The following is a 55,115-nucleotide window of genomic DNA, read 5'->3' as shown; positions in this document are numbered from 1 at the left end:
TGCCTCTTGAGCCTCTCCTCCGATTGGCTGACTGCACTTTGAGTGACACGCGACCAGGCCAATCACCGGTCTCATTCTGGATCATTGAGTCTGGTAAACACAGCTGGAAACCACGTGGTTATGTTTGGATACTGGAAGACCAGCCACACTTTCACAGTTGGTTTCAACCGGATGTTTCTGAGCGGTAAGTTTACACTGACCTGTTCAAGTTTTAGCAAGACAGTCTTCTTCCACTCTTTTAAACTTTATTCACTTCAATAGAAGTGACACACACACTCACGTACAAACACACACACATTCAGTATGACATTGAAACCTTACACCGTTTAAATAAACTATTCACCATTTAAATATGTATATAAAAAAAGATAAATCTACATGTCACAGTTTATATTATATTAAAATATTTGTTTGTTTGTTGTCCCCATATTTCCTTCCCTCATCCCATGCATTTAAAAACCAGCCATTTAGTCCTGACACTCTTCTCCTCTTTCATCCCTCCCTCTGTTTTACTGATTTCCCATTGAGGTCATTGTGCTGGAGGAAGCTCAGCAGCTTCTTCTTGTCTCTCACTGGGAGAAGAGCTTCACACACACAACTCCCAGCCCTGCGTCTCCCAACTTGAACCGTTGAATGTTCTGATCTGTGGCACGTGAGCTTTCTGGTTGGTACGTCCATCTGTCCGGTTGTCCGGGGCGATGCTCAGCTGACGGACGGCGGGTTGTGCGGCCTGTTGACGCACAGCTTCTTGCTGCTGTGGCTCTCCTCCTCCTCCGTGCGCCTGCTCTGCTTCCCAACGCAACCGTCTGCAACCACAATATTAACACGTTGAAAATCTTCAGTTTAATTCTAGTTTTAGAATATGTAAAGTATTCATGTAGCTGCTTAATGTCGAGCAATTATTCACAATAAATGACACTTTAAATTAAGATGGTTCTTTTATGAGCGTTGCGAACCTCGTGGAACTTACTGGCAATGTCAGGAGAGGACGCCGAGCAAAGTGAAGGGCTCCTCTGCCACTGGAGACACAGAAGAGGGAGTTAGACTTTGAATGCAGCAGCAGCAGCTACACATCCAACAAGTGCTGAGTTGAAAGGTGTTTCAGTATAAAAGCAGAATAAATTAACATATTCTACTGCTGTCGGAAAGTCCCCTCAGTTAAGTGTAAGAGGAAATGGATTAACTTGATTTGACTTTGTTCCCCTCCCAGCGCTCACCGTGAACTTGCTGACGTCCTTCAAGCTGCTGAACCTCAGGTAGGAAATGTCTCCTTTGTCTTTGTCCCTGTCCTGGTCCGTGGTGTAGATGTGTGTGATGCCGGCTCCTCTGATCAGAGGCACGCACTCGTCACACGGACACTTGGTGACAAACAGCATGGTGGCCTCCCCCGATTTGATTTCTCGAGTCCTGAAAGCATCAGAACGCTGAGAATGAGTTTCTATAATTTAAAGTGACTCCGTCATGTGTGTGGACGGACGCGGCCGAACCTGAAGGTGAGGGCGTTCTGCTCCGCGTGGACGATGTATCTGTATTTGCGTCTTTGTCGGTCCTCCTGTTTGGTGTCCATCTGCGGGTACTCTGCGTACTGCGAGCCGGCTGGGTAGGCGTTGTACCCACAACCCAAGAGGTACAGACGTCCCACTCCGTCTAAACTCCTCCGCTGTTATTTTGTCAAACAATGTAAACTTAATATAACAGAACTAATATAATTTTGCCTTGGATTTAAATCATTCAAGCAAAGGCAAAAAAAGATGAACTCACCGAGAGTCGTCTGGCCCAGATAACAGCGCCCACGCCCACTTTAGGATCCTCTGGAATGAAAAGGGCCGTTTAAAAATGATTGTGACCTTTAACCCTGTCATTCAGGGAAATGTCCTGCAGGCGAACATCTGCTCCCCCGAAGAAAAACAACCAGCCGTACCTGTTCTGTAGGCGAGCAGTCTGGCTTGGATAATGCAGTGACGAGCCACTTCTTGGGACACGCCCTCATGATGAGGAGGCAGCGGCTGCTCGGGGGTCGAACTCTGCTCCCTGCATCACAGACACAAACCGGTCAACATAGAGTAGAAGCTGTGGATGGAACACGTTCACTTCAGAGTGTTTCTGACCTGTGGAATCCGTGGCGTCGCAGCGGCACCCCGGCAGCCACCGCAGCCAGAACCTCCACCAGCTCCATCATGTTCTGTCTCAGGTTGGAGAAGTACGGCTCCACGCAGAAGTTCTCCAGACCCATTTGCTTCAGAATGTCCCGGTGCTGCTGCGGCGTCCCGACCAGGAAGTGTCTGGAGAAATCCTTCAGGTGTCTGGTCCGTTCTCTAGAAAACAGGAAGCACTTCTCCTAATTATGTGCAACACAGCGAGTTAATTGGGTTTTGATACTTCCTTGTTATTAGTGCTGCATCAACATGTTTGGTACCTGTTGTAGAGCTCCTCTGTGTTCAGCCCTGGTTCATCATCAGCCACCTTCTCCATGAAGTCGCACTCTCTGGACGTCTCATGGAGGAACTGAGCCAGGCCCGACGCCAGCGGCTGCAGCAGCACACAGATGTGCGGCCGGCTATTGGACTTCAGCTTCTCCGTTGCCACGGCGTCCAGCGCGGCCTCCTCCGTGACGCAGCCCGGCAGACTGTGGGAGCGGGGGTCCCCATGGTTTGTGGGGGTGGAGCCCAGCATGCTGACCTCAGGGTCACCGGGCCAGAAGGAGATCTGACTGACCCCAGCTGGAGAGGAGCACACATCAGTATTTATATCTTGAAACTGGAATTGAACATTGCTCAGTTCCAAAGCTCAACTCAGTGCTGACATCAAATAAAAGAGTGATTTGTAATTATGTGATTGCAATTTACAACCACTGCAGTTATAACCACCTGAATTAAAATGGCAATAAAAGAGAATAAAAGTGGATTCTGGGTAAAGATCTGCACAAAGAAACTCAGCCTTTAGGAAAGAGTTGTGGAGATAGTAGTTCTGACTGTTGATATGAATGAGAGTGAGGCTTAAAAGAATGTAATTCTCAAGATTTTTCAAACATAAGAGAATGATTTATGAAAAGGTGGTGCAACCAAATCCTGCTTCTTCTACCCTCCTCACCGTTGATGATCATCTTGAGGCACGTGGCACAGGGTCTCCTGGAGAAGTACAGGTGACAGTCAGCCAAGCGGGCGCCATGCTGGATGATGGCGGCCTGCCCGGCGTGGAGCTCGGCGCCCGAACAGTGGAGTCCCAGCACCTTGCTGTCCTGCACCACCACCAAGCCCATCCCCCGGATCTGGAACACAGCAGATTCACAGCGGTACGATCCAGTGTCGGCGATGAAGAGGACATTCTACTCTATGTTTTATTCTCAGTTGATGGAACACCCACCTGACTGTGGTCCTCGTCCTCATGCTGCTCCTGAGGGAACCGCTCCATCCACAGACTCAGTAAGGTGAAGAGATTGACCTTCGATAACCTGGGGCCATAACCTGGAAGAGGAACAGAACAGAACAGTCATCTTCTCCATGCTCTGTCACCAAGGTGCGTCTTTGCTAAGCAGTAATAACATTGTATCATAAAACACTCAAGTATCTGCAGGAGCAATAAGTTTTGAAGGCTGCATCAGAGCTGCCTGAGGCTGATTCCACGTCACAGAGCTGCAGAGACAAGCCACAGCAACAAAAACATTTTTCTGGATAAACCTGAACCCTGATTTACTGATACTGACCATGCACCAAGGTTATTGACCTCCAAAACCCAAAATGTGTGCAGGAGGAACTGCACAAACCTGCTCAGTGTGGTGAGATCTACAATTCCCTTCACTTCCTTAACCAGGGATGACTGAACAGAATCACTTTCATGAAAAACTCATAGTGCTTGTACTTGTATTTGCATCAAAGCTGACACGTCCCTGTCAACAAGGAGGAACCCGTCAGGTACACAAACAAGTTTGCACAGATTTCCATAGAGAGACTTTGCATTGACTTCCATTCATTGTGCACCGCCTCATCACAACCTTAACCCACATCTAAGCTTAACCTAACCACAGTTCCCATCTTAACCTGAACCAGGACCTCAGGAAGGACCTGGAGCCTCATTGGGACCCGGCTCTAGACCTTGAAGATGGAAACTGTCTTCAAGAGGAAACAAATACCATGATGACATAACCATGATGGTTCTGGGAATACTGCATCAACACAAACAGATGATGACATAATGATAAAAAGGGATAAACATGTACCACGTGGCTCCATGAGTTTATATCACCCACATAGATCAGCCGTGTTGTGACAGGATCTCCACCATTCCTGTCACAGTATGAACTATGTTTCCCATCCGGCTCACCTTGCACCCGGCTGTCAGTCTGGGTGCTGCTCTCCCTGGTGACCTGATCCGGTCTGGACGGGCCCGGATCGGCTCGGCTCCTCAGCTCGCCCCCTTCCATTCAACCTGGACGAGTAAACCCTCAGGAACCAGAGAGAATAACAACACGACCTGCGATCGAATGAAAGAGATCCTCCACCATTAATCTGCTCACACACAGTGAAGCCCGCAGGGGGACGAACACGACTTCCGACCACTGCCTTCACAATAAAACCATTATTTTACTACGACAAATTAGAAATATCCATCTCTAACCTAACTAGCATTATGCTTGCTGCTGTAAGCTAGCACTACGATTCAAAACACCTAAAAACAACGCGGGACCTCTAAATTTAAATGATTAAGTGAAGTATAATAAAGCTATTATATTATATCCAATCCTTTATGACAATGTAGTTCTGCTTTAAAGTCTGCTAACGGTCGTTAGCTTGACAGTTCCGGGTTACTTCCGCAAACGTCCTCTGACGTAATCAAAAGGGCGGGTCACGAGTGAGGTTTGATTCAGGTGCAGTACCGATTTGTGACATGAGATGGCGGCAACGTGCTTTCAAAAATAATAATATACAGTCAATTAACCTATTTTCTCCGCGTCTCCATCTTGAATCCACAAAGTCTAAAGTTTGATTTAATGCCAAGAAATATGTCCACAATCAGAATGAACGTGTTATTGTTTCAGATGGGAGTTCATTATATTTCCACAAAAACAGTTCATACCCATAACTGGATATTTAAAACTGTAAAAGAACAGTAATACAAATCCCAAACTGATCTTTAATGAAGTGTTTTTACATAAGCTTTTGATCAATAATGAACTAGAGGCCAAAAAAGTCATATTTCTATTTTCAGTCTCGCTTTAAACTTTGTGTTAAAACCAGCAGCAAATAAACCACTTGTAACTGCCTCTGCACAGCAATTGCTTGTAGTTTCCCTAGACGGCCAGCAGGTGGAGCACTACCACATAGACTCACTTTAGATGCTCTTTTATCCAGTTGATGTTTTCAGTATTAGATTCAGAGGTCGGTTCAGTTTTCATGATTTAATCCTCATCATAAAACCGATTATCACATCAGTTTGCAAATATTGTGCTTAAGTGATATAACAGTTCATTGAAATGATTTGACAGATTAACGCCACAGCCTGATAATCCTGAACCCTGGCTGACCATTCAGTTTTTCTGCCATTTGTAAATGGATGTTTAATATATCACATGGGCTCAGATTCAACATGGATCCACACAAATCAAGATCATCACTTTGTTTTCTACACGTTCTGTGGCCGGAGGAGCAGCTCTTCCCCTGATGGGCTTTTCTGCCAACAAATCAATACACCAGCAGGATTAGTGCTAACCCGCTTCTCATAGCCACGTCCACCACATGCATTCAGTCTTTGCAAGGTGTCAGTCAGGCAAGTGCTGGAAGGAGCCAGGAACCACCGCCACTGGGCTTTTAACACAATGAGGATTTACTGAAGGGCGGCTTATGAAGGGTTTTACTTTGATGGGATCTTTATTCTGAAGAATTTCCTCCCTGAACTGAGCCTGACAGTCAGAAAAGACTTTGTTATTTGTATTTTTTCCATATTCACAAGCAACAATTTCCTTCATAGGACTTGACAACCTGTAGAAGGGGCCACATCCTCTGTTCAGAATCCATTTCCAGCACAAGAGCTTGACGACTGAAGGCTCTTGATCCCACTATGATGATGTCAAATCATAAGAATATTCCATTTTATTCTAAATTTAACAGTGTTGTGAAGCTCACACAGGGCCAACAGGTGGATCTGTTCCTCTTCCTCTTCCAGATGCTGTATTTGTGCACAGCAAACACACACCTCTGCTCACACAGTGCGTGCAGTGTGCTCCTCGTGCACTGTGCTGACAGCCGTACCACGCTGCGGCCTTGATCTCCTCAGAACAATGCGAGTCGTGAACAGAGCAGGGAGAGAAACCTGCCGCCCTGCTGTGGTGACTGTGTGGGCGCCTCTCTCACGACATGTGATGGATCATTATCCTGTAGATTTATACTGCAGTGCAGCTGAGGGTGAGGTCTAATAACAGGGAACAACATTACAAACATGGATGTAAGTGGCACATTGTCAGTGTTGTAGAAACATCTGACCCTTGGACTAATAAGAAAAACCTAAGAAATGTGATTGCATTTGAATTTGAAGTAGGAAGAAAATCATCTTTAATCATTTTAAGGTTGCAAAAGTAAAGGAGTCACAGGCATATTTAAATAATTGTTGTGTTTTCGAGATGCAACAAATCTCAAAATGGTGACTTTCTGTCTCTTCCACTGTTTTCTGTCCAAACTTACTTCCCTGAGATTTCATAAATGTCTCTAACGTTGCTATTACAGTCCAGGGAGCTGACGAGGTGTGGTGTTGCTTCAGCACTCTGGACAGCTCCTCGGGAAAAAAAACCACTGCAGCATTTCCATCTCTCTTTCAGGCCGTGCGTGATGTGCGTGACACGTCGAGAGAAGATTTGAAGGACGCGTGAGGTCTTTTCAGTGTGAATTCACCCGATGCACCAAACAACACTTCATTCCGCAGCGCTACAGACATGCAACAGGTCTGTCCCCCGCCAGGAGAGGCAGGATTCTCCCTGACGCAGAGCAGGACGCTGCGTAATGAGGCGGCAGTGGAAAGTAGTAGTACTGGCTCGTACCCGTATCGGTGACGCTATCGCCGAACCCCCCACCCCCACCTTTGTTGCCGGTAATGGTTCGAGATCCTGACGGTGTGGGAACCACATGTCTACGTAACTGCACGCACTCTCTCTCTCTCTCCGCGGGGCTGCGTCAAGCTGCACAGGCGAACCAGAGCTTTCCTTCAGAATAAAGGTCGTGCGTAATGCAAATCAAGCTGTCAACTCAAACATGAAGGGAGGTTCGAGTTGTAGCTGATGTGCACAGTGTGATCAGGAAATAGTGCGAGTGCAGGTGTCTTCTGACTTTTAGAAAATACTAATGTCGTGCATCAAAAGCTTTTTCAGATAAAAAATTACCTTTTACGCATGAGTTTTACCAACAGGTAAAGATCTGCCCCTGGTGGCAAAAACCTGGTCACCAAACCAGTGTTGATTTAGGAATACCAGTGAGTGTTGGGTGAAATTATATAGATTATTTTACTCTTTTAATTTCAACTGTTTCATCTTCAACAGACAGTTTATTTCCTTCATTTCCCATCGAGACACAGGGAAAATAACAGTCTTCTCATAAACCATGTGAAAATGTAGCATAAGGAAACAGGTCTGCACTGGAGATAAGGACACCTGCTCCAAAACCTCGATCCTCACAATGGTTCAAGATTCAAGATTCAAGATTCAAGATTTTTATTGTCAAACGAACAGAGATAACATGAAGTAGTCACTGTCAATGAAATGCTTGGGTCACACACTCTCTTTAAGCAATGCTCAGTAATTTCAACCCCAAAAAATAAAATAAAAATAGAAATAGTATAAAATAGAATAAAATAGAATAACAATGAAATAGAATATGAACAATTTAAAATAGAAAATAAAATATATACATCTAAATATATATCTTTACAGATGAATGTTCAATTTGTGATGTAGTGCAAATATTCAAATATGCTTATTATGGTGCTGGTGCAAATATGCAAATATCCCAGGGTGCTGGTTTGGTGGAGTTATTGCAGTTCAGAGGAGTTTAAAAGTCTTATGGCCTGATGGTGGGGTTTATTGTGAAGGTGCCGAGCGGAACGCGTGTTGTGTGGAGGTGCTCAGACTTGTTGGTTGGGTAAAAAAGAGGTATAGATAGTCAGGGCACCTTCTCCCGCGCCACCGGCCCGTCGGTCGTCTCCAGCTCGGCTGTAGAAAGAAAACACCGGAGAAGCTCGAGGAGGAACCAGGAGCCAGAGCCCGGTCTCCATCTCCTTCATCTTCTTCCTCCTTCTTCTTCTTCTTCTTCTCATCATCATCCTTTTAGTTTCTGGAGTGGAGGTGGAGGGGGGCAGCAGAGCCGTATAGTCCAGCAGTTTCTTTTCAACAGCAAGGTGAGGAAGAAGAGGAGGAGGAGGAGGAGAAGGAGGAGACGGTCAGACAGCAGCAGCAGTATCCTGGCGCACAGGAGCTGATGGTTTATTGAGAAGTGGAGAGGCCGAAAAAGAGGATGAAATATTCATGAGGACTTTGTTCTAAAGAGAGAAAACAGTGAGCGGGACAGTAGAGAGGCTCCTGCAGTGATTCACCTGCTCTGCCACTGACCAGAGAGGAGCGGAGGACCACCGCTGGAGGAGGAGGAGGAGGAGGAGGAGGGGGAGGAGGAGGAGGAGGAGGACTCTGCCTCTGTGTGTGAGCACCAGTGTGTCTGAGTGTGTTTTTGGAGAGGACCCCCCTCTGCTGCAGTACTTGCCCGCTGTGTGGAACCTGGGATGACACCGACTTGCTGACGGACAAGCCGGTCTCCGCACCCCCCTCCCCTCCTCCCGGACGGACGGACGGACCCAGCGACCCCCTGCGCCCCCCACTAATATGCAATGGTTTTTTGTGCAGAAGCCGACAGCCGCCGCGTACCGCCGACTTCTCGCTAGCGGCTGCCCCAGCGGCCGGAGCTCCGCAGCGGTCGCTCTCCTCCTGCCGCTCGGGGCCGACGTCGACGCGGATTCCGTGCAGCTGCTGGTCTCCCGGCTCGCGGAGGAGGAACCGGGAGAGAAGCCGGGCGACGAGCCGGGTTCCCTGCTCCTCTTCTGGTCTATGGTGCAGCTCGGGGGGCCGAAGCACCGCCGGACTGAGCCCGACAGCTGGCCGGCTCTGCTGGCATGCAAACCGGGGGGCGGACCAGCCCCCATGCGGTGGGTGAATCTTAGGCTGCCGCATCCGGAGCGCCTCTCGTCCCCCACCTCCTCCTCCTGCTCCATCACCTCCTCCTCTTCCCCCCCCGTCTCGGCCAAATCCATGCGGTTTATTTGGAACAACATTTTCAGCAAAGGATCGCATATGCTGCAGTGTCTTTGTGGCAGGAGCCTCAAGAAAACCAAGAACCCAACTGGTGAGTTTGTGTGCCTGTGCGTGTGGTGGTGGTTGGGGGGGTGCAGAGAAAGACACTTTATTGCTTGTCTGAGCCGTGCACGATGGAGTGTGTGCGTGTGTTTCCCCCCTGAGACTGCACTGGTGTCTGTCTGCAATTGTGCAGCAAGTGAGTGCATTACAGGGGGGGGTGGGGGTGCAGAGTCAGGGTGGTGGTGGTAACTTGTTAGCACAGGTTGCTCCTACGCTGACCACAGTGGCCGTGCGTGCAAGACATAAAAATAAACGTGCGTGCGTGTGTGGTGGAGATGCTGCAGAAAGCCAAGTGTAATGCAGCGTGCAGACGCGTTCAGGCTCCAGTAACCTGCATGATTAAACAGCACATGGCTTTATTTAGACTGGCACCGTGGATGTACAGTGTCGAACACAGGAGGAGGAAGAGTGTCAGTGTCTTTGTGTCTCTTCTCATGGCTGCAGACAACACAAACTCCTCCTGGTGCACAGACAACATCAGAGGGATGTGGGTCCAGATGTGTCAAACATCAGGCCTGGGACACCCGTCTGTCCCGTGTCCCTACAGGCTGCTCATCACCAGGGTGCAGGGACAGTATAATGAAGAGGGGAATTCACTTGTCTCTCTCTCTCTCTCTATGGAGCAAGGGGTGCGTTTATTTGCTGAAAGCTTTGACCAAATAGTTTGATTTGTTTTCCATCAGTTCTTCCACCCTCCGCTCCGGGGGGAGGGAAGGGCAGACATTGACACTGGCACTGCAACAGGAAGTGGATGTTGTTGACACTATTGGGATATTGACATTGCATCAGAGAGTGTTTAGAGGACAACTGCAGGCTCCATGAGGCCAAAGAAAAGTTGTGGTTAGATGTAGGCCGGTGTTTTTTATGAACACAGAGGAAAGTTGTTCCTTTAACTAGTTCTGAACATGGAATTATAAGGTAATTTAATGGATGAGTCAATTCACAGAGCATCCAGAAGTTTTACATAACTTCCAAACTTTTTTTTGGACACTCTACTTAGAAAGGTGTTTGGAGTTTGGAGTATTTGTCAGACTATTTTCTCCACATTTAGCTGTCATATTTGAGAATTCTATATATTTGATACTCTATAAAACTCAACACTAAATCAGCTAATTGAAAAATAAATTAGTTTATTATTTAGTTTGTAATTACTAATAAATTATTACACATAAGTCAAAAATGTAAATTTCTATTAAAAAACGTAATATTTGTAGTTATGGATACCCCTATTATACACCGGGGGGTTGGATTTGTATTATTCCTGCATATTTGAACTCTTTCTGCTTTATTGTGGTGTGCGGTTTCCGTACACCTGTGGCTAAACAGGAAGTGGACTTTTCTGATGGAGAGATGAGAGAGAGGACGACGGGAGCGACGCGGTTGTTTTCCCGGCACATTTTCAGTCTCCACCGACACGATAAGATAGTTTAATATATCTGCCAGGATGTGGACTTGTTATAAAATTCAGTAAAGTATTAGAAAGACTACAGAGGAGAAGCTAATTAAGCTAGCGACAGGTGCTAATTAGCGGACCACTCGGAACGTATCTCCAGGACTTCCGGTAGAGACTCGAACCCAGAGCCTGGACTCTATTATCTTCCATAATCATCCATTAATATAAACGTGGACAGATTCTGGACTGAGGCCCCACGACAGAGAGTTCCTTCCCAGCGTGAGTAACCCTTCACCTCCATTGACTAAGTTGTATTCCCATCTTAAAAACTATTTAAACTGGTAGAAAGGACTGGTCTGCCATACGGATAATTGGAAAGATTATTTATTTATGAATCCAACTGTAAATCATGTGAATTACTGCCTTGTTTCAATTTTTATAATAATAAGCACACTTCTTAAAATATTATATCAATTGAAGGAACATCGCACTAAATGAAACAACTTTCACATTTTGTTTGTTGTTGTTTATCGTGCTGTGTGGAAAGAGTTCTTCACACAGTTGGTCCTTTACATGTCTCCTCTATACATTTTAATCTATATGCAGTTGCATGGAGTGAATGCTGGAGTAACCTAAAACAAGTGAAAGCATTGAGCAAACAAAACACAGTGGGTGTCCTGATGCTGTGATGAGGTCAGAGACAGTAATGCTGTGTCCACTCTTTGTCCCCGAATCCCTAAACAATCATTTTATTTCCCTGTTAGTTGCAGAGGACGTCCCTCTGATTTAAAGCTGATGCACTGGGACAAACAACTTCAGCACCACGGACAGCTCACAGCCAGTTTCCCCTTGAGTTTTAATGTCTTCGATTTTTGGTTCAATAATTAAATGATATTTGTGAAAAGCCAGTTGGTCTTTCCTCAGAACCTACTTGTACCTGATTAACAGGTCAAGGAAGAAGGCACAAGTATGACGCTGTGTCATTGATGAGAAAAACACTGAAGCAGAACATGCTCGGCACCAAAGATAAAGCATTAATCTCGCAGGTTAAAGATGAAAACAAATACTGGCGTGTTGGCACAGGTGTAAGGACCCAATTGTAGCACAGATGTTAACTGTTGTGATAACTGCTTTCATTTCACTGCCTGCCAACGCAACACTGCCTGGAATTTTGTTTGTGGTTCTGTTTGACGTCCTCTGGGCTCAGTGTTTCTGCTTTAATTCCCTTTTACACCACATTCCCCTTTGATGAATTGCTTGAAGCGAGACCGGCTGGATTAAAGCGGGACTTAAAACGAGCTCGTAGTTATGCAGCAGGTTCAAAGTCATGTCATTAAGTTGACGCACTTGCATACTGTAGCTCTGATGACTTATGACAGTTGAATGTGCTTTTGATCAGTCAAATTAGAAATAAACCAGCTATGATGCTACTGCAGGATGTCATTAGAAATTTTTGTTTATATCCACATTGATCTGTGTTGCTTTTAATGTTGCTGCCACAATGAGCGGTGGGGCAACATTATCTCCTTTACTTTCATTAAGGATGGTCAAGTGTTTTCTGTGGTGAAGGAGAATTCAAACAGCTGTTATTATGGCAGCTATTGAAACACTTTCTAATACTTAGATATTCGACCACACCCTTAGTATGTGCACAAACCCCCAGAAATCCACTGTGATGTTGTAAATTGTTGAAATACAAATTAAATGCAATGCATGATTTAGATGCTTGGCATAAACTTGCATTTTAGTTTTGGTGTGTGAGATGATTAATGAAAGAATATCTCAGCCACCCACCCCCACACACAGTGGGAATGCAGAGAAGATTGGCAGTACATACTGTAAACTATCTCTGAGAGAAACCAGCAGCCAGACTTGTGGATTTATAGCTGCCAGCAGCATTTAGCTGTCACTTCCTCCTTTAATTAAAGAAATCGTACTGTATGAACTCTTTACCTTGCTGTTTTTTTATTTTGTGTGTTTGTGTGTGTATGTGTGTGTTGATGGAGAATACACTCAGTTGGAGGTGAAATACGGAGCTGCTATAGGGAGAGTTTTGTTGACTTAGCGTTTGTTGGTGTTTTTCCTCTGAATTGCACTATTTAGTTAAGCTCCACAGGGAAAGCAGAGATACAGCTTTGTTTAGTGTGTATGGATGTTTGAGTGTGTGTTGCATGTTATGATGATCCACTTAGAACCAAGCTAGAATTGTTTTTTTGATTTCTCTTTGCTTTTTTAAAGATGAGAACAGTTAAAAACTTTGATAAAACAACATTAAAAACTAAATTCCCACTAGCGATCCAAAGATGCTACAGTGTTGATTACACTTCATAATAAAACTCTTCCTTTACGAGCAGGAAGGTGCTCAGTCACTCCCCCATGTGAGTTTTGATATTGAAAGTTTGATGGTGGGAGAAGAGGTCAGATTATATTAGCATGAATATTCATATGAATTTTTATGGCCAATGTTCCTCTTACAGCTTACCATGGCTGCATCCTTGCAAAAGCATCTAAAAACCACTTGTAGACTTATAGCATTGTTAAAAAAGTACCGTCAATCTAATAACAAATACATTGGATGTCCTCCAGCTGCTTCAAGATAAAAGCCACTTGATAATTCACTGGTTTTGTACTTTTTGTGTGAAGCAGCAGATCATTTATTGGTGAAAAATTCAGACTCCACCTCTTACATTAAAAACAACATGTACAGGATGAATATACAGTGAATGGCTATTTTTGACACATCAGGTCCCACTGCTCTGTAGCCTCTTCCTGTGTGAATGGAGTTCCAGTGTCGTAAATGGGATGAACCAGCGTCGATATCATTCATTGTTAAAATAAATAAGGCCCAACATGACTCGATGCCTCATGTCCCATGTGACCTGACCCAGATAGAGACTTGCACCCACGCACACACATGCACGCACATGCCTGCTCACCTCCTCTGGAGAGTTGCCATTAAGGCATCGCACTCTATATTTTATTTAAAACCTGGAGTATAGGCGTCGGATGGTGCCAACTTGGATTTGTCTCTGCAAGGGAAAGGTCCACACAGACGTAGTTATTTTAAATATATTGTATTTAATTTTTTCGCCAGTTTGCAGAGATCTGCACTCAGAAGTCATTTTGCTTGATAGAGGAATATTTATATTTCCCCCAAGCTTGCAACAAAGTGAATTTGTGTGTCTCTTCCTCTGTTTCTGGGTTGCGTGCTGCTACGTTTCCGAAAGGTGATGAGTTGACAAAAAAGTGACAGTCCTAGTGATGTCTGTCCTCTAAGGTCACATGGAGGGTTTTGGTGCAGCACTCTAATACGCTCTCTTGATGTGTGTGTGTGTGTGTTTGAGAGTGAGAGAGCATGCTCATTAGCTCATGGCCTCACTGTCTAAATACACTGAGTCTGCAGAAAAACATTATGACTTTGCTGGCTTTCGCCTGAAAGCATCATGTACGTCATACTTACAGATACACAGAGAAAATGTCAACTAATCACGCGTGTAACACACGCAATGCCATCACACGTCCTTTTATATAACTACACAAACTACTTTGTTAGCGAAAAAAAACTCCATAAACTAAAACTTGAATTTGCAGACGAAAGCCCAAAATTATGCAGTATTTCTTATCCATCCATCCAGTGGCTGGAGCCAATCCCAGCTGACAGTGGAGCAGGCAGGTCACCAGCCCATCCCAGCGCTGACATACACAACTGACCATCCACACTCCCATTCACGCCTATAAACGATTTGGTCCTATTGACCTGCATGTTGTCAGAATGAGGGATGAAGCTGGAGTACCTGGAAAAAAAACCCACAGAGTCGTAGTTAACGTGTTCTGCATGTTTTCCCCTAATTTAGCATAAAATTAAACCATCTATCTACAGGAGTCATTCATATCAGAGTAAATGATAGCTGGGTTTCTTTTACCAAGTTTTTGGGTAATCCTGCTGAAAACAAAATGAAGACGTTGGCGGAGGTTAAAAGAAACCACTGTTGTTAAGTCTGGTTCAGCAGTTATGAGTCTATACTTTTCAGAACGAAGCAAGGATAATGATGTGAGTGTGTGTGTGTGTGTGCACGCGTGTGCATGTATGTTTGCACAGCCCTCGCTCCAGGTTTCTGTCAAGAGAGAAGTGAGTGCTGAGTGATATTTTTCCAAGTGCACTTAAAAAGCAGCAGGGCAACAAAGGCTCCACTAAGACGTGTTTTCACAGATTGAATGATAAGAAGCAGAGAAAACACTCGACAACAACTCAGTCTCGCTCGGAATCGCTGCATAAAAACAGTTTAATTTGCCCTGATGGAAATACAGAATATACATGGTGACTGTGCTGTAATGCAACAGGACTGTAGGATGAGGCTGGTGATTTTTCCTTGACAAATGAATACCAACTCAAGTTGCGCTTAACAGCTTCTTCCAGAGTTTTCATTGGTTATCCACAGTACTTTGTTTAGCCTTAAAGGGGAATTCCAGTATTTGGCTAAAGCTTATTCTTATGTGGCATCTGTGAGATTCAACAATCTGTCCACTGAAGATGTTTAAATTAAATTGTCATTTGCGCTCTCTGCTAAGAATCTGGCCCCTTTCTGTAATTAAAACTACCCTTTTATTTTTTTTATTCCTTTTTTTTTATTGCGATATATTTCGTGAAGCACTTTTAACTTTGTTTTGTAAAGTGCTATACAAATAAACTTATTGTTACTATTATTTAAACATTCATGGAAACGCTAAGTGGCTTCTGTGGACTTCTCATTGTTTTTTGTCCTGCTTCTTCTTTTTATCTTTCTTTGTTCTCAACAACTTTATCCTACCTCTCACTCACACATACTTGAGCTGACGTTCAGTCTTCCCATGTCTGCATTTAACCTTCTGCTTGATGACAGCCCTGCATGACATAATCGCCATATCTGCCCCACCGTGTGTGTGTGTGCTTGTGCATGAGGCCACATTTAAGGAGTGAATTTTCCAAGGAGTCCATTGGGTTGTTGTGTTTGTTTGTGTGTATTGGTAATGGACTTTGAATTGATACTGAAGGTAGCAGAGCGGAGAATAAAGGCTGCTTTAGGCAAAGCTGAACCAGGTAAGATCCTCTTTACACCGGAAACATCTGTCCTGACTTATTCATACTTTATACTCCGTTTAAACTTTTTTTTTTAAAGTTTTTCTAACATCAATTTGACATATATATCATAGTAAACAGAGTATTTAAAGTTGTGAAAACTTAGTGTTTGTAGATGTGAAGTTATGTATATTAACTATATACGTTTGTTTAAAGTTAAACCAACCAGAGTCAACCTGATCTTCTCAAATTCATTATTTTGCCACATAAAACTGTAATAGAAAAAAATAATAAATTCAAATTTCTCTGAGTTTTAACAGGATAATTTATGGGACCAAAGCTGTTGTAATTTATTTGTTGTGTAAAAGAACCGTGACTATTCATCTCATCTCAAACCACTCAGGGCTTACGGTGATGTATTGTCTGTGAATTTAGAGGCAGTTTAAAGTTTGTTTATGATGACAGAGACTAAGAAAGGACTCACCACACACAGGGACACTAGAGAAACTGCTGTGCTCTTTGTCATCGTTGATAAGTCAGGCGTCACACTGTAGTGTCTGTCTGGAGGACAAACGGCCGAGCCATATTCTGACATGACAGAAATTAATTGCAAGACAAATGACGCACAACAAAGCTGAAGTTCGGCCCGACTCTGGAATGAGTCATGTGTTTGAGAAGTTGACTCAAAAACAGGTTCCAAGTATAAGCCTCACTTCTTAAAGTTAAAACATTCTCCTCTGAAAACTCTGCTAACTTTGAATCATTTGGAGGATAATGTTGGTCCTCAATCTGTATTTTTTCCTAATGGCGTTAGAAAACATAATGGAACAATGTTTGAGCCCATCTTTCAGTACTTTCCCCACCTCCCTTCCTTGTCTGTGGGACTCACTACGAAGCCTAATGGGTCCTATACTGAAGACATAAATCTTTAGAAAATTAGGTCACAAAGTACAACATGTAGTTTTAAAAATGCTCTTTAATTTCCTCAAACAGCTGTGGATTGTAGTTTTTTTAACAGAAGTGAATGGTGCGTTTGTCGGGACTTTTTTTAGCTGCAGATTTATACCCACTTTTCTGTATTTTCAGCAGCAGGATGGTGTGAGTGGGACAAAATAAGCGACAGTGTCAGGAACACGTCGCCCAGGACACAGTGTCGCTCACTGACTTATTGAGGCACTTTGGAACAGAGGAATAAACTCTATAAGATCTGTTAGAGGGATAAAGTTATTGCCGGTTTTCCAGAATAACAAAACTAAAAAGCTCATCTGAGTTATAACAATCAAACGGCGTAAAATGAGAATATGCTCTGTGCACTGAGAAGATTGTCCAGTTCTGAATGAATACCTACGTGTGTTGTGAACAGCTTAACATCATAATGGAGATAGATATTAAAAGCTTATTGTATTTTAAACCTTCAACACTTATTCGTGCTGAGCTGCGCTGCTGTTAGATCTGTATTGTATCTGTGTCAGTTTGGATTAGTCTTATTTTGGCCTCACAGGCAGAATTAGATTTTCTCCTGGACCATTTTTGCTGAACTGCTCATGTCGTCATTGTCAAAGGATTTACTGTACACATACGCACAAGCACATGTTGGATTTCAAGGTCCCGCAAGTGCAGTGGTAATCGTGGTAATACCATTATATTCAGGCTGGTGTACACTAGTCTGCCTCAGAAATGTGTTTCACATCATTGAGATCTGGTGTAATCTGCGCCAATTGTTATCACTACTTTATTTATCTAGAGTTTATGAGGTTTAAGGAATAACACTATTTTTTAATAAGCTGAAATAAGACATTTTATTGCTCAGACTGTAACTGTCTGGTGCCGCTGCCGAGGCTAGATACCAGTCCTCTCCCAGCATGTGCCCGACTGTGGGCGCCACTGAAAACATTCTCTTTTGTCGAGCCAGGAATTTGTGACAGAGTTTTATCTCTTGTGATATTATCTTCCTACGCTATGTGTTCCTAATATTGAAAAACTAATTTTATTTTGTTATTCAGTCGGCAGCACATGCAGAAAGCGCAGGAAAAAAACACAGCTAAAGGAAATAAAGATATAATTCGTCTGCAGCAACAAGTATAAGGTGCAAATTGACAAATTGACGCTGCTTTTTATGCTTCAAAAAATCATTTTAAACTCAAGCAAAGGTCAGGGGGATTAAAAACAGCTCCAAGGGTACAGTCTTTTCTCTGATGCCCAGGGTTGTGACAGCCTGACGAAAAAAATAACAATGAGCCATGCAAGATGTGACTGACTCATTACAGAGAGGGCTGAAGTCAACGGCTCAGAGGCATGAGAAGGAAGTCACTGCCGTTCCTCATTAAAGGACCAGTGTGTGTGTGATGTATGTACACAGCTGACCTGAGTTATTGCAGATAACTGTACTGCACAGTGCAGCTCTGTACATGTATTTTACAACAGCAGTGCCACAGGGAGATGATGTTTGTTGCATTTGGCTGAAGGAATAGAATAAGAAGAGAATCTCAGTGGTTGAAGGAATATTTAGATCCTTATGTAAAAGTACAGGAATGATAGAAATACTGCATTACAACTCGATCCAAAGGTATTAACAGCAACATGTAGATACAATATTAAAGCACTATTTTTGATTCCTCTGATTAATATATCAGTGTACATGACACAATTAGAAATACAGAAGCATCAGTGTGGCAGCAGCATGTCACTGTAGTAGCTGCTGGACATATACTTTATTAACAGTTTTAAATACAGGGACAGCAGATAAATCCTTGGGGTTGTGAGATGATTAATAGAAGAGGAAAGAAGAAGCAAAGCTCTGATTCGCGAACTCGTTTCCAGTTTTTCTCTCATCTTTGATCTTGCTGTGATATTAGATCATTTCAACATAAAACCATGTGAGAAGTATGTGAGGGATGTGGAAGGAGGTGTGGAAAAATGAAAGGATGACGCTGGATGAATGACAGCTGTAGGAAGAGGGACTGAGCGAGCTGTAGGATAAGTGGAGAAGATGAAGTAGTTTCATGAGAGTGTACTTGCGTCTTGAGTGACTGCAATGCGTGATCTATATATAGATCCGCACAATGCACAAGCTATATATAGATCAAGTGTTCAATACTTAAACAACCTGCGATATAATGCAAGAAAAGACATTGTAAACACTGAGTCTAGACATAGTTTGTAACAAACTGAGATTATGTCCGAATGAAGAGCTGGTAACGCGCTTCTGTCTTCTTTCCTACTTTCCTCCTCCACCCAGCTTTGACTCTCAGCACCCCCCTTTAATTCAGACTCTTGCTTGGAGGAGTTCTTCCTTCAGTCTTTGGAGTTATCTCTTCCCCCATCCCCATCGTTCCACCCTCTCTTTGCCTTTCTTCTCCCCGCTCCTCTCGTCGTCCTCTGTAGTTCTTATTCCTTTTTTCGGTGGAAAGATCTGGGGCGCTTATGTAACCTGGTCTGATGCAGACGTCTTCCATTTTCAGCTGCTATCGTTTTGCGTAGAAAATTGCTGCTGATGACTTCGGCCCCCGACTGTATATAATTCAACAGCTGCTTTGTCACATCTGGACTCTGGGAAATGCTCCTAAGCACTGTGTTACACTGCTGCTTTTTGATTGGCTTATTATGATACTTCATACAATTAGATTATATTAACTGAATCTCACTGTATCTTTGAAATATCAGGAAGGCAGGCAGTCACAATGAATGACATTGAATTAGAACTGATTGAATGATTATAACTCATAGACTGTAAAGATTGACGACAGGACTGCTCCTCAAAGGTGAAGCCAAACTGTCTCAATCATGGATGGACAGATATTTGACCCTGAAAGTCACGATTAGTAAAACCTCAAATGTATCAGTGGCAATAATACAGACTCTCTCTGTATCTGTAATAATGCACATAACTTTTTCTGTTGTTGCTAGGTTACAAGGGCTGGCCCATTTTACATATTTAGTCGGTGTTCCCGGCCGTGGCAGAAAGTTTTATGTGATAATAAAGCTACTTTGAGTGTTGCGACTCCCAGACTCCTGTGTATTATCTGTCACCAGGTAGATCTCTTCTTTGTGATGCTCGGGGTGAGAGAGGAGTGGGTACATCAGAGAGAAGGAGAAAGAGGGGAGGGGGATTCAAGACAGCAGACAGAGATAGAAAAGAGAGGAAGGGGGGAGTTATGAATGAATAATTTAGTCCCTCCATTCCCTCTCTCCTCCTCCCCGCTGAGTTGGGATGTTACAAAGATAGAGGAGGAAAAGGAGAAGAGAGGAGAAGAGCTATGATACAGAGCTTTATTTTTCCATTAGATGTGTGATTAAGTATTGCCAGTGAAAAACTTTAAAAGTTGCACAATTGAAGACATCAATCCATCCTGACAAAGACCCTATGGGGTATAAAAGGTTATATAAGTCAATTGAGTTGAAAAAATACAAATATCTGATATGTGTTTTCTCCAAATATCATACATCTTTTGAACTATGCTACATGATGCATCGTTGTCTCATCAGAATAGTTAGATGTCTGGTTATTTGGTTTTATACTCACACACATTTGTATACAAGCTGAAGATCCCTGCAGATCTCACACTATCCAGTGCAGCACCTCCACTGATTGATCTGGTGTCTGAGAGGCTGCTGTTGACCTTTACACGCTGGGTACGACCTGTCAGAAAGGAGAGGTACCGCTTAATAACAAAGGGGTCGTCTCTCTTCTGTTTCATTTTCATATCAATAGGCTGAAGTGGAAACTGAAATCAACAAATGCTTCAGAATCAGACGGGTGTTGCTCTTAACAGCTTAATAACCCCCCCTCATCTGTCTGTATTTGTATTTGAGAGTCAACACAGTATTTTTACACATTTTAATCAAGCATTTCATTTAGAGTGTGGAAACCTGACCCGTCCCCACAGTTCCTGATGAGTGAGGCCAGGTGTCCCTTGTGGGATTGTTTCGACAGAAAAGAAAGGCTGTGTGTGTGTTTTCATGCAGCAACAGGGTCCAAGTGTGTGTTTGTGTTTGAGAAGGAGGCGGCCCACAGACGCAGCAGAAAGAGACGCAGTATGATGAATTAAATTGATCCCAGATGTTCCCATGCAGGTGCTCGCTCCCTCCTTTTCGGAGGCACTACCTGCGTCACTAATCACTCGAGTCGTTACCTAGGCAACAGTGGATTTCCCCGTGTCTGTGTCCCTGCTAGTGTGTGTGTGTGTGGGTGGTGTCTGAATTATGACTCATCCTGCTCAGTTCACAGTGGCTATCCTCACACTCCTGTCTGGGGAAACACCCACCCACATCTATTACCTCTATGTCTGTCTCTCCTCCTCCTCTATCGCTCCATTTCTCATCTCCCGTCTCTCCCAACTCTCTCTGTTTTCATACACACAGCCTGAGGTATTAAACTCGGTTTTACTCTGCATATATTAATGCATTAATGCAGTGTTTACCCGTTGCTTTGTTGTTGCTCTCCTGTTTGTTCCCAGCAGGAGTGCAATACATTATTACTTGAATCAGTCAGAGCTGCCACCATCGCTGCTCAGACACAGATGAGAGCGCTACCTGCAGTGCTGCTGTTTGACAAATGATCTCAGGGGAGGGGTCTCAGTCTAAATCAGGGGTACCCCAACTTTCAGCCTCTGACCCCAAAATGTAAGATGCCACAGACTTGTGACCCCATCCTTGAATTTGACTTCTTTGTAGCGTCCATTTTTAAAATACAAACTACAGCTGAATTAAGTCTGGTTAAGTTATAAAAGTGATCATGGGCCGTTTTTTGTCATGTACCTTCATACTTAGAGCAAATGTTAAAACAATTCTACTTTTGTACTCGAACTTCGCTGAGAAAACAATGATCAGGACAGTCATCTTCATCCTCCCACGCCCAACATGTTCAATGCCTCCCTGGGGGTGGTTGAGCAGTTTTAGTGGTTTGGTGCCAGTTCTGTTCAATACCTCTGTCTTTCTTATTGGTGTGGGCAGCACTTCTGTCGTGGTCTGTGAGAACAGAAGCATTCAGAGGCTAAGAAAGTCTTGCCGTCTGCTTTTCAGTGCTACTAATCTTTTGGGGCTTGTTCATTGGGTTTATTTACATGATGTTGCTCCTAAAATAACTGTCAGTCTGAAAAAAAAGGCTCTAGGCACCATATTCAGGGACTACTCTTTTCCGCAAAGTGCTAAATTGCATATTGTTTGAAACCTTATTTTGACAAGGATAAGTCTCTCTCCTAATGGGACACTTGCATGTATTATTTTTTGCCTCTGAGTGGTCTTGCCCCATTCAGAGGAAACTGGACCCTTACCTGCACACAGACAAGTTCCTCCTTTTCCTCTCCTCAGGGGCTTCAGCATGATTTTACTGTTCTTTGTAGCAGGGCTAAAAAAAACACCTTAATAAATCCTCGAAGAAAATGTCCTGGCAACCTACTGACAGTATTAGCTTTAACGTGATGTTCATAATGTTTGCATCCAGGGAGGCAACAAATCATTATCAATCCACGCATGAAATATTCATAATAAGTTCCTTTCCCAGTCTGGTCAGGTCTGACTTGTCTCCAGTTATCAACAACTCTGAAATATTGTGTATTAACTCCACCACACAGACTCACAAGATAAAGTATTGTGGTGTGCTCCTTGTGGCTGCTCACTGCTGACATATTACTTGCAGTTTGAACATAACGAAAGAAAATGATCATTCGCGGAGGAATTGAAGATGTTTCCCATCTGCAGCAAATTCTTCCCTTTTTATTTTAGATACCTCCATCCCTCAGGCTAGTTTCTTACAAGAAAATTAGGCCATGAAGGAGGGTGTCTCTAAATCTCACATCTATTCATCCAGCTGTAGGTGTAAAATCGGCAGTCTCTGAACAGAGGGGATCTACTGTGAGCAGCCACCAGAGGCTCCAGATGAGAATAACAGTCACACTTGTAATGTTAATATTGACAAACTAGCTTCTGTCTTTATTAAGAAGTAAAAAACCTTGGCAACAGACGTGTTCATCATTTTTTTAGTGTCCCCTGGAAACACTTCTGTTCTGTTGTGAGTATTTGCAGAGCATTTCTTATTGCTGTGCATGTATTTTCAAACCTATGAAGATGTTTCCTGTATTTGCACGTAGCTCTCAGGGCCACGGTATGAAAGCCTCTCAAACTCCAGTTGAGAATTTACAGAGCAATGACATCAAATGAAATCTGTTAGTTTAAAAAAACGTATAGATGTAAAGATTGTCTGGAAAGAAGTAGAAACAGTAGGAGACTGAAGTATAGAGGATGAGTCAGTAGAAAGTGCTGTTCTCTTTTAGGGCCTCTAGAGGGCACTGTTGCCTCTGTATAGACCTAGAAGTAAATTGTTTCGACACATATGCAGAAAATCCTCAAATAGAATAGAGATGAATAGGAGTGTGTATGTGTGTTCCCTCAGGAGAGAGCTAGATGTTTGATGAGTGCATTTCTTTTCCATTCATGCACAGTGTGGCATATTTTTCTGCCTACGTGCGCGATTTGTGTGAGTGCTCTTCTGTGTATCTATGCCCGTGTGCTGTGAGGTGTGTGTTCTCTCTTTTGGAAGGAATGGACGAATAAGTAGATGGACGAAGGACAGGGAGCAAAGGATGTTCTTTTTGAAGTTGAAGAGCTGTGTCCCGCCTTCTGCTGATGTTATAAAAAGCAGCAGAAGAGATTAATTTTAATGTAAATGTAGCTTTGATTTATTCATAACTCCTTCACTTGGTCTGACCTGGATAGAGCAACACACACACACACGCACACACACACACACACACACACACACACACACACACACACACACACACACACACACACACACACACACACACCTCATACACGCAAGTGCACTCTTACACACTTGTTATTTTTCTTCTTTTCCTGCTGACAAGTGTGTAAATAGTCGTGTGTCAGCAACATGAAGGGCAAAAGAAGGAAAGCCTGGGATCCTCTCTGAGAATCTGGGTTCACCTGCTGTGTTGGGAGACGAGATGAAGATCTGGGATGACAAACTGCTGCTGCTGCTGCGTCGAGATGCATCTTTGAACTGACGGAATAATTGGAGCAAGCAGGCGAAGATTTATCAGAATCCCAGAACACAATGACACAGACATAGTCAGCTCCCAAAGACCTAAATAATAAGCTTGTGTCGGCATTATAGCTTTTTATAGAAGCAGGTTTTCAGTCATGCACTCTGCTATCGGCAGACTTACATAGAACTACGGCTGTTTTATTGATGCAGGACCACGATTAGTACAGTTATCTGTGAACTCTATTGTTAGACATGCTCTGGTGCCACCTAGTGGTCACAGGGGAAGGCATACATCAAACTTTGATACCTTGCAGATGTGTGCGATTGTGTTTGTGTGTGTGTGTGTGTGTGTGTGTGTGTGTGTGTGTGTGTGTGTGTGTGTGTGTGTGTGTGTGTGTGTGTGTGTGTGTGTGTGTGTGTGTGTGTGTGTGTGTGTGAGAGGACACTGTGTGTGTTTGTGACTGTTTGTGTGTGACTGTGTGGTGTGTGACTGTGGTGTGTGTGTTCGCTGTCCATGGTGCTGAAACATTTTCCTTAAAAATTGCTTTGACCTCTCACTGGCGTCATGTAGCCTCAAAGTGACAGCTGATTATTTTTTAATGACATCTGCTTCACTTGCTGCCCTCAAGTTCATTTTTGGATCCACATAACTTTAAAAACTATATATATATATATATAATAAATAGCACTAAAAAGCTGCAACACAACTACTTTAATTCTCATCTAATGTGAATGTGAGCAGACCTCCGTGACCTGTTACTATAATTTAAACATAGGAATATGAAGAAAGTAACAATCTATATTTGGATCAATAGGCTCTTTCCCCATAATGATTGAATCAACCTGACAATCGACAGGGAGACCTTGTATGCAAAGTTGACATTTAGGACTGACACTGGAGGGAATCATTCATCCCTTAAGGGCATGAAAGTGTTATATAAAATTCATGGCAACCTGTCTGTCAGATTTTAACACAATGGAGGGAATTCTGCTACTTGTTAGTGCTCGAGGAAATGTCACTGTCACCAAAGGCACCAGAGCAAATCTTTAAGAGCTACGAAGATCCATGAAAAAAAACTGTTATTTTAAAGGTATTGAATCCCAAGCCGTCCAACCATGCTGTACATTATTCCTTGTAAGAACAGGTTTGAAAATGTGCTGCCATTTTCTTTCGACATCATTTTACTTTAAAGAAAGAAAAATGTAATTTCAGTGCTCTTATTATTTGTAAATTTGAGACCTTACCTGCTGCTGCACTTAAATAAACTAATTCATGCTGGGCTTGTGAAATTTAGACAAAACCTAAATAAGAAAATAACCATACTTAATTTTACTTGGTCTAATTGTTAGTCCTAAATCTTGCAGCCACAACATTTACAAACTCACCTGACACTGGTGTTATGTCATGGAGGAAATGTGGGTGTACTTCATTCAGAGCTGCAGTATACGCTTACAGATGGAAAGCACATGTACAGTAGACAGACCCGACATGTGAGCCCAATCAAGCCCACCTCTTGCATTTTTAAAACCCATTCATTAAGACAGGCTGTGATGAGCTGAGTACAGACGATAGCAATGTGTGGGATGAGGTGGTGAAGGAAGCAGGTTTCGTTTTCCGCATTAGATTCCTCAACATACTGTATGAGTTGCAATCAGGCACAGATTCAGATCCTATCTGGTCCCACAAACAAATAAGTAAAGAAGGCTGGTTATCACAATGCTTCAATTACTTCTCATTCATATTTTATTTTCAGCTAGTTTAAAATTACTTCCTAACTAGAAGATCTAAAGCATTTACATTTAACTTCAGTCCTTGACATATAGCGAATACACTTTTCAATTTAGAAGGAGCCATTTGGCATTGAATATTTTGAAATGTACAATTTGCACATTCCTAGATTATGCGTTTTCAATTCGTTTTTTTGTGGTTGAAAACCCCCTCAATAGAGACAACTTATGATCTAATGCAGACTATTTTATATCGTACAACGTGTAGCTATTTGAGGGGTTTTACCTGGAATTAATGAATAGGAACAGACATGTGGGATGTCAGCAGTGGACGGCTGGTAGTGTGATAAGTCCTGCACTTATAATGGTGTAGCTCAGGTGGGCGTAAATAAGTGTTTCATTTACATGTATATGAATGTGTGTGTGAATAGCTGCATGTGAGTTGTACTGTAAAGTCTGTAAAGATAGAAAAGAGCAACACGAAAGTTAAGTAATTGAAACACTGGATTTAAGAGCAATGGAGAGACAAATAATTTACATTATAGCCTACAGATATTTAGGACTATTATAGCGACCACACATCCTGTATATGAGACTATAAAACACTATAAGAGCTATTGTACAGGTCAAAGTGGTGCAGAACATATGAAATATTCAGTTCCACTGAGTTATATCACACTATGTTAACCACACCCGGGCACCTGCTGCCGGTGACGTCGCCCCCACACCTCCACACACACACACACACACACACACACACACACACACACACACACGCGCACATACACACACACGCATACAGACACACACACGCATACAGACACACACCAGTTGTTTTTGGGAGTGTGTGCTTGGCGCGTGGCTCCAGCGGTTCCACAGAGCGCTCGCGCTTTCGTTCGTCAAACTACCTAAAAGGACAATGACATGAGCATCCGGTCATCTCTTTCAAAATAATACAGATTATTAAATATCGTAAATACCTAATAGGAATATAGGTTTTGTGTTCTATGTGAAATAATATCCCATGTGCGACTTTTGTAGACCTATAATGTTTAAAAAGAGTTTAAAAAGAAACCATTGCAACTAAACATCAATGTTGAACAGGAGCAAGGACATCATAAAAAAGGATTAGAAGAATCACGATAAAGGGTCAGGGAATAAAATAGGCTGACAAAGCAGGACAACTGTATACAATCCGTAAAGTTGATTTAAAAGACAAACACATATTATAATGTATTCATTTCCTATTCATCACTCTTGTGTATAGTGTCTATTGTTTATCTTTTGCACTATTCTCACGTCAATATTCACCATATGTTGTTTACTATGTAACTACATAGAGAGCTAAACTGGGGTCAAATTCCCTGGATGTGCACAATTACTTGACCAAATAAGGTGGATTCTGATGTTATCAATAAAAACAGCTTGGCCCTTATATATGAAAAAAGGGATAAACTTTAACAAATGTGTGTGATAGGGTATGCCATATTAGTATGAAAAACATAAGCTACATTTGCATTTGTATTTTCTAACATGATCTGGATTCGATTATAATTGGCCCCTTGATGGCAGAAACAAGTAGCAACATAACAGACATATAAAATATGGCTTAATAATAATAATAATAATTAAATTGTCAAATGGTGCGTCAAGGCAAGACAGTTTAATTTCATTTATAGAGCCCGTAAAGCCAAGGAGCTGAACAGCATGTAAAACAACAAGGAGGCAAAATATATTGGAAACTCGAAAGATTTTACGGTAACTATGTTCATATTTCTGCATAGCGACCAATTTCTTAAACAGTTGATAACCTTTTGAAAAACAAGAAGGGGTCCTAGATGGAGCTTTAACTTTGAAGGAGACACCGCTCAGTTTCCGGTGCTGCTCTCGGTGACTCGCGCTGGTTTCACGCAGCTGGATCGGCTGGCGGCGGCACGCGCGCCTCAGGGTGCACAAGTGGACGATCACCGGAGGAGAGAGAGAGGACACCGTTCACCGGGGGAGAGAGAGGACACAATTTACCGGGGGAGAGAGAGAGGACACCGTTCACCGGAGGAGAGAGAGAGAGGACACCGTTCACCGGAGGAGAGAGAGAGGACACCGTTCACCGGAGGAGAGAGAGAAGACACCGTTCACCGGAGGAGAGAGAGAAGACACCGTTCACCGGAGGAGAGAGAGAGGACACAATTCACCGGGGGAGAGAGAGGACACAATTCACCGGGGGAGAGAAAGGACACCATTCACCGGGGGAGAGAGAGGACACAATTCACCGGGGGAGAGAGAGGACACCGTTCACCGGGGGAGAGAGAGGACACCGTTCACCGGGGGAGAGAGAGGACACCGTTCACCGGGGGAGGCTCCGCCGGTTCCCTTCTCCTCGCCCCCCGACCATGGGGACACCAGGTGACACCCGGGCTCCGGTGCATTCGGTGGGAGGAGCGGCTCAGTGACAGCCGCTGCTCCCCGGCGGACAGACAGGTGAACCGGGACTTACCGACCACCCGAGACATGCTGTAACGTGAAGTGGGGGGGTTCATTCAAGACTTTACCGCGACCCCAGTGCAGGTATGGGGCTGTAACCAGGGGTCTCGTGTCTGCTTGTGTCCGCGCTCCGCTCCGTGTCCCCTCCGGTCCCCTCGGCTGAAGGGACCGGAGACGGGGACGGACACCGGGCTGTCTGTGTGACGGCTCTTTCGGCGGAGACATGGCAGCGGCCATCGCCAGCGGGTTGATCCGGCAGAAGCGGCAGGCCAGGGAGCAGCACGTCCACCGGCCGACCCCGCACCGGCGGCGGAAGAGCCCCGGGAAGAAGCCCGGTCTCTGCAACGGGAACCTGGTGGACATCTTCTCCAAAGTCCGGATCTTTGGCCTGAAGAAGAGGAGGCTACGGAGGCAAGGTGCGACGGGCAAACGCGCACACGCATGCACACGCACACTGGCACATGCATATTGAGAACCGAGAGCGCACGCACGGATACACTTTTACGCGCGTCCGCAATCATGGCTCCACTGGCACCTTCACACGTCCATCTCTCTCTCTCTCTCTTTTTTTTCCTTTCTCTTCCTTTCTTCTGTTTTGACACACACACACACACACACACACACACACACACACACACACACACACACACAGACACACACACACACACACACACACACTGGCATGTCTTGCAGTGCCCCACGGTTCAGTAGTTTTCAGCTACATCCATTATTGAAGCCACAGATTAGTCTGTCTAGTCTACTCTCTCTCTCTCTCTCTCTCTCTCTCTCTCTCTCTCTCTCTCTCTCTCTCTCTCTCTCTCTCTCTCTCTTCTCTCTCTCTCTCTCTGTCTCCTCATGCATCTCTACCTCGCCCTCTCATTTTCAGCTCATAATTCAAAATGCCCCATCACCAAGATCGGACTTTGCCATAACACCCCAAAACATGTGGGACCACAACAATACAATGACGCTCCTTGCTCTTATTTTGAAATTGCACTTAGCTTTGTGTGAGTCAGATTTTTTCTCTCTCATCAGAGTCTCTCCAAAATTCCATAATAAAAAATAAATATAAATAAATATGGAACCGAAGGCAAATTCACGGGTGTTGTGATTGTGTGCCATGGTAAACGTTGAAAAGCAGAGGCGATAAGTGCTGTTGTAATCAATTGATTGTGTGAGAAGCCAGCAGGTGACAGCGTACGGAGGGAGGAGAGACGGAGGAAGGAAATGAGGGGAGGAGGAGGAGGAAGACGAGATAGAGGGGAGGCAAACGTGAGGAGTCATGTTGATGGGCATTGGTTTTCACCAGTTTGGGGTGATGAGTGACGGCCGTCGGTGCAGTCCAGCTCTCTGTGGGAACTGAAGGTGATCTCCTCTTTTCGTCCTCTTCCTCCCTTTTTTTCAGTTTGTCACCTCCTCTCCTTTAATTTCCTCCCTCTCTCTTTCTTTTTTCCCCTCCTACCTTTTGCCCTCACGTCCTTTCTACATTTCTACTTACCTTCCATCCCTTTTTGTCCTTCCAGTCTTCGATAACATCCTCCTCCCCTCTTAATTTGTCCTCCCCTTTTGTCACCTTCCTCCCGACTGCAGATCTTTTCAACCCTTCTTCCCACTCCATTTTAATTTTACACCCTTCTCTCCATTTTCCTTCTCTTATTTTGCCTCGTCCTCCATGTTACCCACACTTCCTCATAATTTTTGTTCCTTTTATTTCCCCTTTTTGTCTCTCCTTGTCCTCCACCTCCTTTTGTCCCTCATCCTCTCACCCTTCTTTAACCACCCAATCCTCCTTTCCTATACCTCAGAGCTGCTCCTCGTTCCCTTATTGCCTCTCCTTCCCTCCTCTTTTCTTTTCCTCTTCCACCTCAGCACATGTTGCCTATAGGTCCTCTTTTTCCACTTTCCCAATGTTGTAGTCACATCATCTGCTTTCTCCTTTTCGTTGTGATCTTCATTCTCCTCTCCTCCAGTCCACCCCCATAGCTTAAATCTTTCCATCCCCTCTTCCAGCCTCATTTTACACCCCCCCTTTCCTTTCTTGTTGGGGGGACAACAGCCTCATCTCCTTTCCTCTCCTCTTCTCTCCTCTCCTCTTCTTTTTTCACCTTTCTCCGTCTCTCAATCCTCGGCTCATCACCTTCCTCCTCCTTTCTGTACAATTCTCCTTACATATACCTTTGCTCTTTTCATCCTTCCTCCAGGCTTCTCCCTTCTTTTTTTCATCTTTCCACCCCTCTTTCCAACCACTTCTTTTTTCATCTCCCTCCTCTCTGTTCCCAGCTGTGAGAGCTGCTGCTGAAAGCTTGGCAACGTCCACGATCTCCCCGCTCTGTGTGTGTGTGTGTTGTGTGTGTGAGAGAGAGATTTGCCAACATCCCCTACTGTCTTCCAGAGGTTTTGTGAAGGAGAGACAGACAGACCCAACTCCAAATGATGGGTAGCCTTCATTATAGTCAAATATTGTGTTCAATAATAAGTTCTAGTAATTGGCCCTTTTGAGCAGAGAATACATAGAAAGGATTTTACTCCTTCGTATGAACCCTGTGGTGAAATCAACGTCACTTCATAGCTGTGAACCCACGGAAAACTACTCCACCAGTCAGACTGCGAGTAGAGGATTTGATTGTGACAATGGATGGGATTTCCCCACCAAATTAAAAGATTATCCCACAAAAATATTGGCTTTGGTCACTTGGGTCAAAAAGGAAATCATGCTGCCTTGAAAAAATCCCACCGGCTGAGTCATAACATCGTGATGTATTATTATTTGACACACATGCACCTCCACATCAAATAAGGGTTTTAAGCCAAAAAGAGGTATATTTTACATTATGTTTTTATAAATGAACACGGATGATATCAGAAGATGAGGCATGTTCTGGAGATCAAACATTTGCAGAAGCTTCCTCAGACTGTGCGTCACACAAACAAGGACGGAGAGATTGAAATGTGACTGATTTCCGTCTGCGTGCAGCAAAAGGCAGTTTCTGTTCTCCTCAGACAGACAGACGCCGGGCAGGTGAACTGTTATTTCGAATAATAAAAGCAGCGAGAAATGCCACAGCTGTCAGCTGGAGTGATATTTACTTATTGCGTGAAAATATAGACTTTGTTTTTCTCATAGAAACAAAGAAGCCGCAGGAGTGTGTTTCTATGCTGATGTTGATCATGGATAAATAAATCAATACATTTTCTTGATAAATGTATTTGTCTATAATATCACTCATGACCAGAATATCCAATGTATTCAAATTTTGCTAGTTGGTTGGTTAGTTATTTAATTTATTTCATCATTTACATACACACTGTATGCAAATCAGTCCATATGGTCTCACAAGACACTAAAAACAAGATTGCAAGTTGGACAATATAACTTCTTACATATTAAATTAAGCTGCAGACAAAGAATTATCCTGTTTGAAGCTCTCCAAATATAATCAGGGATAAAAAAGTTTTCTTCTTAAAACCCAACTCAAAAAGGACATTTACTAGAATTACAATTAGCCAATTTGTTGTTGTGTCTAGTCCTCACCTTTTGTCATTAACTCGGTGTCGTAGAGATTTTGGATATTCCAGAATAAGGAAGATGAGGAATTAAATGATGGAGGACGAATTGAAGAATTTTTCTCTCCTGTCTGATGCTCTCCAAATATAATCCACAACAAAAGAGTTCTCTTTCTAAAATACAACCCAAAAAAAGGAAACTTTTATAAAATTACAATTAACCGATTTGCCCTCATCATTAAGATTTAGAATATGCCAGAATAAGCAATTACTGCAGGAGATGAGGAAGGACCAAAAAATCGTTGCTGCTTATTCATATCGATAGATGCAATTTGCACGTTTTCATGCACCTGATAAGGACCCCCCCCCCGAAGCAGAGATCTGCCTGAATGAAAAAGAAAAGCCTCTAAACATGTGATCGAAGACTTAAAAATTGTGAATCAGCGTTTTCTCAGGACAAGCAGTCGAAAGTATTTCACCCAGCCGGCCGGGGATCAACAGCAAACCAGAGCAAACAAGAAGAGGGCTAAATAAAACGACTTCACAGCTGCTCTGGTGCCATGAACCTGACCCAGACGCACAGCTAGAAAACACTGTTTCCTCCATCCCAGAAAAGAAAAACCAATATCTTTTTACATTAAAAAAGCTGAAGAATGTTATTCCGTGTGGGACAGATCTGAGGCTCCGTGGTTCACACAGTGATTGACAGGCTTTCAGTACAGGTTGTTCTCATGCCTTTCAGTCGATACGTAATCATAAGCAGGATCGGAAAATCCATATCGGTGCATTAAAGCTGAAGGCAATGACAATATGAGGTGCAGACATTTGATCATAATGTCTCATTAAGTCCAAATTATGTTTCGGAGTTTGTTATTTATTAGCTAGAGACATAAACAAACTGCATCATTGCGGCTATATCACATATGAAGTCCATTAACAGAGGCTAAACCTGATCTGAATGGACGAACAGTGTCTGCATTTTAACGAGAAGTCTGCCCTTTTCAGCTCCATGAGCGTTGGTCTCATCAGTAATCACTCTGATGTAAATGAGGGTAGTTGCTGCTCGTGAAAGGCTTTTGTTTGGAGAGATTGTGTGTATGTGTGTGTATAAAAAGACGAAGGTCTTCGCTGCATCGCTTGTATGAGATCACATTGTATACTTCGTACCGGGGTGAATCGACAGACAATATGACATGTCAAATTAGCGTGGCCGCCTGACGGAGACTGATTGAATCAAATCACATCATGGTGAAAATGTGTGTGTGTATATGTGCGTGTGTGTGTGTCTGTCTGTCTGTGTGCACTGTATGTCTGCTGGTCTGTGTGGATGGGGGAATACCCTTCCACTGGAACAGTCTGGAACCACAAGACTGTTGCCATGGCAACGTGAGGATGGGAATTTCCCTAGTAACAGACGGGATATGGAGATACTGGTAAGAATGGGAGCATCACCTTGACGACTGTGGGAATGTCACTGTGGCGACGGTCGTCCACGTCAAGCCGGTCTCGGGGTAAATGGATGAATGGACACGAGACGCGTGGATAGACGTGTAATTAGAAGATGATGCAGCAGGACAGTCCCTTTTGGAGAAGCATTGATTTATCATCCATTACAGCAGGGAGTTATGCAAACGCCTCCATTTCAATTCAATTTCAGGTTTATTCTTATGGCGCCACATCACAACATGCATTTCTCCAGGCACTTTACATAGTAAGATTAAGAAATTACAATATTATAGAGAGACCCAATTGTTCCCATTATGAGCAGACAGAAACTTTTAACAGGAAGAAACTTCCAGAACTGGACTGGCTCAGCTGGAGCAGCCTTAGGAGCAACTCTCTATCAAACAGTAAAGTTATGATTTAATGTCTACCGCCTATTAAACGTGTGGTGCTGCTTATTAAAAGTTTAGTACTATGTTTATTATGGCCCTTATTAAACGCACATGGACAATAACTTAATGTTTATTACTGCGTTTATTATGCCATCTATTAAATCTCTGACCCTACAGTTTAACAATGAACTTAAATTATATTTTAGCTTTTTTACAGTCACAGTTGACTCTTGTTTTCGCACAATAACAACTCGCTCTCTCTCTCCTGCACACGCTGGCAACTAAATGCCCGGTGGTGCTTATTAAACATTTGACCCAGGTGTATACAATACTCCAGTGTCCACATCATTTGAAACTGTAATACTCGTAATAGAAATGATAATTACAAATCTACATAAAGATAAATTAAGCCAAACAAGATAAATGAATATGTATGATATTTATTTTCATGTGTTGGCTTCTCTTAATAACTAATTACACGACTGGTGACTAGATTAAGATTTTTGATTATATTGTTTTGTTCAACCTTGTTTAGATGTCATTGTTATTGTAGCTATTCACAAATTAGAGGATTCCAGACAAAATATTAATTTATATTTGAGTAAATTTATGTTGGAACAATATAATTTAATTATTGTGTAGGCCTCACTCATAAAACAGATATAACAGAATATACTTGATAACATACTTGGCATAACAAGAAAAAGTTTTAAACTTTCTGAAGGCAGAGAACTGACTACACACAGAGCCATTTTTATATATAAAATTGAGGAGAGGTATTAACAAATTGCCACTGACATGCAGCTGCAGTAATATATCAAGTATTTCAATAAATAAAATGCAGAACTACGACATGTTTCAGAGAATTATGAGACAATAACGAACATTTGCAGCAGCATCTTCAGATAGTGCGTCACACAAACAAGGACAGAGAGATTGAAACGGGACTGAATTCAGTCTGTGCGCAGCAGCGGGCAGTTTCTCTTCTCATCCTGTCAGCTTTACGTGAATGAAAATGTACACTGTGCTGCATCGTAACAAAATATTGGAAACAACAGTTTCACTGGGGAGATGTGTGCACATACATCAAATGAAAAATCTAATGTTGTGATTTCATGTGATCTGCGCAGGCTCCTCACTGTGGTGGGTGATCCCTGCCAGCAAATGTAATTGCCGCCTCTCTGATCTAACTAGGATTTGTTGTTGACGGCACCACACAACATGCAAAAAGCATTGTGAAGGGAATATTGTCTGTTCCAGCGCTGGTTACAATCTTCACGGCTTCTCTTCTCTCCTTCTGCCCTGTTGCACAAGATGGATCCCTCAAAAAGACGGAAAACACCCCTTCCTCTCTCCCTCACGCACACACCCACACATAGAATTGGGTCAGTCTTGGCTTTTTATCTGTCTTTATGCATTAGGGATATTTTACACTATCCCCCTTTCTCTCTCAGAAACACATACACACATGTTCAAAGGGGATCCCCCCCCCCCTGCTGATGGCTGCCCCGGAGAAGACAAAATCACTGCTCTGTGTGGAGGAAGAATGGGTGTGGTCACATGTACGTGTGCGTGAGAAGCCGTATCAAATAATTAGTGTCACCAACCAACGTCGGTGTGTGTTTGTGTGGAAAAAGCGTCACTGGATCCACAGGAGAAGGTGTGATGAGAGGTAGTGAGCCTGTCTGTACCTGTCGCAGATGCTCCACTGTTAAAACAACAGTTGTGTCTCATTCTGAGCAGCTACAGTTTCATTTTGTTTTTATTTCATTCATTTCTGGTTTGATTGCGAGTTGCAGGAATCAAACAGCGAGCGGCAAAAATGAGGGCTGCTTAATTGTCTCGATATGAAATAGCCGAGAGCGCCTGCGTTTCTTAACTAAACATGAAAAAAATCTGTAACAACATAATGACTTTCTTCTCCTTGCAATGTGATTATGTAAACATCCCATCTAATATTTTAGAGAACAGTAACATCATATATTGTCTTCAATATATAATGCTCCAGACAAACAATCTCCAAAGAATTATCTACCTGTTAGCTAAACTATTGGTCAATAGCAAACTAAATATGACGGCTGCAATGCGACAACGCAGCTGCTCTTTACTATCAGTGGTTCAGAAATAAATTATCAGCGTTATTCGAGTGGAACAATGACGGCGAAGGAAGGATTAGTCCAAGAATCCTGTAATGGATTGGATGTGCTTGACTAGTCTCTCCAGAGGAAATCCCTCAGGATGCAGCAGGTGACATGTGGCCACATTGTACTTCTTTAATGCCGCACCGCGCTGTATCCCCAATGTGTCCTTCTGGGAATGTGTGCGGAAATTGAATTCACAGGACAAATGTGTGCATAAATTGTTCTGCAGAAGCTGACAACGCTTATTTAAAGTTTCATTTAAGCGTATGACGTCCTGATATGAAGTTGAATTCTTAAAAAAGGGGCCGTCTGGTTCTCTCTGTTCTGTCTGTTTTATATAGAACCACAGCTGAAGGGCATAGTGACGAGGTTGTTCTGCAGACAGGGCTTCTATCTCCAGATGGGCCAGGATGGAAGTATGGACGGGACCAAAGATGACAGCACCAACTCCTGCAAGTAGACACACGACATACACACACACACACACACAATCATATATTTACTATCATATATATATATATATATGTTTATGATAGTCTATATGCTAAGAGCTTGTAAATGGGTATTTCTCCAAGGTAAACCTGGTTAAACAAATAAATAACAGCAATTGTGTTTTGATAGAAAAGTACTGCTATTTAACTACTTTATTTACTCAACATAATGAGAAAAACATTTTTAATTAAGAAATTGGCAGAGATGCAAAATGTTCACTTCCTATACATCATAATTAATTTTCTGTCTTTTATCCACTCTTAGCGATTCAAAATCCGCTCATAGTAAATTAAGTTTAACAGGGTTGAATTCAGGCACTCAAAACAGTGGGTTTAGTTTGGGGAAATGATGTGGCAAGAGTGACTTTACATGTTTATTTAACATTTTAGTATATAATTTAAGCAAAAACCTCTATCCTTACTGTAAGCAAGGTGCCTGAATCCCAGAGATGTATTTCTGTTCCAAAAACAAGAGTGATTACTGAAAAAAAGACAAGGTTTAAATTACATCGTGTCACAGGGGAGAAAAAACGATGTGTTCCAAATGCAGCTCTCTGCTCACCCAGCTGCCCATTACACCACTCACTCTACAGAAAAGGGAGGATCTGTAATCGACAGCAACATATGCATTTGTTTTAAGTGGCTCTTGCATAACCCATCAATTCACAGAGAAGCTACAAACATATTGTACAGCTACCCCACCTACCATTTTAAGAATTCTGATATAAAAGCCTGACAGTCATTTTAAAGGTCGGCATTTGATCGACATTCACAGCATATGAAACCATAAAGTGTTTTTATAACGGTTCTGTTTGGGAGCAGGTAGTTCGGCTTCAGAGCGTTCCACTGAAAGCGACAAGCGTCTGCTCGGGGCATTTCATTTTTAAGGGTTTTTGTTTTGTTAGACCTCTGCACTCAACACAACCTTCAGGGAGGAGCCGCAGATGGACGGCGTTACATCAAATGTAGCTTTCGCAATATTCTAGCATGCAACTCTTGGAGAAAAAAGATAGTCAGTGATAACTAAAGCAGCCAACTCACTGGTCCAAAGTGTCCTGGTTGCTGTCTGTCAGGTGCCTGTTGCAGCTACGTCCCACTTGTGTACTATGATTGATTTATTTATGTATTCACGTCTCCATTTTGTCACATTTCTGCCACGGCTGTGTGTGCACATCAAACAGAATTTACTGCAACTCGCGCTTGTTGCAAAGCGTCACTTTATCTCGCCGGGGAGACATCAGCGACATTTCCTACAGCATTCAAAAGAAGAGTTTCTACCACCTCTAATCAGCCGGGTGCTCATCCTCATGTCATTGAGTCCTGTGCACGAGCGTGATCCCGCTTCAGAAAGTGTGATATTTATCAAGCGTGATTACCTGCAGGTGGATATATTCACATTTAAAAAATATCTCCTGCTCAACCCTGAATGCTGTTAATGCTCCTTAGAGAGATTCAGCAATAGTATCTGTGCAGCTCTGATAATGAGGACTCTGCTATGTGGATATTGAGAAAGATGCACTGCTGTGGAGGCAGAATACTCACATGAGGATATTTGAAAGCAAGGTATCAAACTCACAGCATGAAACAACAATATCTGTACATGCTAAAGCCAAAACCAATCCAATCCCTGAGATGAGGCAGACAATACAGCTCAAGATCCAATATATAAAGATGTGGAGATGAAACGCACTGTGTGGACACAATACAATTTTTTATTTTTTTCTATCATTGAGAGAATTCAAATAGGCGAACGGGCCAGGAAGATCAAACCACAGCCACAGTCTGGTAATCTTAAGGAAAAATCATTCAGAAGTTTTTAAATTTTTCTTAAGTCCCCAAGTGGAGACGGTGAAGATGAAACCTCGGGGGGACTTCAAATACATGGAAAAAAAGTGTTTTAAAATATGTATAAAAAGAAGAAGTTAACCAACTTTACCTTGGGATATTTGCACATTTACCCACACTGACATACAATTACTGTAAAATATTAACATCTTGTTTTTTTGTAAACACACTGGATATATGAATAGAGACAGGGCTTACTTTAAATAAAGCTATGTCTATCATAACACATGGACTGTCTGAGCTGTCCGCCGGCTAATCAATATGATGCTAAGAGGTGAACAGGTTAAAGAGCTGCCATTTCAAGTGACCATAGCAATTCACTATCTTTTGAAATGTCACAGCAGTGGACGGCGAACAATCCACCAAATTATTGTCCCATTTGAATATAAGAGGAGCTACAGACATGAATAGATCACAATAGAGGTATTTTAAAGTAATTATAATAATATTCAATATGCATCATTCTTTTTGTTGTTGTTTTATATGTTCTAGTGTAGCTGCTCCTCTATTGTTTGGTGACATGAGTATTTGCAAAATTTTCATGTCAATTTAATGTTAATTCTGGCTCGTTCACTCGCATACTATTGTCAGAGATATTTGTAAATCACTTCTGTCACATCATACTTTGATTGTATGGAGGTATAAAGACAAATTGTCTGGGTTTTTGGGTGTGATGAGAATTTCTAGCTAAAGCAGTGGGTTGAATTTTCAGTCAGTGTTCTGCAGGCATCTTCTTCTGCAGACTCTAAAAGCCCTGCAAGCAGCCCCCCCGAGGGTGAACTGCTTTATCACCTCACCAAACCAGTGGACAGCATTTCAGCGCTCCGAGCACACACACACACACACACAAACACACACACACACACACACACACACACACACACACACACACACACACACACACACACACACACACACACACACACACACACACACACACACACACACACACACACACTCACACACAAACACACACACACGAACAGACACACGTGAAAATAAATGTTTCTGTGTTTTGTCTCCAGCTCTGTTTAACTTAATTCCTGTGGGTCTGAGAGTCGTGGCCATCCAGTCAGTCAAGACTGGCCTCTACATCGCCATGAATGGAGAGGGTCACCTCTATTCCTCGGTGAGCACATGTACAAACACACACGTACACACACACATAAGCAAATGCTGGCCAGTTTGTGACATGTCACGGCGCACAGAGCTGTTGTGTTCGGCACGGCTGTCGTGGAGCTGGGCAGAGGCTGTATGTCATTCTTATTGCTCTGTTCTTTTTTGTGCAGCAGCCAGTCCTGCCGGAGGCTCACAATAATATTTGTTTTTGGGGAAACTGTTGCGCTTTATTGCAAATGTCCCAGGTGTTTGGTTGTGATCTGTGTCGTAAAGTGTTCCAGGATTTCAATAAGAGACAAACAGACATATCATCATATAATCTCTGGTAATTTATTTGCAACCTCCAGGAGGGAAAGATTTTAATAACATCAAATTGGTAATTTATTTTCACTCAATCTAACAAGTTGCTTTGCAGTGATTAAGGAAGAGAAGCTTTTAACTGTCTTGAAATAATCAAATTGGGCCAATTTGTCAGAGGGTGGATTCAAGATGTTTCCCCCCTGATTCCTTGAACATGTTCACTCTTCTCCACTCTATAAATATATTTGAAATTTAGTTAAGTTTAGCTTATTAGATTTTTAGAGGATTTTTAGGCCTTGATCTTTTGTTTTCTCTATCATTTAATCTAATCATTTAAAGTAGCATACTAACAACATATTTCCTCCTGCTTTCTTCTCATCATTCTGCTTTAAGGAGCACTGGGTGATTCTAGCTGCTGTATAAACCATAGGATGTTCTGTCCAGAGACTTGAGTCTTTGTGCAGGGCGGCTCCTGCTCTGTCTGAAGGACCGCTTTACTCCGAGCAAATAAAGGGAAATGAATAATGAGCGCTTTAAACAAATCTTTATCTAAATCTTAACATATGCAACTTGCATTCAGGCTTAAAATTAAAGTCAAATTTGTAGGACAATAAAATCAAGTCATTATGAATGTTGTTCCAAAGTAGTGGCACAGAAACCCAAGTGATAAATTCTTAAAGATCAATCTAGAAGGAAAAGGAAAACGTGTCCAGATAAAAATTATATGAACTTTCTTTTTTGTTCTTGTGAAACGCCTGGCTGTGTTTATGATTGAGGCAAGAATACAGAGTCAGAGCAAGCGGTGCATAATAACACAAGAAGATGGAGGTGGTGAAGAGCAAGTGGAGGGGTGGAGGACAGAGGGGAGGTGAGGTAGAGGCGTAGCGACCGACCGCGAGGAGATCTGCTCGAGCAGAATATGAATTATTTCCACGCTGACTCTTCGGAGAGAGTTCACACTCCTTCACTGATGTCTCTTCTACATCACATCGTTCCTCTTACCTCCCCTCCATTTCTTTGAGATGACAGGTGCAGGAGAGGAGTGGAAAGGAGGCGATGGGTGGAGGAAAAGACGGGGAAAGGTGATGGAGAGAGGAGGCGAAAGTATGTGGGTGGGAGGGAGAAAGGGAAAGGCAGAGAGAGGAGAAAAGATGAAAGGAGGGAAATGAAAGGGAGAGGTGAGAGGAATAAAGGTGAGGCCAGGACAATACATGAAAAAAAAAGACGGAGCGGGGAGAAGAAAGGATTGGGTGGGAGGCAGAAGAAAAGAGGTGAGAAAGAAATGGGACATGGAGGTATAATGAGAGGAAAAAGGTGTGAAGGGAGTAAAAAGGTTGTATACAGAGGATGGAAAAAGAGGCAGTGGAAGGAGGGAAATTGGTGATGGAGGAGAAAAAATGTAAAAGAAGTTTGCAGACAAGAGGAAAGAATGGAGATGAAGGAAATAAATGGTTATAGACAGAAAAGAAGAACGATGGAGAGAAGAAAGAAGATGGAGAGGAAGGAGGACGAAACATGTAGAGGCATCAAGGTATGAAGAGATGGAGAGACGGGAGGAAATGGTACATAATATAAAGAGGAAGAAAGAAAATAGCTGTGGACCGGGATAAGAGGAAGAGAAAGAAAGGAGATCTGTGCTGCGCTGCTCGTCTTACTCCGCCTGTCGCTGAAAGTCACAGATGCATGAGGGCTGCCTGTAAATAATTGAAGAGGGGGAGTTCCCCCCAACACACACACACACACACTAAACACACTGAATACACACTGTAGAAATCCCCTCTAAAGCTGCGTCGACGGAAAATGTGAATGTTTGATCATGTTCCAGTTCAGCGACTGAGGTGCAGGCAGCGACATGACAACAAATACATAAATTAAATACAGCAGGTCTAATTTATCGTGATGCCACCGCTTCCTGATGTTTAATTGGTTGCTGCTGTGAAGGTCCCGACAAGTGTTCTGTGCGGTGACAGTGCCTGCGCTGACGCTCATTAAACATTATATTGCAGTTTGTTTTATCCTGGTCGTTCGCTTTAATGTATTTTTGTAATTGGTTCGGTTCAGGTTCACACCCACCGAGCAGCTTATTTATTGAGTTTCTCCATTTCTTTTATCCTCCCAGCTTTCTTATTGTGGAGGTGTCAGGAAGTCGATACAAATCAGATTCCGTCCCTGTAACTCTGCCAAAAACACACGGGGCAGTTGTCACTACTCTTTGTTATAATGTGATCCAGATAGATCATTAGTCTGCAGCGTTTGGCCCTCAGAAGAACTTTTATGTTTCAATATGTTGGGTAGAAGGTGTTAATACATCTCTTCCTGCTCTTTCTTGGTTTGTTTATGTTCACTCATAAGTGTTAAGTTTGTCTGCTGCTGCTCCGAAAGAAAGGTTACAAACACAAAGAAGAACAAATAACCTGAGATTCCTGTATTACATACATTTTGCTCTTATTTTAAGTTAATGGCTTTAATTTGTGTAATTACTTGAAAAGGTTTCCATTCTCTGAAAACAGCCTTTTCTTATTTTCTTATGTTTGTCAATGTAGCAGCCTATTACTATGATAATTGCAAATTCTATTTTATACCCACCCGCTGTCTCAAAAATATACATTTAGGACATGTCCTTGAGTGGTGTGTTCTCCATACAGCAGAGTATGGCTCTGCTTTCAATGAGATTCTTTATCCTCTAATTGCAAAGTGTTAATGATATGCTGCAAACTTAGTTATACATGGTAGGACCTTCTTATTAATCCCAGATCCCGGGCATCTGGCGGTGTGTGGTTGTGCATGCACGTGCGGCGTGTGCACGTGTGTGGGTTTTTGGTGTGTGCACGTGTGTGCGACTAACAGATGGCACAGTGCAATGAGCTGCAATGTGATAATTATGGAGCATGCTGGGGAAAGGGGGCTGGAAAAAAAAAGGTGCTGATGAGTTTGAGACTTGGTGTGTGTTTATGTGCGAATAGAGTGAGGAGAGTGTGTTACTGTGCAGAAATGTATTAAAATGCACATGTCTGTGTGTGTGTGTGCATATGTGTGTATGTCTCAGGGTTGTTAGGGAGGTGTCAGGATGTCGGCACAGAGGTGACAGAGGAAATTGAGTTTCCTCTAATACGCTGCTATTGCTGCTACTCCTACTACTACAAGAATAAGGTGAGACGGGAGGATAAACAATAATATGTGAGGGATGAAATGATGTACAGGATTTAAAAAGGCTTTCCTGTTGCAGAAAAATTCCCAGACGAGACAAACAAGAACATTTGAATCTCAAGTACATTTTGTGGATGTAATGAGATAAATACGGTCATGTCATAATGTCTAGATCATGCCTGAGGCTCTTGTGAGGTTATCTTTTTGAAATCTGAATAGTGCTGACTGTCCACCAACCAAGATAAGAAATGGAAATGAATTCCGCCATGCCAACTCCTCTGAGTCAGACTGTTAGAGCCCCGGTCTGTCTGCTCGAGAGGCCCCGGGAGCCCAAACACCATCAATTCAAGTCCACTCTCGATCCGTCTCTTCCATCCGCATGTTGCTCCTCTTGTTTATTTGCTGATACTCTTATCTTCTCTTTCTACTTCTGTCTCTTTAAGTCCAGATATCTTCAGGACACAGAAACGTCTTTAAGTACTGCAGGGGTCGGCAAATACCCTGCAGTCGTTTTAGTTTAAAAAAGATTTAATTTGAGAAATCCTTCAATATACAGGTGAAGCTTCACAGCATGGACAGCTCCTGGTGCTGAAATGAAGTCAAAGAAATAACACTCACTATTATAAAGAATATGAAATCTCTTCAAATTTCATCCTCCACTATTGAATCTCACACATACTTTTTTTTTTTTTTTTTTTTTTTTAAATATGTTTATTATTTTCCAGAATGAAAAAGGAACACAGGACAAACAAAAAAGAAAAGGATAAGAAAAAAAAAAAACTCCCACCCCAAACTAACAAATAAACTAAAAAGCATGAACAGGATCAGCACATCCTAGTAATGAATTAACAGAAGCCACAGTCATGACAATAAATTAAACATACAAATTTACAAAAGACTACACAAAGTGAAGAGTAAACTAAAAGATACACACATCAGGCGTTTCACAATGATCCATACTTTAGTCCTTTCCTTGAAACAGTTGCAGTACAGGGTCCCACATCCTATCAAATATGTCTCCCCTGTCTTCATTATGAAGTCTCAGTCGCTCCAGGTGAAGCATATTTGCCATTTCTCTCAACCACTGATCGTACGTGGGTGCAATGTCAGACTTCCACCCACGAAGAATTATCTTCTTCGCGATCACAGTTCCAAATAGGATAGCTTTTTTCTCATATTTATTGGCAGAAGACAAAGGGGTGGTTGCCCCGAGAATGGCTACAAATGGATCCGGCTCCCAACATTTCCCATAAGCCGTAGAGAAGCAGTGAAAAATACTTTTCCAGTATGTGTACAGTTTACTGCATAACCAAAAAGAATGCGTTAAGTTACCAGTCATAGACTTGCATCTGTTACAAATGGGTGAAACATCAGGAAAGAAACTTTGCAGTTTTTCTCTGGAATAATAGAGCCTATGCACCGTCTTAAACTGAATAAGGCAATGTCTGACATTCACAGAGCAATCATGTACACTTTTTAAACATTCATCCCATATTTCATCTTCCAGTTCTGCATTCAGCTCATCTGTCCATGCCTGTCTAAGACTCGCTGTGTTCAACTGTGTATTGTTGTGCAAGATCCGGTAAAAGAACGAAACTGCCCCTTTAGCAGTAAGTTCAAATTTGTTTATTGCCTCAAGGGCCTCATGCTCTACCAGTATCTCAAAGCCAGGTAAATGCATCCTGACATAATTCCGAATTTGAAAGAATCGAAAAAGGTCAGATTTAGGAATGTCATATTTAGCTACAAGTTGTGAGTATGAGGCAAAAATACCGTTAATGTACAAATCACCTATGTTGCAAATGCCTTTCCGCTTCCAGAGAAGGAAAACACTATCAGACAGACCTGGTAAGAAGGAATGGTTTTCACATATTGGGGTATCCAAGTAGGTTTTTGGAGCCTCAATGTAATGTTTTATCTGCTTCCAGATTCTTATGGTGTTGCCAATTACAAAGCTGTTATTAAAGCATGCCTTTTTAACAGCAGTGGGACTGTTAAGAAGAGCGGACAGTGAAGTTTTTTTACAAAGCATTCGCTCCATACTCAACCATGCAGGGCAGGAGTCTGCCTCAGAAGCGGGACCCTTCTTCCACCATGCGAGAATGGATAAGTGCGCAGCCCAATAATAAAACTTAAAATCCGGCAAAGCAAAACCTCCTACATCCTTTGGTTTTGATAGGTGTTTTTTAGAGATTCTAACTGTTTTATAACTCCAGATGAAAGGTATTATAATTGAGTCTAATTGCTTGAAATATGACTGCGCATTAAAACATGGGATGGATTGGAAAAGATGGAGAAAGCGGGGTAGTACTATCATCTTGATTGCATTTATCTTTCCGATCATGGATATTGGGAGGGTTTTCCAAAACTCGATATTGGTTTTAGCTTGGTCAATTTTGCTTTGCCAGTTCACTCGGAGGAGATCATTTGGGTTTTTGGTGACAGTCACTCCTAAATATTTAAAAGCTTCATAGGATTTTTTAAATGGAATGGATTGCAAATATGCGTTGTTAAATGATGCGGAGACTGGCATAAGTTCGCTTTTCTCCCAGTTAATAGAGAATCCTGAGAGACTGCCAAACTTATCGATGAGAGTCAGGAGAGGAGGTATTGATACTTGTGGCTGGGAAATGAACAAGAGAATATCGTCCGCATATAGCGAAAGATGATGTTTATAACCAAACATGTCGATGGGAGAGATTAAAGGGCTTTGCCTGATACTAGCAGCAAGTGGTTCGATGATAATGGCAAACAAAAAGGGGGAGAGGGGGCAACCTTGACGGGTCCCACGGTGAACTGCAAATGGAGTATTATTATATATATTATATATTATATAATCAGAATATTCTGATTAGTAATAACTGATGCGGTCGGATGTGAATAAATTATTTCAATCCATTTCATGAAGGAGGATCCGAATCCGAATTTTTTGAGCACAGACATCATGTAGGGCCACTCTACTTGATCAAACGCGCGTTGCGCATCCAGTGAAATAACAACTGCCTCTTCTGAATGCTTGGCATATAAGATGTTGAAGAGGCGGCGTAGATTGAAATGCATATGTCTACCAGGCATAAAGCCGGTTTGATCTGGATGTATAATGGAACATATGCAATCTCTAAGTCTATTGGCCAGAATTTTTCCCAGAATTTTGGTTTCGATGGATAATAATGAAATCGGGCGATATGATGACACCATCTGAGGATCGCGGCCTGGCTTTGGGATTAGCAAAATATTTGCTCTATATAAGGTAGGCGGCAAACCTGAAGTTAGCATCGTATGGTTGAACATGCGTAAGAGCAGAGGTGACAACTTAGGGCCAAATTTTTAAAAAAATTCTACGTTAAAACCATCTGGACCCGGCGCCTTGTTATTAGGGAAGGAAGAAATAACCTGCGTGATCTCATCCAGATTGATGTCTTTATCTAGCACATCAGCCGAGTCCAATGATAATTTAGGTAAATCCAGATTCTCAAAAAATGTATCAAAAGCTTGAAAATCTAGGTCGCCCTGTGACTGATAGACATTAGCATAGAAATCGGCAAAACATTCATTGATCTTCATCGGGTCCGTATGTAAGGTACCTCCCTCAGACTTGAAACAATGTATGGCTCTGGAAGCCTGTATTTGCCTCAGCTGGCGAGCTAACAGCCTGTGCGGCTTGTCGCCAAGCTCAAAATATCTCTGTCTAACTTGTTCTAGTAATTTTGATACACTTTTTGACATTATAGAATTATATTCATACCGTAAACATTTTATTAAGTACTTCTGTTTTCTGTTTGGTTTTGTATGAAACTTCTAACTTGGTCAGTTGATCATCAATTTCAGCCAATCTTTTCTTAGATTTTTTTTTCTCTGCTGCCTCATATGATATTATATGGCCTCTAAGGACAGCCTTCATGGCCTCCCACAGAGTGGAATCATCTACATCGCCCGCATCATTGGTGCTTAAATATAGCTCTATTTTGAATCTCACACATACTTATCCTGACCCCTCATTAACGTAGGCTTGAGTCTCCTGCAGTGACCTCAGGGTTCTGACCTGACCCTGTGCTGCATGTCCTCCAAGCTCTCCCTCTCCCCACGTCATGCTGCTGTGCTACCTGTGAACCAACTAGCTCTAGTGCTGATGCACTGCACACACATTTGAGATTTTTTGTAGTAAATGGAGGCTTTTTCTACATTGTGCATCCGTCCTTCCATTTTCTTTTCACATTCTGTACTTCTGTATCTCTCTTACTCTCTGTCTTTCTGTGTGAGATACATGTTTTCTTACAACAGGTTGCTTTGAATGGGTTGACACAAGAGTGTGAGTGTGTACGTAGGCGAGTGCTTCCATTCATTACACAGTCGGTACGGTACTCAGACAGAGTGAGTCCTGTGATGTCTACATCCAGAAAGATGAGAGGGAGGAGGAGTGGCAGAGAGAATACATGTTAGCCATGTGAGTCATGATATTCACGCAGACACACACACACACACACACACATACACACACACTAGAGAAGGAAAGAGTTACTTTTCAAAGGTGCCGCTCTGTGAACAATGACATTAAAGTAGCACAGGGCCCAGACGCAGACATCACACTCAAAGAGCGACACCATGGAATATAATGAGCTGAGTCAATAAAGGAAGTGAGAAGTTTACAGACATTCGCTCCTCTCTTTCCCGAACTGGTCCTTACAGCGCGTTGCTGCAGCTGTAACGCACCTGATCCCATTAAGAACCGCACTTTTTCATAACAGTGTAATTGGATGAAGTGGTTGAGGAACACGCTGAGAGCGACTGTGTGATCATAGTCAGATTCCTGCTTTGATTCCTTGTGTCAGGGCCGCAGGATGTCCTTACATTCCCTCCTCTAACCACGCTCTTAACTCTTTTGTTGTCGCACTTTTCTTCCACTCCTCCGCCTTCTTCTCCGTGGGCTTCTTTTCTTTAGAATGATTTGTTTACCCACAATTCCCCTGGGTAATTAGTGCTGTGATAATAACTGGTGTTGGAAATAAACACACCCACTCGCTAAGCAGCGCACACAAACAGACACAAACTTGAGCAAACGCAGACACATGTATTTACATACACATAGGGGTGAAATAAAACAACTTATTAGTTTGAATTAATGATAAAAAACATGACAAGGTTGAAGAGGTGTGTTTCTCAGTAGCGTATTTTATTAAATATCATTTTGATTATTCTTGTATTTTTTTCATAGTGTATTGATTCCAACTACATCACACAGCCACAGCCACTCTCAGGTGATACATCATTTATTTAGGCTGCAGTATTGAAATGTGACGATATTATGTACATTTCTTTAACCTTTAACGTGCTTGGTTAGTATCTGGAAATTTTCCTTAAAAACTGGGAGAAGAAAGACTTTTCCTCAAGCTGCCGTAGGTTCAATTCCGACCCGGCCCCTTGCTCTTTCTCCCTTTGACGTGCTGTGTAGCAACATTTTTGAGGAGGTGCACATCCCTGCAACCTGCAAGTATCCGTCTATCTGCAGTCACTTAGATAGTCTGTCTTTAGAGTGAGATCTCGGGGTCACCAGCCTGACCTCTCTGCCCTCCATCACAGTATAATGCCACTCATCCAGCTCCCTTTAACAAGACATGTTCCCAATCGAATGTGGATTAAAAGCTTTATTGTTGCGCTTCTACTGGGAGGCTCCCAGTGGCCAGCAGTCAAGCTGTGTCAGCACTGGGCAGCTGATTGCCATGTGTTATTAGTGCAGCCTGGTGCCAAGAGTTAACTCTCTGTTTCCCAGTTGTCGCTTATTTTGAAGTCTTCAAAGCCTCTGCACACCTACAGGCAGGAGTTTACTGTGTCCGAATGAACGCTCCATCTGCATATTCACATGCAGAATCTTTTTATAGAGATTATTGAACACTAAGCATACAACTTCTTCAATGTCCATTTTAAGGCAAAAGTGAGTGCGGACAAATTAGGTTTTGACTGACAGCTCCATTCTCCTGTTAAATGTGTGGCTTCCATGAGGGTCGTTATTTTTTTTTTAGTTTTGTGACATCATAAATTCCCACCTTTGTTCCACACAGCTTCAACCTGGCTAGGTGCAATCAGCCGGGGTAATTAACCACACGTGTGGGTGTGCAGAGGCTTTAATGGATGCGGGACAAAGTGCTGCCTGCATCAATTTAGTCTGTTTTGGAGCTTTGGAGGATATTTAATATGTTAATGGTCTCTGTCTGATTATGGCAGTCTGAAAAACAGCACCTATTCAGCCTAGCTTGTGTGACTGTGTGTGCGTTGTGTTGCACGCATGTGTGTGGCGTATTCTCCTCCACTATATCCCGGCAGTGCACACAGAAATGACAGAGTGAGGGGGGGGAAAAAGAAGAGCGATGAGAGAAACAAAAGATAAGAGAAGGGAGAGAGAGAGAGAATCCCCTGCTGTTTTTCCAATCAGGAGGCGTCGTCCTCCTCACCGAGTGATTTATTCTCTCTTCTCTCCTCCATGTCCTATTTTCCAAGCCCCCCCTCACGCTCTACTCAGCCCCACCCTCCACGTCTTTCATTCATTCTTTCTCCCCTTCTACATCTTCCTGTGGGCAGCTTGAGAACATACCTATTTAGAAATGACGACAGAAACACATTCAGGCAGCCGGCGTTGTTAAAAATGACTCACCTGTAAGGCTCTCGTCTGAAGTAGTTCTCACTGTTCACTCTTTCTTCCGACTCCCAATTTAGTCGGGAATAAAAGCTGCTTCGAATATCAGACATCTTTTTTATATTAAAAGCAGCATTTAAGTATTTATGACCACACTTACTAACAGAAATGGGTGAAGATGATCCTCCCATAACGAATGAATAATGAATCTGGGGTGCAGGCTGGGAATAAATATACGTATTATTAAGTTTATCTAATTCAGGAACGGAAAATACTATGCTATTAACACAAATCAAAGCCATGGTTACTAAAGGAGAACCTTTAATCTGTGGCGGCGTGTTTGTTTGTGTCGCTGACATTGCCAATGAATGGAACACTCATTCATTATCACCTGTCTTGTTTTGTCGCCAGCCAATCATTTAGTCACATTTCCCATCCCGGCGAGCCCTCCTGCACCTCCCTCCATTCATCCCCTAGAGCCACAAGTGTGTGTGTGTGTGTGTGTGTGTGTGTGTGTCTGTCAGTGTGTGATCCCTTGCAGCTGGTGCCACCCAGCCCTACCCTTATTAAGTGTCGTCCTGTGTTAGCATGAGAGCACAAGATGTAACACACTATATGTTAAATACCCATTGCAAGTGTTTGTGTGCATGTTTCTCCCCGTCTGCTCACACACACACACACCCAATGACCCCTCCCTCTCAGCGCTGGTTGGTTGGCACGGCTACAGTGTCGCCTCTCTTCCTCATGTTGCTATGAGACTCGGACCAACAGACCTGAGCTGAATGACAATGTGTCTGTGGCTTGATGGCAAGAGGCCCACAACAACCAATAAGAGACGGTCTAGACAAACACTTCCCATTCTGGGGTCTGGGGACCTCGGGGGTGATTGTTTGGTTTGGCAGGAGACTCCTCCGCCATTTGAGGAGCAGTTTATTACCATTATTGCTTTTCACTTCCTCAGCAGACGTCTCGATGAGGAATATGTGTGCGTCATTAAATGCTAGATAATTATGATAGTGCATTTATGAAATCTGTGTCTGATAAGAAGTATTGGCTCAAGACAGGAAGTCCATTAAAACAATTATTTTCTGTTGTTTTAATGTGAACAGTGAATCATTTAGTGACGAGAGAATAACTCAGCACTCCCCCCCAGCTACAAATCTACTCTATTAGCTCATTGTTTTGGTTTTCACTCAAAACTGCTTTGATAATGGTTTGACCCGCAAAGCAAAGTTAGAGACCTGCTGGTTGACAACATCACATCCATCAGCTAAAGAGAAACAGATCAAGATCAGATGAGAAGCTTTCAATTTACCTGTTGATTTGCAGTTCGACCTTCACCCACGGTCATGAATACAAAAATAAATACAAGCCGTCGAAATTTGTTTCCTACATCTGGTGGTTGGGCCTTAGATGTAGAGGTTCGGACATATGTGGGGAGCTTCATTAAGAGCTGGAAAACATGGCTGAGGAGAGGGATGTCTGGAACCTCCTTCTGACGAGACCCAATTTCAGATTAGCGGAAGACGATGAATAACTTAACTTTGTCCAAATACCAAGAGAAGCTAACAATATAATATATGTACTGGGAAAGATAAACTGTTTGTATCTTGAATATTTACACAATTTCCTCTTCACTGGTTTCATGATTTATCAAGATAAAATGAAAAATATTTTCTGCTTTTTAAATTGCAAATCAATTTTTCCAGTATTTTATTGACTTATTCATTTAAAATAATAATAGTTGCACATCCTTGAAAAGCCCTCCTATCCCAGACTATATTCACTTAATATGAGAAAACGGTGGAAACCTCATACTTGAAATCATACATCATTGACCTCGGCTTTAAGATGTCACTATTGCTTGAGAAACTGCAGGAGGAAATGTCCTCTTCTTCTCTGACCTCCCCTAAAGAAGAATGTTTTATGTCAGGCTGCCTTCTCTACTCGCTGAGAATCCGTCGTCTAGCAGACACTAGATAGAGACAATTTTCCCCCTCTCCCGGTAAGAATAACACCTTGTTTCTGTGTTGCAATATGCTCGGCTGGAGGTGCCAGCACCCATGGAGGAGAGTTTTGACACATAACGGCAAAGCAGATGTGGGTGGGTGGTTGGAATCTTTTGGGCTTTGTGTCCCCAGAATTCAATCTTCTTTTTCTCCCTTTATCTGTTTAGTTTCTTATTCATGTGCACACCGAGGGAGTGTCGGGGGAGAAAGACGGGTCTGAGCAATACACCATAAAGAGAGTGTTTTGCTGCTACTGTCCGTCTATTGCTGGTCAATATGGTTTCATATTTTTTAATAGCAGCTTTCTGACCAGAGAAATGTTCCCAGTTCTGTGTGAGAGGATTTTGTCTAGAGGTTTAATGGGTGAGTTTGAACCCACATGGATTCCTGAGACCAGTACAGCAACAAATATTAACTTGTATGTCAAATAATGAGCTGATTTCAAACACATATGGATCCTGATTCCTCCTGCTGCTGTGTCTATCCCCAATTCTCTCTCCTCATTTCACACTTGTACTCTCCTCTCAATAAAGACAATAAGGCAGAGAAAAGTCCAGTTCGACCTGAAAGGCGTCATATACACTGTGTTTTTAGCCTAAACATCCGCTGTTCTCCTCCCCAGGAGCTGCATTCACACATGGATCGCAGGCTGTTTGTCCGGATCCGCTCCAAAATTGAATGGGAGCTTCCCTGAGTCATGCCACAACCTTCTACAAAAATTCATTGTAGTCTTTTCTGCAGCTTTTGATTAATCCTGCTGAAAAACAAACAGCAATTAAAATCACTATTTTTGTTGTTGAGATACAAATGCGGCCAAAAAAATGCTTAAAATGAAAAAATACAAGCGGAACACTTCAACCAATCTTTTTGTATTTTCTTACAATGATCTTAATATGATTTGATTGATTTCTTTTAGGCAACAATGCAGTATTCTTTTTGTGGAATAAAACACATTCACACTGAACACACTGTAATTTATTTCTGTCTCTTTGTGTTTCTCCTCAGGAACTGTTTACAGCAGAGTGTAAGTTTAAGGAGTCGGTGTTTGAGAACTACTACGTGATCTACAGCTCTATGCTCTACAGACAGAAGGAGTCGGGCCGGGCCTGGTTTCTAGGCCTCAACAAAGAGGGTCAGGTCATGAAGGGCAACAGGGTCAAAAAGACCAAACCAGCTGCACACTTCCTGCCTAAACCTATAGAAGGTAACATACTGCACATGCATGCATTCAACTTATTATTGTTTGGAGTTTGTTTTCTGATTTTGAATCTTTTCTCCTTCCGCTCATCCAGTTGCAATGTACCGTGAGCCTTCACTGCACGATGTAGGGGAGGCGGTGCCTAAAGTCGCCGGGGGCCCGCCTTCCAAAAGCACAACCAGCGAACCCGTGGTCATGAACGGCGGCAAACCAGTCAGCAAACCCAACAAGGAGGCGACATAACCCCGCCTCCATTTTCTCGCCCTCTTCTGTCTGACCAAAGGCCGGGGAAAAGCCAGAGACTCGCCCCACTGCTGCGCTCTCAAAAAAAAAAAAATAATTCAAGCAACATAAGGTAACAAACACAAACAACAACTCAACTTCTGACTGGTCAGCAGTGGGGCCGCACATCCCGCCTCACCTCTGTCCCTATTGGATGGATCAGGTTGCCGGGGGCCGGGGGGACAGAGCGCTGTGGCTGGTGGGAAGAGGAGGAAGAAGACGGGCCGCTGCCAGCCAGATATTTTGGAACTGGGACAGCGGCATGCCCTCGTATTAGAGACTTCTTAAAGGAAAAAGAAAAAAAATCGTCTTCACCGGTATTTTTTTGTGACAATCTATCTATAAGATCGAGGCCCTGTTTCCTCCACTCGCTGCACGGTTTTCTGTTGCCAGGTTTGCTTGCTCACTAGTGGCTTCACATACTCAACCGCTGGGATTCAATCTTTGAGTAAAGCAGATTAAAAGCATCAGCAAACATGTGACAGGGAGAACAAACACTGATGATTCGATTAAGACTTGGCACAGGTCATTCGGTAGAAAGCTTACAATGACATGTACCCTAAAGTGGCACTGTGCATTACATACGAGGCAAACACACCCGTTAAGCTGTCTCTGATTTTCATCACTCGCAGTATATCTCCTCTTATTTGAGACCACTTAGCTTAAAGCATGTTTGCCTTTTCAGCATTCCTTTATAATCTCTCTGTTCGGTGGTTTATTATCCCGCACACACAAAGCACTAGTGATTATCGAGCTACATTGTTGAACAGACAAAAAAATGTATTTCAGTTTCTACCTCTCTTTTTTTTGTTTTATTTCTTCTCTCCCTTGAATGACTGATACGATTCCTGACACAAGTGTAGCTCCGGAGAGGATGTGTAGCTGAAAGCGGACAGAGCTCCACAAAGTCCCTGTAGCAACACAGAGATTACAGGGGGCGTGCTGGCGTCCAAGCAGAACAGTAGCAGTGTTTACATGGAGTAGCATATATGGTTGAAATGAGGGTAAGAGTTAGCAGGGTAAATGAAGGTGATAAAGCCACTATGTGCAGATACTTTCCAAGAACTTTCAAATAAGCACTTGAGGGCTTTAGTGGCCCACTTAGGCTAAGTCCACACAAATACATGTTCGGTTTAAAATGGCGATTTAGAGCTTAGGAACCAAAACAAGGTGCACAGCACAAATGCCCCTCAATCTGAGAGGTCATACACGATTAACAAAGAAGGAAAGAAGAAAATGTGACCTCATTGGGTCTCGCGTAGTATTTAAATATGTCGTTCATTGAGGATGTTGCTCTTGTCTTTACAGTTCGTAAATGTGCAAAGTGCTTTTCATTTACAAGCTTGTCACATTTTTTTTTTTTTTTTATCTTAATCTGAAAAATAAGTACAGCTGTTGGATAAATGTAGTGGAGTGAAAAGTTCAAACTGAAATGGTGACGTAGTTAATAGCAGAAAATTAAAATAGTTAGAGTACAAGTGCCTCAAAATGTCCTCAAGTTTGATACTTGAGGGAAATGTACATTTCCAACACCGGTCTCATGTCTCGGCGTCAGTTTATCTGATATTCCGAGAGGATCCGAGCAAACTTGTAATCAGCTGTGATCACAAGTAAAATAATTTTGGAACTGTGAAAAATATATTTCCCCCGTAGCTAGGTGATCCATTTAGCATTTGAAACAGGGCCTAATTGGAACAGATCTGACTGTTAATGGGCCCTGTCAGATCTGGTCTTCTTTGTTATTTGTTTGATTTAAATTAGTTTATGCATGGTTGGGCTTGCTTCTCTGCAGGACCATGGATCTTTATTTGAATAGCGCTGTAATCGCATTAAAAGTCTTCACATAGTGGCTTTAAATAAGCCTGCACTTTAAAAACTGTTAATTTAAAAGTATACGAAATGTGTTTTCTGGAGCAAAACCATTACAAAACAAATAGCTCTCATTGATCACAGGGGAAAAATATGTGTTTTGTGTGTGCAACGTGAAGCTAGAAGGCATAAAATCAAATGAAATGGATTCCCAAGCGTTGTCCCTCTCACTGTGACAGTCAACATGGCAGCAGTCTGTTCTGGACCTGAATCCTGTTGGACACCCGGGCCTTTCTGTTTACCCCTCGTTCTCTGACATCCAGTCTAGACGGCAATTAACTCCTCAAAAAGTTACACCAGTCGCCAGTCGTACCACTGAGGAGATAATAATACTGTGATCCCACAATTCATGTTAGTGTCAATGACAATGAGGCAGACACATGCTGATGAATATATTCAGTATGACACAGAAACCCTGCGTCTCTTTTGCTTCCCAATTTCGGGCGGAGTGAAATAATCACCGGCGCAACCAGAAGTACAAAGACACAATGAGACAAAGCAGCCGCCCTTGACAAAAATCAAGGCTGCGCGATTAATCCTCCCAATTGTTCCGACATCAAACAAGCTTCAGCCCAAATCAGCTGCACACGCCAGCCTCGGCAACAGGTGCCGCACGTGTCTGTGCCGCAGCTGAGACGCTGCACGCCAGTGAGGCCACTGTAACGTGTTGAGTGTCGTCCCGCTGTGAGGATTACACTCCGT

At 42.7% G+C, this 55,115-nt stretch overlaps 2 protein-coding genes across 3 annotated transcripts; one reads left to right on the top strand and one right to left on the bottom strand.

The window, feature by feature from the left end:
* Positions 1–236: 236 nt before the first annotated feature.
* On the bottom strand, positions 237–4,481 carry cdadc1 (cytidine and dCMP deaminase domain containing 1). The gene is made up of 11 exons (XM_061067179.1): positions 4,321–4,481; positions 3,364–3,464; positions 3,091–3,268; positions 2,417–2,720; positions 2,109–2,315; positions 1,922–2,031; positions 1,762–1,811; positions 1,488–1,660; positions 1,218–1,407; positions 971–1,019; positions 237–806 (listed from the first exon to the last, which is right to left on the bottom strand). Exons 1-11 carry the CDS (start codon positions 4,418–4,420, stop codon positions 703–705), a joined length of 1,566 nt encoding a protein of 521 aa, XP_060923162.1. The 5' UTR covers positions 4,421–4,481; the 3' UTR covers positions 237–702.
* A 4,790-nt stretch (positions 4,482–9,271) lies between these two features.
* On the top strand, positions 9,272–52,505 carry LOC132996775 (fibroblast growth factor 14-like). 2 transcript variants are annotated; one of them, XM_061067131.1, is made up of 5 exons: positions 9,272–9,371; positions 35,867–35,977; positions 38,887–38,990; positions 52,070–52,268; positions 52,357–52,505. In XM_061067131.1, the coding sequence occupies exons 1-5, from the start codon at positions 9,278–9,280 to the stop codon at positions 52,503–52,505; spliced, it is 657 nt and encodes a 218-aa protein (XP_060923114.1). In that variant the 5' UTR covers positions 9,272–9,277. The 2 variants fall into 2 exon arrangements, with proteins under 2 accessions (XP_060923114.1, XP_060923113.1); XM_061067130.1 differs by lacking the exon at positions 9,272–9,371 and adding an exon at positions 28,269–28,461.
* The last annotated feature ends 2,610 nt before the right edge of the window (positions 52,506–55,115 follow it).

This window comes from Limanda limanda, chromosome 23 (genome assembly GCF_963576545.1).
Source record: "Limanda limanda chromosome 23, fLimLim1.1, whole genome shotgun sequence".
Lineage (NCBI taxonomy): Eukaryota > Metazoa > Chordata > Actinopteri > Pleuronectiformes > Pleuronectidae > Limanda > Limanda limanda.
The sequence above is the reverse complement of the archived record's forward strand: the minus strand, read 5'-3'. Positions and strand labels throughout refer to the sequence as shown.

What these genes read in the sequence shown, in the direction of transcription:
- cdadc1 (XM_061067179.1), bottom strand. Translation starts at nt 4,420, where the DNA reads ATGGAAGGGGGCGAGCTGAGGAGCCGAGCCGATCCGGGCCCGTCCAGA. An exon ending in ACAGAGGAGCTCTACAACAG is followed by an intron (nt 2,316 to 2,416) that starts GTACCAAACATG and finishes CCTGTTTTCTAG; the next exon opens with AGAACGGACCAGACACCTGA. An exon ending in ACTGCTCGCCTACAGAACAG is followed by an intron (nt 1,812 to 1,921) that starts GTACGGCTGGTT and finishes TTTTCATTCCAG; the next exon opens with AGGATCCTAAAGTGGGCGTG.
- LOC132996775 (XM_061067130.1), top strand. Translation starts at nt 28,269, where the DNA reads ATGGCAGCGGCCATCGCCAGCGGGTTGATCCGGCAGAAGCGGCAGGCC. An exon ending in AGATGACAGCACCAACTCCT is followed by an intron (nt 35,978 to 38,886) that starts GCAAGTAGACAC and finishes TTTTGTCTCCAG; the next exon opens with CTCTGTTTAACTTAATTCCT. An exon ending in AGGGTCACCTCTATTCCTCG is followed by an intron (nt 38,991 to 52,069) that starts GTGAGCACATGT and finishes GTTTCTCCTCAG; the next exon opens with GAACTGTTTACAGCAGAGTG.